Source organism: Lycium barbarum, chromosome 12 (assembly GCF_019175385.1).
Source record: "Lycium barbarum isolate Lr01 chromosome 12, ASM1917538v2, whole genome shotgun sequence".
In the NCBI taxonomy this organism is placed as follows: Eukaryota; Viridiplantae; Streptophyta; class Magnoliopsida; order Solanales; family Solanaceae; genus Lycium; species Lycium barbarum.
This window is the reverse complement of record NC_083348.1, coordinates 71140324-71205361: the sequence shown is the minus strand read 5'-3', so window position 1 is coordinate 71205361 and position 65038 is coordinate 71140324. Positions and strand designations below refer to the sequence as shown.

The 65038-nt window shown below is 33.4% G+C and overlaps 2 protein-coding genes and 1 long non-coding RNA gene across 17 annotated transcripts; all 3 read left to right on the top strand.

The window, feature by feature from the left end:
• Window positions 1–7096: 7096 nt before the first annotated feature.
• LOC132621917 (uncharacterized) lies at window positions 7097–24188 on the top strand. 15 transcript variants are annotated; one of them, XR_009575730.1, is made up of 9 exons: window positions 9385–10105; window positions 10296–10388; window positions 11339–11436; window positions 13696–13804; window positions 13940–14034; window positions 15523–15613; window positions 15698–15823; window positions 23749–23853; window positions 24144–24188. It is a non-coding gene; the product is annotated as an uncharacterized LOC132621917 (long non-coding RNA). The 15 variants fall into 15 exon arrangements; XR_009575738.1 differs by lacking the exons at window positions 23749–23853; window positions 24144–24188 and adding exons at window positions 10497–10585; window positions 11111–11260 and having other exon boundaries at window positions 9384–10105; window positions 15523–15929; XR_009575728.1 differs by having other exon boundaries at window positions 15523–15823.
• Window positions 24189–24203: 15 nt separating this feature from the next.
• LOC132624405 (putative E3 ubiquitin-protein ligase XBAT35) lies at window positions 24204–25236 on the top strand. Its single transcript, XM_060339189.1, has 2 exons — window positions 24204–24447; window positions 24839–25236. The coding sequence occupies exons 1-2, from the start codon at window positions 24204–24206 to the stop codon at window positions 25234–25236; spliced, it is 642 nt and encodes a 213-aa protein (XP_060195172.1).
• A 33623-nt stretch (window positions 25237–58859) lies between these two features.
• Window positions 58860–59837, top strand: LOC132624404 (uncharacterized). Its single transcript, XM_060339188.1, has 4 exons — window positions 58860–59025; window positions 59080–59352; window positions 59416–59508; window positions 59608–59837. Exons 1-4 carry the CDS (start codon window positions 58860–58862, stop codon window positions 59835–59837), a joined length of 762 nt encoding a protein of 253 aa, XP_060195171.1.
• The last annotated feature ends 5201 nt before the right edge of the window (window positions 59838–65038 follow it).

Here is a 65038-nt window from a genome sequence, read left to right as displayed (position 1 = left end):
TTGGTACTAGATATTCTTACGGTTTGGAATTCGGTACTTCCCGAATATCGAATTATTTAGATCCCACCCCTAGTTCTAATTATAATCCACATATCTAACACTAACATGCCCATCAAATATCAATAAACAATACTCAATAGTCAGCCTAAACAGACTTAGTCTAGTTACTCCTTGATCTCTTCGCTAGAAATAGTTTGGACTTGAGAAGGTATATTGAAGAGCAGTCTGAGTTTTTGATGTGTATTGTTGGTCTGTTAGCAGAGGCGGACCCATTACTGATTTCCGGTGCTGGAGCACCCATTGACCCGGACAAAAACTATATTTATTTATACAGAAACTTCTTGAAAAATGGATATATTGAAAGCTTTAATTGGAAATGCATGACGAGTTTGGCAGTGGATTGACTCCCAGGTGACACAATATTTAAGAATTTTCCATCTTTTCTTTTTTACTTGACTTTTCCTTCTTTTTCTCCCATCCAACTTGTCTTTTCTTTATTGGTTTTTAGTTTGCTGAGTTTTTCTTTTACTCCGTTTTTTAACTTAGAAATTCTTAAGTTTCTTAGTTGTACCCCTGACTTCTCCTTTTTCTCCATAGATCCTTCTTCTTTTACCCTTTGTTTCGACTTTCTTTGTTCACTTTTTCATCCATCTTTTTTTTGACGTTTTTTATTATTGCGTTCAAATAATTCTATGTTTATACTTTACTATCGATAGAAACTTACACTTTACTTTAAAGGGAGGTCAACACCCACGAACTTAAAATCCTGGATCCGTCACTATCGATTAGAAAACCAAAATGATCGTGTAATAGTTGAAGTTTATGTTTTGGCAATCAAGGAGTTATAAATGAAGTTGAATTTGATCAAAATATCTGATTGCATATTTGTACTATTTCAAATTACAGAAAGCTGACTGCATACATTGACTGAAAGGTTGCTTTTTTTTTTCTTTCTCTAATTTGGATCAAGTTTAAATAATTTTCTTTGTCATAAATAGCATTAAAAAAACTCAGTCCAATCACAATTTTATGGAGTGAACTTTCTTTAAATTGTTAAAAATCATTTTAATGAATAACATAGACAATTAAAGACAATACTTCCTTATATGTTATGATTTTGACATCCTGTTTTACATGTTATGATTTGACATTGATTTATTTTTCCACGTATCTTTTACTGATCATAAACTTTTAGTATGAGAATTTTAATATAGTTTATTCTAGAATTTTATATTGCCATTATATTTTTGTTTTACTCAACCATGATTAAGTTATAAAGATGTCTACATGTTATGTATCTACTGCCTTACTAGTCAAGTGCATAAACTGGTCATCGCTAAATTATTTCTTATTTTAATTTCACTACTTAAAAAAGCTTTCCTTATTTAATACTCCCTCCGTTCCATAAAAGTGGTATTTTAGGCTTTATACTTTGTTTTAAAATAAATGGTATTTTAGAATTTCAAAAAGAAATTGATCTTGTTTTTTAAAACTTACTTTTATTTATAATTAAGAATCATTAAGTAACTTTTCTTTTTCTAGACATTACTTAGGGGTATGTTAGTAAAAACACTCATAATTTTTTAGAAATGGTAATTTCTTAAGGGGCGTGCATGGGCTAAAAACATCAATGAAGGGATTAATGTGAAGTTATCAGGCAGGGGTACTTTGGGGTTTTCGAATATTTGGCCTAGGAATGAGACACGTAACTCTACGCTTGTAGACCAGATTTAAAGATCCTTTATTGTGTGTCTGGTGCAGATGGGAGTACGAACAAATGAGGAAAGTGACGTGAAGCACAGAAAAGATGTTGGAAATTTTGTCAATTTGCGCCAAACTAAGCACTCATGTCCAACAATATAAAAGCCCTAGAATTTTCTATTTTTTTTTTATCCTTTCGTATTTCTTCAAAATTCGGCTATTCTTTTTTCCTTTTTGTTTTTTATACATTTTAAGTGGTGGAGAAGATGAATTTTGTTTGTACAGGATATTTTAGCTATAATGATGTCCAAAATTCTAATTGGATGATAATGAGATTAGGATTTAAAGCTAGTAAATATAGATTATATAACTGCAATCAGAGTCTTTTTCTTTGTGATAATGGATCAACATGATCTACAAATATATCTCTTAAATTGTCAATCTATCTATATATAATATAAAGTTAGACATAGACAAGGTGATGTGACAATTCTCTCTGGCCAGCATTAATATTTATCTTTTTTCTCAATTTTTTACCTTTTAAACTTTATTTTTCATCTAAAAAAAGAAGCAATTTAATGTATAAGGTGTTATATGTCGATCCCACGTCCTCTTATCATTAAACCCCATCAAATCTCATTATTTCATCAAATGTAACGCTGCTTATATTCTCTGTTTATGCATCCACGTTCATTCCCCATTAATACTCATTACTTCACTCAAAGTTTGAGGTGAATCTTTATAAGTGATGTCAAAAGAATTCTAGAAGAGGATGTGGTCTGTTTGAGTCAAAAATTGTAGTTTGCCCAAATAGTTAAATTTGTGTTAGAAGTTAAATAAGGTTAATCACAGTTGATAGTAATTTGATGAAAATTGTTGAATTAACACAAGCAAGTTATTCAAAAATTGATAAAGAATAAGTAAATAGAAAGAAAGAGTGAACTTATGCTAATTGTGATGAATAGTAGTAACGGATTTCTCCTTTCCCAGAATGAACAAGAACTTGATGATAAAAGAATTGTTTGCAATAATAATAAGTAGAAAGTAATCAAGAATAATCTATTTTTCAGTAAGTATTCGATGCCTAGATATACAAGCGAAAGTACTTTTTACATGTATTTGGTCCTCTCTCGTGCCTTTCCCATTGTGTGTATGTAACGGCGATCATTAATTGCTGAATTAATGATTGTCATTTAATTTCTTGATTCTGGCTGTCAAAAACCATTTCGCAGTTACTGCATTAACTCTATTTAATGTGTAATTAAGAGGGTCTCGTATGTTATTCCCACTACTAAAAAAACGGAAAAAATCGTTGACAAAAACCGACGTCCAGCGTCGGTTTTTTTAATGAAACCGACGGGAAACCGACCATTTCAGGTCCGTCGGTTTTCATAGCCTCGCTTTTGGAAAACCGACGGACCACGTCGGTTTTTTCCGACTGACTGCGTCGGTTACGTAGTCTGTCGGGTTTTATTCAAAAAATTTAAAAAAAATTAAAAAAACCGACGGACAGAGTCGGTTTTATTAATTTCTGATTTTTTATCTTATATATAAATAATATATATATTATGAAAAAAAACGACGCACTGCGTCGGTTTTTTATATAATTTTTTTTATTTTAATTAAAAAACCGACACACTGCGTCGGTTTTTTTTATAAAATTTAAGAATTAATTTCCAGAAAATCGACGGACAGAGTCGGTTTTTCGTCGATTTTCTGGAAAATCTGCAAAATTAATTTCCAGAAAATCGATGGACAGAGTCGGTTTTTCGCCGATTTTTGGAAAATCTGCAAAATTAATTTCCAGAAAACCGACGGACTGAGTCGGTTTTCTAGAAAATTTCGAGCATGCAAATCATGCATTTTCTGCAACCACACTGCACAGAAACCAGTACCAAAAGATGCTCAGAAACCAATAACAAAAGCTGCTCAAAACTAGCATTAAAATACTCCAAATCAATTCTAAAAGAGCTACAACACATAAAATCACCCTAAGTAATAATAAAACACATCAAACACTATCTAAACACATCAAATACGATCTAAATAGGCCTTCAAAGTTCAGAAATATTTAAATGTCCAACCAATTTTAACTTTGAATTCTCAATAATAATTCTAACTTTAATAACTTATGGATTCTAACTTTAATTCTAAAAATTGAAAAGTAAATCTAGTTAAATAAAGTCTACATTTTAGTTTTGAGGTTATAGAAATATTATAACTTAATAATTCTAACATAACTTAATAATTCTAAGTTTGAAAAGCACAATTCCAACCAATTCTAAAAATTGAAAAGTAAATCTAGAGAAATAAAACCTACATTTTAGTATTGAGGTTATAGAAATACTATAACTTAACAATTCTAACTTTGGAAAGCACAATCCCAATCAATTCTAACTTTGAATTCTCAATAACAATTCTAACTTTAATAACTTATGGATTCTAACTTTAATTCTAAAATTGAAAAGTAAATCTAGTCAAATAAAGTCTACATTTTAGTTTTGAGGTTATAGAAATATTATAACTTAATAATTCTAACATAACTTAATAATTCTAACTTTGAAAAGCACAATTCCAACCAATTCTAAAAATTGAAAAGTAAATCTAGAGAAATAAAATCTACATTTTAGTATTGAGGTTATAAAAATACTATAACTTAACAATTCTAACTTTGAAAAGCACAATCCCAACCAATTCTAACTTTGAATTCTCAATAACAATTCTAACTTTAATAACTTATGGATTCTAACTTTAATTCTAAAATTGAAAAGTAAATCTAGTCAAATAAAATCTACATTTTAGTTTTGAGGTTATACAAATATTATAACTTAATAATTCTAACATAACTTAATAATTCTAACTTTGAAAAGCACAATTCCAACCAATTCTAAAAATTGAAAAGTAAATCTAGTGAAATAAAATCTACATTTTAGTATTGAGGTTATAGAAATACTATAACTTAACAATTCTAACTTTGAAAAGCACAATCTCAACCAATTCTAACTTTGAATTCTCAATAACAATTCTAACTTTAATAACTTATGGATTCTAACTTTAATTCTAAAAATTGAAAAGTAAATCTAGTCAAATAAAGTCTACATTTTAGTTTTGAGGTTATAGAAATATTATAACTTAATAATTCTAACATAACTTAATAATTCTAACTTTGAAAAGCACAATTCCAACCAATCTAAAAATTGAAAAGTAAATCTAGAGAAATAAAATCTACATTTTAGTATTGAGGTTATAGAAATACTATAACTTAACAATTCTAACTTTGAAAAGCACAATCTCAACCAATTCTAACTTTGAATTCTCAATAACAATTCTAACTTTAATAACTTATGGATTCTAACTTTAATTCTAAAAATTGAAAAGTAAATCTAGTCAAATAAAGTCTACATTTTAGTTTTGAGGTTATAGAAATATTATAACTTAATAATCCTAACATAACTTAATAATTCTAACTTTGAAAAGCACAATTCCAACCAATTCTAAAAATTGAAAAGTAAATCTAGAGAAATAAAATCTACATTTTAGTATTGAGGTTATAGAAATACTATAACTTAACAATTCTAACTTTGAAAAGCACAATCTCAACCAATTCTAACTTTGAATTCTCAATAACAATTCTAACTTTAATAACTTATGGATTCTAACTTTAATTCTAAAAATTGAAAAGTAAATCTAGTCAAATAAAGTCTACATTTTAGTTTTGAGGTTATAGAAATATTATAACTTAATAATTCTAACATAACTTAATAATTCTAACTTTGAAAAGCACAATCCCAACCAATTCTAACTTTGAATTCTCAATAACAATTATAACTTTAATAACTTATGGATTCTAACTTTAATTCTAAAAATTGAAAAGTAAATCTAGTCAAATAAAGTCTACATTTTAGTATTGAGGTTATAGAAATATTATAACTTAATAATTCTAACATAACTTAATAATTCTAACTTTGAAAAGCACAATTCCAACCAATTCTAAAAATTGAAAAGTAAATCTAGAGAAATAAAATCTACATTTTAGTATTGAGGTTATAGAAATATTATAACTTAACAATTCTAACTTTGAAAAGCACAATCTCAACCAATTCTAATTTGGAATGATCAATAACAATTCTAATAACTTATGGAATTCTAACAAAAAGCACAATCCAACAAAAAAAAAAAAAAAAACTAGTCAAATAATTAAAGTATACATTTTTGCACATATTCAACATCAATAATATTACAAAGAATGATAACTAAGCTAACACAAATACATTGACAAAGAACATGAAATATAGCACAATCTCAAGCCAAAAAAAAAAAAAAATGACAACTAAACTAGTCAAATAAAGTTTACATTTTTTTCACAAATTCAACATTAATAACATTGCAAATGATGTTTAACAAAGCTAAATAGATTAGCATTAGGCCTAAAATCTACAAATAAAACTAAAATTGAAAGAATTTTAAAAGCCCTAATTTAAGAGAAACTAACCTCAATTAATTAACTTCAAAACGGGTCTGGGGTTGGTGGGGACGGGCTGCGCAGGCAGCAGCGCTGGGCGGCGGGGCTGGGCGGAGGGGAGGGGGCGGCAGGTAGCTAGGGTTTGAGGGGAATGAGAGTTTAATTGGGAAGAGGAGAAGAAATGGGTATGAAAACCCGTCTGGAATGTTTTTAAAGAAAAACCGACGGACAAAACCGACCCTGTCCGTCGGTTTTTCCCGCACGTTTGACCAGATTTGACCCAAAAATTAAAAAAAAAAAAAACCGACCCTGTCCGTCGGTTTCCTAAAAAAAAAAATTCTTTATTATTTTTTTTAAAAACAAATTGAATTGCATATTATTTAAAATATTGTTAAAAATAAAACTGACGTCGTCCGTCGGTTTTATATTATTATTATTATTTTTTTAATAAAAACCGTCGTGGGACGTCGGTTTTTTTTTTTTGCGGATATATAATTTCAAAATTTTGCGGAAAAAACCAACGTTGTCCGTCGTTTTTTTAACTAAAAAAAAAATAAAAAAAAATTAGAAATACACAAAACCGACGCACTGAGTCGGTTTTCCGTCGGTTTTTCAAAGAGACGCAGTCCGTCGAATTTTGCCAGTTTTTTAGTAGTGTCCCGCTGATGTTCTCTTCGTTGACCATGTCATCGGTATCAGCTACCTTTCCGTAAATGCTATGCTCGACATTACCATTAGATGTTTCTACGCCATTATTTTTTATTGACACGTGTTAGTCACATATTGGTCCACGTGGTAGACACGATTTTTACCCATACATGCTCACCAAGAGCAATGCTGCTTAGCCATTTCATTTGCTAATCCTAATTTGCTTGAAGTGAAAGATTCTTAGCTTTCAACCAAACTTGGATTCGTGGAAGCTTCTCAAATGAGGCAAGTTTTCTGGAGGTCAGTTTCTAATTTATTTATTATAAAAAATTGTTTGAACATGTAGGTTTAATTTATTATATATGTATAGACGTAACAAAATTTTGTGAAGTGGGGATATTTTGTTTTCTGTATTTTGCAGCTAAGAAGGTATGCATATAATGATTATAACGAGTGATGATGCTGAGAAATTAATGGATTTCTTTTCTTCAAGTGAGTGCTACACATAATTACTCTTCTTCTATACGAATTAGTCTTTTGAATTACCCTATATATAAGGTTGAATCTCATATTCCTCAACCCTTAACTAAAAATTTCGGGTTAGAGCTCTGAGAATGAAGTCGTTTTTAATAAGAAATACATTATCTAAAGTGATATTACCATGCATGAATTCGATTAACCCATCCAAATTAGTACTGGATGGATAAAAAAGATAGTATAATCTCTAAACAATTTTAATTTGGTTGTAGTGTTACACCGCAACAATGCAAAAGTGATTTCTAAATCACAGGCCACAAACAAAGTTTTGCAGAGGCTCCAATAACACCCTTATCTTTTTTGTTACCCCTACTGTTCTCCATCTCTTACTATATAAAAATATCCTCATTATGGGACTTCGATCTCACTTGTAAATAACGGTGGATTGAAGAGTTCAGATGAAAGTGCAACATTTTCTATGTGTTTGATTCTTTTTACATGGCCACATTGTGTACTTAAATACTAGGAGAGGAGCCAAAGATTCAAAGAAAGGCGGTAAAGGGTAAATTATGAGAAGGTGACGAGTGATTTGGAGGAGAGATGAACGGAAAATGTTAAAAAGGGGGAAACACATGGAATAAAGAAAATTTTGAAAAGAAGATAAGATAAGTTTTACAAAAAAAACTTCTTTAATGAAGTGGTGCAACATTTCTAATATTGTCGAGAGGAAAAAAAACTAATTTTCTTTTCATAAAAATTCTGAAGTAAAAGAAAATAGTTATGTGGTGATTGTAATGTCATGGCTACTTCTTTTTATTTTTCCTTAAGATTATGTTGGGTTTTATTTTTTAGTTTCGGTTTTAAATATAAGTTTGTGAAATACTTTTGAGTTGAAATTATATGCTTCACTTTTAGATGGTGTGATACCTTTCTATGGATAATATTGATATATTTTTTTTTATAAAAATTATGATGTTTATATTATTTAGTAGCATATTTGTGTGATTTTTAATTTTTGTAATCGCGCGAAGTACAAATAACTACACTATTTATATAAGTAAGGAGCGCTTTAGAGGGATTTACTGTGAGTCATTTCACTCAGGAAAAATAAAGAAAGGATAATCAATTGTTTAAGTTGTCAATAATTTTTAAAATAAATAATTTGATTACAGAAAGGCCTAGTAAGGTCCGCTCGAGGTTATCTTTCTCTTAATTCAATCAATAGCAGCTGTAAAATTGCTAATCAATAACCTATTACGCGTACATTTTACGGTACAATTATGTTAAATTTTTCTCACCTCACCCTAAAAAGATAAAGGATAAAATAATTCAACAAAATTGTCTTGTTTAGTACTTCGTCCATCTTAATTTACACTAGTATTATTCTATTTTTCTTTTATATTTTTCATGCATTGTCTATTAGCAAAGAAAATTATTAGTAGTAGTAGTAGTATTTTTGAAGTCTACACTTGGGATTAATTTTCTAGCATCGTCTGTAAACATATACCTGCACGATTAATTCCGGTTAATTTATCAATAGATATCCAAGTTTCCGAGAAACTCATTTTGTCTTTTGGGAGATATATTTATCTTTTAATTCGTAGAGACTTGTTAAGTTGTTATAAAATTGTGTAAGGCATTAAATTATATGCAATAAGACTTTATTAGAGTAAAATTTATTGTATGACTTGACCATAAGCGTAATTCCACATTTAATAAAAAATAAAAAAAAAGTCATGCCAAAAACATAAGAAAACCAGTTGTCTCATTTATGTTTACCTAAATGTTGAAAGCGATATATGCGTATTAGCAGGCGTAATTATAGCTAGCGAATTTGTCCCATCTCTTGGGATTATTTTATACCATCTTTTAGATGGTATAAAATAATCCCGGAATAAGTGAGATAAAAAGGGATATCCTATATTTTAAATTGGGATGCATTTTATGCCTTGTTTGGTACAAGGTATAAATTTATCCAAATAAATTTATATCTTCTACTAAATATGATACAAAAAATTAGTGCTGGAATATCTCAGCTTATACCCTGCACCAAACGACCCCTAAAAAGAGTACAATAAATAGGAGGGAGTAAGGTGCAAAAAAAAATATTAACCAAAAAATGCAGGGGCCACGTCTAATGGAAATGAAGAAAAGGAATTGACTGTTAAAGTGGATAGTCGGGCAAAGAAATGGCAGTGGCAGGCTAGCAGCCACGTGTGTATCCTCAGCCAATCAAAAATCTTGTATTGCAATGTGAGGACGACAAAATTCGGTGATGTTCCGTTATATCTTTTACTTTTACTACTATTATAGAAGCACGGGTTGAAGCAGGATCGTCGTCATTCCGAGGGCATTTCGGTCATTTCACGCATGCATTTCAATCTGAACTCTGAGCCGCCACGTAATTCATATTCTCGACCCTTCTTCTTGGCAAGGCCAAGGTAGTCTGCTAAAGTACTTTTTACACATTCTGTCTCTTCATTGTTTCCAATACCCAATTGACCATCTTCTCTAGAGGCCCCAAACAATAAACACATGTATGTATACAATAAACATAGTCATTGCTTTGATGAATTGAAGGGGCTAAAAAAAGGTTTGAGTTGTGTTTGAATAGCGTACCAAGGTGGTTCTGGAAGCCATACTTTTGTGGGTGCTCTCAGTTTACTGTGTATTTTTCGCTGCTAAGTAAGAAATACTTGGAGCTTTCACTTTTTTTTTTACAGTTTGGTGGAAATCTGATTTCAAGAATCGCAGTAGACTCAATTCCCATTTCAATATAGTGCTTTTTCGGGTGTTTTATGTCACAGTTTTTACAAGGTATTGTTTTAGTTCTGTTTTTCCCACCTTCCACTCCTGTGTTTAGCTGTTTCTAGTTCTAATATTGATGGAATGTTACTTTAATTTATTTATAGCTTTATGTGTTTAGTTTTTCTTTCAACCCCTCCATAACTCCTAATTCCAGGAGAAGTAAAAATTAATTTTGTTTTCCATTTAATTTGATATTCAGGAACAGATTACTCTTGCTTATGGCATCCGTAGCAAGCTCCAATTTGCGGGTGAAGAAATACTCATCTACGTCGATGCTTCAATTTTGGGCAAGGTAACAATTGTTGATTCTTCTAAAGCATTCTTATTCTCTTTTTTTTTTTTTGCGTAAATCTTTTGTTATTTTAGTTTCCTTGGTTTTGAAGTGGTACTTAGTTCATAGTTGTAGGTTGTCTCACAGTATTGGTGACTGCATCACTTACTTTGATAACTTCCGAGCCAAGTGAACTCTCAGACTAATTTGTTAGAAGCGTAAGCAGTCTTTGCATTTTCATATCGCTGATCAGAATTTTTTGATATGGTTATCCGCAAGGGCTAATATTGAGATGTAGTTTGGAATCAGCTTTGTCCTCTTAAATTTTCTGAATTTATGTAGTTAATGGATATGTGAAAAAGCCTATAAGTATGTTAATGTCGCGAAAATGGAGGTATGAGATGCATTTTACTTTGAATTATGTGAAGATAATATAGTGAGAAGATTGTGGTTGAATAAATTACCCATATTTGATTTAGCGAAGTAATACCTATCCTCCATTACAAACAAAGGGAACAGATAGAAGTGGTGAATACACAACTAAATATTAGTACTAACCAATTTAGGCCGATGTGTGTTATTACTCGCCAACTCTAACCCTTTTCTTTTCCTCTGCTGAATTAGTGGCCATGTTAGGCAACACCTTTCATAATAGCTTTATACCATTCTTTTGAAAAACAAAGTAGTAGTAAACCGTAAACATCGCTAAGCTAATAGTGATATTTCTACTGCTTCATTTCCAGAGTGCTTAAGAACTTTTAGCCAAACAAAACTAGGGAAAGAAAGAGAAGAAGAGAATCAATGGCGCTTCTACTGCTTCCCTGCTAGAGTGCGTAAGAGCTTTAGTCAAACAAAACTAGGGAAACAATGAGAAGAAGAGAATGTTGTTCTGTGTTAGTATCTATTTTTGGCCTTTAAATTTTAGAAGATCTAAAAGAGAAGTTTCTTATTTAGCACTTTGGAAATAACAGGGTAAAAGCAAATAGTGGAAGAATCTGAGTACTATGATGTTCGTGGTGTTCCTTCTGTAGCATCTCCAGAAGAGATATGCAGAGTCTATTATCTCAAGGTTTTTGAATTTCCTTCTTTATGTTTTACATTCTAAATTTAATATTTTCAGCTTTGCTTAGTGATTGTTTTTATTGTAGTTTGTTACACTCTAAGTTTCATTTGTTTGTACTTTTAAAATTTGCTGAATGGATGCAATTAAACATTTTTGGGATGTTTGAATTAGGAAATTAAGGTATATTTTTTTTTCCATTTGATTATTTGTTAAACTAACATTAATTTGATATGAAGTATAAATGGTGTAGAAACGACCTTTTTGGTATGTTGAAGGAAATATTTGACAACAAACACATTCACCAAATTGAAATTTTACCGGATTATACATGAAGTGAAAATTATCTAAAGGGGTGTGTGTTTCTATTCTTAAATAATGCACAAGATTTTAACATCATATTTGTTGTTTGTAGAAACGACATTGACTGCAATCTCTATTAGAGTTGATATGTGTTTCTTTCATTGTTAACAATTCTTTTAGTTAGCTACTAAATTTCTTCCTATTGAAACAAGATGCTAAAAGCTTCTGCATAGAGACAGATAATTGATTTTCCTGGTAGTAGGAGCGTCGCTAAGAGTAGTGAATCATATTGTGGAGAGAACTGCTAATAGAAATTCTCATTCCTTATTGTGTCAGTGGCTTAGTGCGGACAAGCAGATTTTTTTGGAGGATGAGCTATAAGATAACCTTTGTATTCTGTTGTAGCTTATTCTAAATTTCTACTCACTTTACTCCATAATTATTTACTGATTGGTAAGCTAAATGAGTATATTTGAAATGTATATTAACTATTGTCATAGTTACCTGGTATGTTACCCCAATGACCATATTTAATATTTGTCAGGTCTCTGTATTTAAATTCAGAAACAATGATTAAAGATTTTTGTTTGCATACTGATCTTTGGCTTCTATGTTTGTCTTATATACAAGCATAATTTGTGATTCTTGAACATGTCGAGAGGATTGGACTGTTGGAGTATACATGTAATAGTTGAGAAAAGGACCAAAATCATTCATAATGTTTGGGTTTGGATCAAAATCATACATATTCTTTCACATGGTGCACTAATAGTACATTATGTTTGCATAAGTGGTGCACTTTTAGTCACAATCCCAAATAAATTTAACGGAAAAGAACAAAAATGCCCCTGAACTTTTAGAAAAGGTATAAAATACCCTTTATTCATCTATTTTGCTAAAACTACCCCTCAATTCAACTTTTTGGCTCATTTATTCCCCTTGACTAACGGACAACACTATTTTTTTTTTAAAAATAAATAAATTGCACATGACATTTTATTACTGAAAAATTGATTTATTCTTTTAAAAAGAAATCTGAAAAATCGTTATTTGTAGAATAAGGAAAAATAATTTTTCAACATCCATTTCTTTAAAAAAACAAATGTAGTAAGCCTTTTATATATATATATATATATATATATATATATATATATATATATATATATATAAAAACAGAATTGGATTTTCATTAAAACATGTGGAATTTTTTTAAGTTTGGAAAAAAAAAATTAACGGGTGGAAACCCCATTTTTTTTTTTAGAAAATTCAATTTTTAAATCTGAAAAACTGATTATTTTTTTAAGTAAAATGTGCAAAACTAATACTCCATAATTTTCTTCTAGATTTAAAAAAAGATAGTTTTCTAGTTTTTTTTTTTAAACACAGTTTTTCCATAAAAAATTTAATTTTTTCAGATTTTTATAAAAATCCAATTTTTCACATTTTGAAAAGAAAAAAAATTAGTGTTGTCCGTTAGTCAAGGTTTTACTCGTTAAATTTTTTTTTCCAAATTTAAAAAAATTCCAAGGTTTCAGATTTCTTTTTAAAAGAATAAATCAATTTTTCAGTAATAAAATGTCATGTGCAATTTATTTTTAAAATAAAATTAGTGTTGTCCGTTAGTCAAGGGGAATAAATGAGCCAAAAAGTTGAATTGAGGGGTAGTTTTAGCAAAATAGATGAATAAAGGGTATTTTTATACCTTTTCTAAAAGTTCAGGGGCATTTTTGTTCTTTTCCGTTAAATTTATTTGGGATTGTGACTAAAAGTTCACCACTTATGCAAACATAATGTACTATTAGTGCACCATGTGAAAGAATATGTATGATTTTGATCCAAACCCAAACATTATGGATGATTTTGGTCCTTTTCTCTGTAATAGTTGAAGTCGAAGATGCATATATTTTTTACAATTATTCTTTCTGGTTAGCTTCTTTAGAGTGTAAAGCTTCGACTCATTTGCAGGTGAGAGGTGACATTCTGCAAGTACTTCCATTCTGTGATTAGATGTTTGTAGTTGTGACATAGTTTTCATACCTGAGAAGAGTTTTCCTACTTTGGCAGCGACTAGATCGTAAGTTTTTTACTTTTAAGTTTGTCACACGCTTTAAGAGTTAATAAAAAAAAGCTATAGCGAAAATGAAATTTTATGCCTTCAATACCACAACTAAATGCTAAGATGCTCATAGCGTTCCTCCTGGAATTGCAGTCGTCCCACTTTTGCATTCATGGCCAAAATCAACCATTGGGACTCCGGCTTACATTGCTCCAGAGGTCTTGTCCAAAAGAGAATATGATGACAAGGTATCTGTGTAATTACTTATGTGATTTTTTACATTTGGAGCAGAGGCAATGAAATATTGAAGAAGATTAAGCTCCCTTAAATTAAAAAGATGGCACATTAAAAAGATGGCATTTAGAGTAAAGCCTATAAATATGGGTCAGACCAGAGATGTATTTATTTTGTTTAAATGTTCACAATTAAATAAAAAGGATGAATTCTTGTAAGTTGCTCAACGTGTTATGACAGTAGTAGCCTATTGAAACAAGTTGTTGGAGAAAGTATCTAGCCTGAGATTAGCTTGGCTAGGTATCTTTAATAGATGTCATCTTCAACATGTTAACTTTTTTCTATTACAATGTTTTCTGAAACGAAATCTGCATTAGTACTATTTAAAGCTTATAGGAGTTTATATTAAGATATATGTGAGATTATAAATGAATCTTTATGATATTGGTTATGACCTAAAGTCCTAAAAAAGATTCCGCTGACCGAGGAATGATAAAGACCAAATGAACATGTCAAGGGAGCGATGGGCCATTTATGTACGTTGTGTTAGTATAGGCGATACTCTTTTGGCTTTGCTGTGAGCATAAAAATTCAAACCAAACGTCAACAAAGCAGAAGACTTTGGATTTAAGACACATTTTAGAGGTTCCTTATAAGCAAAAAGAGGGAGGAAGAATGAATGAAACTTGAAAATATACCTAAAGAAAAGATTCAAAAAGAGGAACGAAGAAAAAACACAGAAAACATACCAAAAATTGGGAGTACAAATATCTTAAATTGGTAGCACATGTGGTTATGGGAAAGTTGAAAAAAATCACCAGAAGAAAATAAGAGAGAGAACTCAGGAGTTCTGAGACCCAATTTTGCTCTTGGGAGTTCTTAATGTTAGTGATCTCCTCGCAATCTATTTAAAAAGAGACCGAGCTCATTTGAGAAAGGTAAAATGAGACGTCGAAATTAAAGGAACGAGAAACTTGGTATACGGTTGTGTATTGAGTTACAGATAGGTGGTCTGACAAATTAAGACACAGCTGCTACAATTAAAGGTTGTTCTAGCTTTGGGTGCTTCATTTTGGCAATTGATCAAAATGAGAACCTAGGACCAACACTTGACGTATAATATATGGTAGTTAGTAACTGTTATTCTTTATAGATTCACAATATACACACATATACCATCGCACAAAGCTGATAATATTTTGTTTAATTGTTGTGCTTTTTTAGTGCTAACTTTGCTATTCATAACAAGTTAGAACTTTCTGTGTTTGTTGTAGCATCCTTGAGTTCCTTTCAACAGCTTTTGTAGATGTATCTATTAGAATTTTTTTATACAACACAAGAGTATACTGATTCTGCTAGAAGTTGAGATCATTTTATCAATTGTATGAGTTCATTCTTCATATATCACTGTCAATAACATTTTCATTTTCCGTTTTACTGATAATTTCAAATGTTGTTTAGTATCTACAGATCATTGCTAATAGACTTTTAATATTCCCTAGCTTTTCTGATTCCTTGAGATAGCTGTTTGCGTGGTATAGAGATTTTGGAAGCTGAAGAGTGGAGATGTGTGAATTTTCAGCCTCTATACAAGTGAGAGTTATCTTTAGGTGGAATTCCCCCTCCCCCCCCCCCCCCCCCCCTAACTACCAATGGCACTAATAAGCTCATATGTAGGGGTTGGACAAGATTACCAGTCTATGAAGCTTATTTTTGTTGGGGAACACCCTTTTATGTTGGCTCTGTTGGCAGACAAATATGGTCATTCAATTGAAGCATGGGACTATTTGAATGAGAACACAAGTATGAACACAATATAGATATCTGCATCTTTCCTTTCTTATGTTAAACCATATCAACATTATTAATTTGAAGGAGTGAAAATATAGAGCCTGCATTCAGTGTGTGATTTTAGTGTTGGGCTTGTGCGTAGCACGGGCATAGCCATCTAGTACTATATAGAACCATGGGTTTATACCCATGCTTCGTCATCAGTCCAACCTTAAAAAAAAAAAAAAAGGTGAGCCCCATATTAAAAACTCCAACCAATAAAAAAAAAAGTGGACCTCCTATTAAAAAAAAGCAATGTAAAAAAAAACCGTGCACCCCATATTAAAAAATCAAATAATATTCATGTAATTCCCAAAGTATCCCCATTAAGTCAATAATGGTGGATTCATTGCCACATGTATTGCTTCATCGTCAGTCCAACCTTAAAAAAAATTAAAAAATAAGGTGAGATTCATATTAAAAACACCACAAAATATTAAAAAAAAAAGAAAAAAAGTGGACTCCAACTTCTCCAAATTCATGTAATAAAAACAAAGTGGATCCCATATAAAAAAAATCAAGCAATATAAAAAATAAAAATAAAAGTAGACCCCTTATTAAAAAAAAAAGCAATGTTAAAAAAAACATGCATCCCATATTAAAAAATCAAACAATATTCATATAATTTCCAAAGTATCCCCATTAAGTTAATAATGATGGATTCATTGCCACATGCGTATCAACCCATTAGTGGGAGCAAATGAAATTATTGTACAGGAAAAAACATGAACTCTATATTATTACTTTTCTTCAAAAGGTTAAATAGCCAAACCATACAATTTAAGCATGGGTTTATACCCATGCTTCGTCGTCAGTCACCCTTCAAAAAAAAAATAAGGTGAGCCCCATACTACAAACATCAAGCAATATTAAAAAAAAGAAAAAAAGTGGACCCCAGCCTTTAAAAAAATAAAAAGATAAGGTGGGCCCATACTAAAAACACCAAGCAATGTTAAAAAAAAAGGAAAAAAAGTGGACCCACCTTCTCCAAACTCATTTAAAAAAAAAAATGGACCCATATTAAAAAAAATCAAACAATATAAAAAAAAATGGACTCCATATTAAAAATATCAAGCAATATCAAAAACAAAAAAGTGGACCCATATTAAAAAAAGCAATGTAAAAACAAAATCGTGCACCCCATATTAAAAAATCAAATAATATTCATGTAATTCCTAAAGTATCCACGTTAAGTCAATAATGGTGGATTTATTGCCACATGCGTATCAACCCATTAGTGGGAGCAAATGAAATTATTGTACAGTAAAAAACATGAACTCCATATTATTGCTTTTCTTCAAAAGGTTAAGTAGTCAAACCATACAATTTCCTTTCTTTTCTTATATTAGCCTGAGATCTAATCTAGATATTTAATTGTTGTATTTGCTATTCCGTCATGTCATTTATTTGTTATGTTTACTAAGTAAATATACTTAAAATATTTATATTTTAAAATAAGATAGAATTTAATTACTTTTTCATTTTTATTCTTACTCTAATAAATGTGAAAAGAGATTAATGTCATAAAAGAAAAAAAAATATTAAATGGAGATCAAATAATTAATAAGGTACATTAGTCAAATTCTAAATTTAATTGATGTTTCCTTAAAAAACCCATGCAAAAGACAACATGACAAGTAAAATGAGCTAAACCAATAATATTTACCAAAAATAAAAAAAATAGTAGTTCTTCGTTTAAATAGAAAATAAAATTTCTAATTTGTTTCATTTTAAACATGTAAAATTAATTTAATAATTTGAATTAGAATTATCCAAATCAAAATTTGAGAAAAAATAATAAGTATTGTTTAGGTCCAATCTACATACATTAACAATAGAATATTTTACACCTTTAAATTAATCGAATTAAAATTAAAAGTATCAACTGATGCTTAAATATTGCTATTGTTTTATCTCAAAAAGAGGAAAATAGTTTCCTTTTAAACAAGTCTTCTCTTTTAAAAAGTATTAATAAATTTTTGCCAACTTTGTACTCGTAGCAAACACTAATATAATAAAATTTTGGATATGAAGCACAAACTACAATGTTATATTAATCGTGTTTTGAACATATATATGCATAAAAACAGTGCAAACTTATGTATGTTTATTAGTAATATAAAATATATATATATATTATCACTACCCAAACACAATTACATACACATAGATACAGTATAATCCAAAGTGTTGCGCATGGGCATACGCCGTCTAGTATAGTAATAAAATATACTGTATATAACGTTGTTTGGTGCAAAATTTAAGAATTTCTTTTTTAATTTTAAAACTTGTGATTTAGAAATAAATTAAGACATTTGTGTGGGCTATAGACTCCACTATGGTGTACACTTTGTACAACCTACATATAAGAAAAGTTGACATAAATAGCCGCCTGTCAAAATAATATTTAGTAAGTGTATGTTTTTTTCTATTAATATATAATAAACATAAAACATTTTTGATATATAATAGTGTATATTTTTCATGTATTTGACTAAAAAATATATAATTATTTTTTACTGACTGACTAAATATGTAACTTGCCCTACAGACAATTGGAATGGGCTGAGAGCTGATGGACAGTTGTGACAATGAGGCACTTAAAGGGCCATTGATGGGCCGATTTTTATCATCCCCTTTTTAACTGTCCGGCCTATCAGGATCATTTGCGTCATATGGCCTCTCTAAGAAGTTCCCATTATTTCAGTGAGCTAAATTTCGGCCTTAAAACTATTAAATAATATTACTAATTGGAGTCAAAATTTAAATAGTAAATGTAGCGGGATAAATTATCTCCTATTGATAAGTTAAAGTGTACTCTATGTTTTGATAATTGTTAAACTGATGGAGAAATGAAGAGACACCTGATCTGCGACCTGCTCTCTCTGTACATCGTATAGTCAGCAGCAACAGCTGTAAAGCTGTGCCATACGTTGCACATCAGCACAGCAGTGCTGCGGCCCATGCTTTAGGTCAAACATTGGAAGAGTGGTCTCTATCAGTACGTCTCACTTGCTCCTCAATATATACACAACATGTTGCAACATATTTTTTTTTTTATGACATGGGAACCTGCAGCCGCTACCTTTGGGTGCGCATAGGGTAAACCCAGCTCCTGTGCAATAGCTCGCAAACCACACAGGAGAGGTAACCCGCACTAGGCAAGCCCTGTGTGACGAGCTCGACCCAGAAGACAAATCCCCTACTGTCGTTGGCAGGGGGTTTCAAACCTGAGACCTCCATTATGAAAGTCCCATACTCAACCAACTGAGCCACCCTTGCAGGTGGCATGTTGCAACATATTGAGCAGACTTGAAAACCCAAATTCATCTTGTGCAAATCCTGCCGACACAAGTTCTCAAGTTCTCTCAAGAACAAAGCCACTTACAACCTGAAGAATATGATCCAGACACCAGATTGAGTCTATGTTCTTTAGGATATCGTGAGTCTTTGTTTATTTGCTCTTAAACTATAAACCTACCCTTCTATTTAAAGAAGTTGTTTGTAGGTATCTCAAAGTCTCAAAGGCTCGCTTGTTAAAAGTGTGTTTTCACAAGCTTTTGAGTGGTACACTAAGCTAGAGTTAGTCTAGGAGTATTAAAGTCGTGGGTGGTTAGATTTAGTCACGTTGTTAAGATTACAATAGATCTATTGTACGGGTGAGAGATTATGGGAGTTAATTCCTAGTTTACAGTAAGTTGTAATCTGAGTTTGCTCGGTGTAGTGGAGTGAAAATCCTACTGGGATAGATTGTGATTTTTAATCCCTCAAACAAGGAATTTTTCACGGTAAAATCTTATCTTCTTTACTTCTGCACTGCATAAGGGAACCGGTAGATAACTAAGTCGCTTGTTACATTGCTTGGTGGACGTTAGCACAATAACAGCTATGGATCGAAAAGTCAAGCCCACAATGATGAAAGTAAATTAAAGAATAACGTTAAAAAGAAGAAACGGTAAGTAAAGAGATAACAAGAGTATTAATATTATTCGAGAGATGAAACCTTGTGATACAGAGCTTCCTTGTGAAGTACAAGTTTTGGCAAGGCCAATTACAATATCAAAGTAAAAGGGTCTAGTATATGAGCTTAGAAGGAAACTAAATGGAAGTTACAGTGTGTAAGTGGACGTATAGAAACGTCCTTGGTGAAATTTGAGGTCTGCACTTAAAGATGTAAATTGAAATTATAACCCTTCTCTGTTTAGGACAATTACCACTTGATTTAGTTTTTCAATTTTATTTTTATTAAATTTCCTTTGATTTCCAACAGTGTTATCTTAAGTACATTTTAGGGTTCACTAAGCACTAGGCCAGAGAAGCTACCACTTTCTCCTGTTGGTCAACAATAACAACACTAATTCCAGCTATACTACCAAAGCTAGACCTAAAATATAAAATTATTTTGATTACGAGGTAATCCCATAGACTATTAAAGGATTGCCATATAATTGTTATAAGTTCATTCTTGATTATATTGGCATGCCTCTAATTATGCAAACTTCTTATTACTTTCCTCTTCAAAAACAGATTAAGTCATAAGGAGTATGATTTTTATCAAGTGGGGTTGAATCTTATAGCTCTGGAAAAAGAAATTACGACTTGGATATTATTATGTTGAGTTTTTAAGTGTTGGTGAATGGGAAATGGAGGGAAAATGAAAATTTTGAATTGTTTCTTTATTGTTTTTTGGATGAAGCATTTCTACCACATTGGTAGTGGAAAGAAAAGTTCTTGTGCTTATATAGAGAAACACATCTTCTAGCTCATAAAGAGTTGAGAAGAGGACATCCCCTCGCGCTATTGTTCCTTTTAATTTTTGCGAAATTATTTAAATATTTAATTTTTCGTGGAATTAATTAATCCTCCATTTCTGAAAGGTTGCAACTTTTGAGATGCACCTTTTCACTAAACCTAATCAATGGCTAGCTATATAAATCTGGCCAGTCCTCAGTTTTTTCGTTACGAAAATTCTGATCTTCTTTCTTCTTTCTTGCACTAAAATTTCTCGTGTGACATACTGCCTTCGAGTGGTTCGCTGGTACTTGAGGGGAATAATTATCTTAAGGACACACTGTGCATTTAGTGAGCTCGATTTCATTCCTATAGTGTTTTCTAATTTTTTCAGTTTTCAGTTTAGTTTCTGTTTTCTTTTTTTCCTGGTTTGCCAGGAAATTTTTCCAACTTACTGTTTCAAAGTAATTTTGCAATACAGATTGATAACATATTATTTATTAACCGTCACAAAGAAAAAGATGTAGGAAAACAAAGAGAAATGGAAAAACTTTTCTGAGTATTTGCTTTGTGCAAGATACGAGTATAAATACAATTCAATGGAAGAAAAGAATGTTCTACTCAACTATAATCCACAGCTCTCCTATACATCATTGGCTGGGATAGTAACAAACTTATTCTCTGTACAAGAAAAGGACAATACTAGAACGTATGTACGTGTACAAATTGTTACCAAAATGGTATATTCTCTTTAGGAAATTTGTATTCCTTTAAGTGGGCTGTCTAAGTCGATATAGACGAGGAACCAGTTGAGCTTGTTTATTTCTTCTTCTTCTTCTTCACATACGAACAATATCCATGTCCAACAAAAAATTATGATACCATTATAATTTATTATTGTCACGCCAAATAAAATTGATACAATAGTGCAAATATCACAACTAGGTGAAATTAACTATAGATTGATCGAACAAAAAAAACTATAGATTGACCGCCAAAAAGCAATTAACTAATAGTATCAATGTGATTTTGCCATAGAATATTTGTTTGATAAGTGTTACGGTCTTACTTTTATAAATACGATAACTATGATTTGAAAGTACCTGTTAGCACAAAAGTGACAGAGAACATGTATACTTACATGATCATGATTAGAGTGTTTATGATTTTTTAAAAATCAACTTAACTGATCAAATCGAATGGTACCAAATGGATCATTATCTTTTCTTAAATAATATTGTAGGTTTTATATAAATTTATAAATATATTGAATAATTCGGTAGGTTTTTAATTTTATAAAAATAAATCGAAAAAATACCGAATCGTGCCGAATAAATTTATGTGTAAAATATAGTTTATATATTAAGTTTAAAAATCAAGCCAACGTGTAATTAACACCCAAAGTCCTAACTCCGAAATCTATACTCCTATTGAAACTAGATTAATTCTAGCATCTTGAGTAGTAAACTCAAGTTATTCTAACGATCTTGAGTAGCAAGCTGCGTACAAGGTACTATATATCTTTCCTATCATGTGATATTTAAATTTATAAATTTAATCTTAGTAGATTTAGTTCTTGAGTCACATCTTGATTAATTTCTTTCCACTTGTGTGATCTAGATACTTGTCTTTGCTTAACTTTATTTTACACTACTGTAAAATAGTGGGATGAATCTCTATTTTTGCCGTCTTTCATGTTTCCTTGATTAATCACCTTTTAAACAGTAAAACGATCTAGAGAATTTTTACCAAAGTCTTACGGAGATATGCATTGTAACATGTTGTAACTTCTACTTGTGACTCTTACATGATATTTTTTTAAAAAATATAAAAAATTAACCGAATCGTATCGAAGAAAAATTGAAATGTTGAGACGGTTTCAAAAAGTCTAATTTTTGGTCATACAAAATAAAATAATCAAAAAATTAATATGGTATAAATTTATGAAAGTAACCAGCCGAGCAGATCAGTTAACACTCCTAAATCCTAATCATGTTGCAAAGGAAAAACGAGGTCTTTGTAACATGTCTGACATAACGTTAGGAAAATCTAGTACTTAATTAGCTTTAACTTATTTATTAGGAATTCCTCTAATTCCAGTTCGGGTTAGGTTTGTAGTGTCTGGCCGTATCGACGACTAAGAACTTCAATTATTCTCACAGATAGTTTAATTAATGCTCTAAAGTTGTTACCTAATCCGTATTAGGTATGTCAGATTGACCAATAAAATGTTACGTAACAATTCAAACTACTAGTACTCGTTACAAATTAAGCAGAGAGCTGACATTAAGTATAACATTTTATGGATAAATTTACTATGAACTATTACAACAACATTCTAGGATTCTCCTATATCCACTTCGTTGGTGCAACTTCTGCTATCTGTCATTTGTGTTGTTAAACAACCCTAAAACTAGAGATTATATCATTGCACAAAACACTACAGAATAGGCCAACAAATTAAAAATATTTTTTATATAATATAATTTTTAAACAGTATACCGGTCTATCATCACATTGATTATACAGAAATTATAACTATACACTTTATATGCATAATTACAAACTATTATGGTTACACTTTGAAAGTTCTTTATCAGGTGACTGAAGATGTTAAAATCTAAAAAAGATATAAACCAAAGGCAAATGCCACGTGGAATGTTATACTAAGAAAAGTGCCACGTGGATGACCTATTCAATAGCTCTAGACTTAGTTCTGGCCGGCGACCACACCAAAACTATACAAAAACACGCAAATGTTTAATATAATAAGATAATTTAATTTAATCTAAACCACCAAGAAAGTACATCTACATTAAGCCCCACCACTCCCAATGATTCCCTTTTTCTTCGTCTTCTTCTCCTTCCAAATTGTCCATTCGATTATTTGTTTGTTTCTGCAAAGTTTCATTGCAGAAGAAGAATAAAACCGAATATATTAATTTATACTAGCTATATACATTATATTAGTCGCTTCCAATTTCTCCACGAATATTAAGAAGCTGTGAATGAGATCACACATTTCATTGACTTAATTAATTCCCACAAGGGGACTGCTTTCCTTCTTTAATAGGAGCCAAGCTAGTCAGTACTGTTTTTATTGATTCTTGTTAAGTCATTTTCATCCCTTGTGAAGTACTGAATCACAGAGGTGCATGGTGCTGCAGGTTCATGTGGTGGTGCCCTGATTGCTTTCAGAATACTTGATGCTACTCACGTGATTTCATTTTGTTTCTCACCTCTCATTTATTCTACCATCTTTGATCTAATTGGTACGTTACGTTGTTCTTTTCAACCCTTTACTTTTACTATAAACTTATATTAACGGTATTCCAAAAACAATAAATTTGGTTGGACTCATAAAACCTCCCCCAAAGAACGCCTCTGCTTATATATACATGCATTATATATATATATTTATGTTCATGCACACTTCTTTTTCATCATCCCTAGCTAGCTAGTGAAAATTTTGCACAAGTTTACGTATTTTATTTCACTTCAGGGTGTTTTTACTTTCTAAAAAATGAGTGAAATAGGTGAAATCTTGGGTTTTGGGATGCAGGAAAGTAGGAGAAAGAGAGGGATAGAAGCAAGAACAATGGCGGAATTGCTTAGGGAGAGAATGGACGGCAGTGATCGTGTTGTGAGAAGACGAAAGAGTCTAACTGAACGGCTAGGATTCACCGGACCCATTGCATGTTGTGGGGCCACCTTATGTCTCAGACCAGCTTCATTAAGTGTGGTGGATGACGACAATGACGACGGCGAAGAATCGCTACAAGCACCACCGGAGTCGGCGGAAGTGGGCAGTGAAACACCGCCGGAAATAGAGTCCGCTTTGTTATGTTTGGCTAATATTCCGACAGGTAGGTAAGGTATCAAATGGGCGGGATGAGCTGGACTAAGTTAATAAATTAGCGGATTATTGATCCGTCTAGAAGTTAGTGGGTCATAACACAACTTGTCAAAGTCTTATGAGTTTTAATTTCTTTTTTTCTTTTATAATTTTTTTGTATGTAATAAAACTATTTTCTTTCTTTATTATGACTATATATAATATAATCAAATAAAAAAATTATCTTTTTAAAAATATTTTGATAAGATTTCTAGTGATTCAATTTGGACTGCATATCAGATCAATTTTTATCAGTTGGAATGAGCTGAGCTAATAATTGGTCGGGTCATTGATCAGCCCAAACTTGAACAGATTGGGCAGGTCATGCTTTCATGTGCTGATTTTGCCACCCCTATCAACAGGTTCAGGGATGAATTTGGCGGCGGCCTTAGCGGCGGAGCGTAACTTCAGATCGGCCCAAGATTCGGATGGTGCAACGAATTCAAGCCCAACTCAAGGCCCAAATACAAGCCCGTTGAGACCCAATGACAATGGGCCGGGTAGTGGACAAGGAACACCGTTTAGGGTGTCATTGATGAGATTGTTAGAGGAAACGAACGGTTGGGATGAAAAGGAAGAGATAAAAGATGGGGTGGGCAATGATACGATATGCTGCGTGTGCATGGGAAGGAAAAAAGGAGCAGCATTCATACCATGTGGACACACATATTGTAGGGTGTGTTCAAGAGAGCTTTGGTTAAATCGAGGTTATTGTCCCCTCTGCAATAGATCCATTCTTGAAATTCTCGACATTTACTGAGTAAACTCCAAGGATTGCTCATGAATTTCTGTGTGTTAATAAGATTTCTCATCAAAGTGAGCAAATGGATTTTATTTTTATTTTTCAAAGAATGAAGAAGAGTAAGCAATACACATAAAATTGTTGTACCTAGAAGAGTTAAGATTTTGCTGTTTGTTTTGTGAATTTCTATGGTCAAGGACGAGCAGTATACAAAATAAACCTTCCATTCCAGCTTCGTTGTCTACACATATATTCTGCTTAATACTGAGTCCGGAACCAAAATGACCCACTAAAAATCCAAGTGAACCAAAATATCCCCAAACAAATTTTGGTACAAAAGTACCTTTACCACAGTAAAATACTACGCTGAAGCATTTAACTGTGACGGAGCCGTTAAGTGCTTTAGCGCAGTATTTTACTGCGCTAAACAATATTTCTCTTTCCCCTATAGCGCAGTAAAATGCTGCGTATATCACCCAACATACAACCCGACCAGGTTCCACCACTGGTCCCTCCAGTGACAAAAAAAAAAAAATAATTCAAAAACACCATTGAAGTCGATTTCAAGGTGGTTCCCACATCAAAATACGTCGTTTTCTATTAATTTTCGTCGGGAAAGTTTAGATTCTCGGTATATTCAAGTCAAGGAGCAAGATTCTAAGTTCGAATTTTGAAAAAAAGAGGTGTACAACTTGATTAACACAACTCTACAAAAATCTTCGATTAAGGTTTTCTACTATGAACTTTTGTTATTATTTTGTTATATACATTATATTCTAAGCATATTTAACATTTAATCATCGTTAATTTCCAAAAAAAAAAAAAACAATTTTCATTTTTTTTTTGTTGATCGGTCAGGGCAGTGGTTTTTGCCACTGTTCTGATTTTTTTTTTGTTGGCTAATTCATTATTTGTTAAATGTTTATGAATTGTTATTTATTAAATATTTATGAATTGTTAATTTGCCATATGTTTATGAGTTGTTAATTTGTTAATTGTTTAATATAGTAATGTACTATTATTTGTAAAATATGCAATTATTAATTAATTAGTTGTTAAATATTGATTATGAATTGATATTTTGTTAATTGTTAATGAATTGTAATTTTGTTAATTGATTATGAATTGTTAAATCTATATTATTTTAAAAACATGAATATATATGTTAAATAAAAAAAGATTATCTAAAAAATAATAGTTAAAGTTCTTCTTTTAATATTTATGTTCACGGAAATAAAAATTATTATGAATTTCATAAATACATATGTTAACGATAAAATGCAAAGTTTGTAGGAAAATATGTGGTTGACGAATATACTCTTTTGTTCTAATTTTATCATATTTGTGTTGGCTATTTGGTCAACTAAAAATATATTACATATTAAAAATAGAGTTCTAAACAAATATTACTGCAGAATTTCGATTCCCAAACTAATTTACTTAAAAGTCTTTGTCATCATATAATTCAAAATCCTGTGTCCTTACTATCACATATTAAATTTACTGCACATTTAATATGACGAAAGTTATGTTGAAAATAATTATTTTCTTCCAATATTTGGTTGGAGAGTGAAAATAATTTTTGGAAAAAACTATCTAATAAAGATTGATAATAAAATTACCAAATCAAATATTCAGAATCGTGCGAGGAAGTAAATATTGGATTTTTATACATTCAAAATAAATATTGTATTCAAGATAATAAGTAGATATTATTTTTTCAAGTTGCTTATCAATAAAATATAAATAATATTATAAAAATCGACAAGAAATATTCGTGCAACGCACGTACATAGAGACTACATACCCCCAAAATATAGTAATCTCCTATTATGTTAATTATGCAATTGTTACTTTATTTATTTGTGAAGTTGTTTATCCCATGTTAATATTCACAAGATATAATACAACATAATTCACATATTCCCTACAAATTATTAATTAGTTAATATAATTTCTCTTTAATTTCAAGAATAATGACTAATTTAGTTTGTACAGACCGGACTCTTTCATGGATCCGAATGTTCCCCCGGGGCCCGATGATCACCCGGGGCCCGCTGTTCACTCGGGGCCCGATGATAGATCAGTATTGTCTTTGCAAGGCAATCATAGTTCGGAGTTATTATGGGCTGGTACTATAGGGATATCGACTAAGCTCCGTCCCCGTAGGCTGCATAGAGCGTGGACTCTTTTACGCGAGCGCCCCCCACACCCCCGCATCTTAGAGATATTGTTTCGAGGCAGCATCTATCGTTGCGTATCCGTTGGTCGGGTACAGCATGATAAGGCGCTCATTACGGCCATGGTTGAGCGGTGGAGGCTGGAGACACATACCTTCCATCTTCGCACCGGTGAGGCCACGATTACAATTCAGGATGTGGAGGTCCTCTTTGGATTACGGGTAGATGGAGAGCTATTAAACACTCGATACAAGCCTCTTCCTGGTAGTATATGGGTGACAGAGTTGACTAGGATCACCCACTTCGTGCCTGGTACCAAGGGCCAGATGTCGGGACAGAGTCGGGTTCAGATTAGTGCACTCTGCACTTATTCGGAGGGTTTGGATCCTGTTGAGGACGACACCCGGCAGGACGTTGTTGATCGTCATGACCGTTTGTACCTGCTTATTATATTCGGGGGCATCTTGTTCCCGAACTCATCGGGTGCCTTTGTCAGTTTACGATATTTGATCTTCTTGGAGCATCTGAACCGCTTGGGAGATTACAGCTGGGGCGGTGCTGTCAGCGATGTGTGTGGATTTTTTGCTCTTCTCCAGGTAATATTTTAAGTGTGTGTTCCTTTAATGTAAACAAACCTCTTGAAACGACGACTAAAAAAATCGTATTTTCTAATGTCGCTTACAGTTATGGGCATGGGAGAGGATGTTGCCTTTTCAGCCCGCACCTAGGCATCACCTCGATATTGACATGCCTTATGCGAGGAGGTAGACTGTGGGTTTTGACCGGGATATGGATATGCACTAAAGTATTCTTCCATTCCGGGACCAGCTTAATCACATGACAAACGATGCGGTAAAACTATTTAACTTTACATTATTAATTTAATTAAATGTCTTTTCTACTTGGTGATCACTGATTTGTATTTATATTGTCACGACCCGACCTAGGGCCATGACGAGTGATCGAGCTTAACCTGCCCGATAACCCAACTTATGTTACCTGTACTCAAACGTGGCATTCAATAAGGCTTATTTAACTAAGTCTGAAGCTGTAAATAGAATACCAAAGTTGACCTGTAACTCAAAACACCCCAAAACATATTTATATATACATAACATATGACAAGGCAAACCAACGAGGCTACCAATACTTCTGCACAACAAAACAATGGCCGACAAGGCCAAACAGTAACCATGACACTCATGCTGTTCGCAGACTACTAGAAGAGTATGACCGTGCATAGGTGACGAGACAGGGGCCCCGTCGTGCCCGCAATATATACACAAAATTATACCAAGACAGGAACAGTCTCCGAAGCAAGTGGAGCTGTCTGACTCTCAGTGCTGACTCCTCCTAGGTGGCTGGATTGTCGAACCGCGTCCCTGAACCTGCGAGCATGAAACGCAGCCCCCGAAGAAAGGGGGTCAGTACAGAATATGTACTGAATATGTAAAGCATTACTAAATCATAAACAAGGAAAAGCGTAACAGTAAACAAGTTTAGAAAGCAACCCGGGAGTAACCTAGAACAGTATTTTGAACCATGCCATATGGCCCCTTACACAAATTCTAGCATACACAATATAAATATAGAATATCCTACTCGTAGCCGCTTCCGGCTAATAACACAATAGTCCCTTCGGACCGCCGCTTCCGGCATAATAATACAATAGTCCCTTCGGACGGCCGCTTCCGGCATAATAATGATGGCCCCTTCGGGCAGCCGCTTCCAGCTTAATAATAATGGCCCCTTCGGGCAGCCGCTTCCGGCTTAATAATATCATAATCCAGCTGATCAGGTGGAACAATAACAATATATATGATATACAGTATGAATAAGTAGTGAAGTCACAAAACGTTGCTTGTCAATATAGTATGAAACATTTTATAGAAGTTAAGAGATGAGTCATCATAGAGTTCCAAAAAAAAATAGAAGCTGATATATATATCGACTATTATCTAACGTACAAAAGACTTGAGAGGCAATAGCTCAATTACCTTAAGAATTATAAAATCAAGAAATGAATAAGAATCTTGAATCACACTCAAAACTTATGAATAGAATTACCCCAAAGTTCATATCATTCATCACTTACGTCTACGACATGCCAAAAGAAAGAAGGGATAGGCTTTACATACCTTTAGCGCTTATTCGCGAATCCCTTTAGCCTCGTCGCTCTTTTAGCCTATTTAGATAAAGTAACGTTGTCGTTAGTAACTACACTTTCTAGTTCACAAATCTATAGCCCATTCCTTATAGAACATTCCTTTAGTTCACATATTTTCGTTTTGAGACTTTCTATTATCTAAAGACTTGACGAAAATCGGGCAGCACTTCCCCTATATATTCGCCTATCCCGAATTTTCCAATTGCTCTCCTGTTGACACAGAAATACCAACAACAACATATGGACACAACCATATCTTCAATTCTTTTAATTCAACAAGGATAACAACACGACTTTAACTTTAATTATCTAATTCCTTCACTTTCGTCATACGATCCGTAACACCCATAACGACAACAACATCAATATTAATTCATCATTTTAAGTTAGAACAGCCCCTACTCACGGCCAAAACAGCAACTTATACTTCAACTCTAACCATTCAATTCCTTCATTTTCATCATATACTCCATGACAACCACAACCAAAATTAATTCACCATTTTTAATTAAAACAACCCATGAAACTAATATACATTCGAGCATGATTTGAGCTTTCATTTTTTTTACAGATTTCACTTCCACCAAATTGAGCAAGGATCAAGGCATCACTAAACATGCAAGATGGAATCAATCCTTACCTTAAAACCTTGATTTTTCCTTGCAATACTTGAGGCAATCAAGGGCTGCCATGGCCGAGAACTTGGCAGCCATGGATGGTCATCTCTTCTCCTTCAATTCAAGGTAGGATTTGGTATTTTAATGGAAGCAAACAGCAGGTGGCCGTGAACAGTGGCGCGTGAACAGTGGCGGCGTGAACAGTGACGCGTGAACAGTAGCGGCCGTGAACAGTGGAGGCTGTGACCTTCTCTCTCTTTAGGTTTGAGAGCTCCTTTCTCTATCTCTAAGTTTCTCAAGTTTGAAAGATGATAAATGAGTTCCTTAGTCATCAATTTGACTTAAATATGATGCCTACTAATTGGACACATGTCCCACTCATGGCTTGATCCAATCAAATTTGGCCACATGTCTTGGTGGGGCCCACACGACCACTAGTGCCTAATTAGTGAATAATTAATTCTTAATCCCCACTTAATAATCTAATTATGGTTAATTAATCCCTAATCTCCATTAATATTTATACACTAAGTAAAATTTATAAGCAATTTGTGTACTAATTAAAATTGAAAATTAAAAGTCCTATTACATATCCCAAAATAATCCCGTCCTTCACTTATGTCGATTAACTTATGAATAATTCGACGTATAAAATACGGGATATAACATATATGTTATGAAACTATTTATATGGACGCCATACGTTGCTATATTAGATGGGTTGCCGGCCTTTTACAAGGCAAGTCAGGGGGTTTGGACGTCGCGGTATCCATTGATACATCTGGACATCATTGAGAGCTGCACGACCGAGCGCATCTTACGACAATTTGGGAATACACAAAGTATACCCCCTGACGTTGTTCATGAGTTCCGACACTACCAACGTGTTACACCTTGAAAAATTTTCGCGTCGTTTGCGTCGTAAGTAAACTAAAGTAAGCTCAGTGAGGTCATGGGATCTAGGGCTGTGCATGTTAACGGTTAAACCAATAACCCGAACCGATTATTAGGTTATTGGGTTAATGGATTACCGGTTCGGGTACCGGGTGGTGTTTTTGGGTTATTGGCTTATTGGGTCGGGTTGCGGGTTGACCATTTTTGTTAACGGGTTACCCGATAACCCGATAACACTTTAATTAATTACACTTCTACCCTTTCATATATATTAAGTCACTTACACTACAATTAGGGTTACTTCATTTCATTTCATAAAACGCCTCTCTTTAAGCCTCTCTTACATCTTACTCATTCATGATGATTCTCAAGCCCCTCAAGCAGATTTGCTTGTACACTGTGATCTTGGATCTAGGCTGTTTATTAGGTGAATAAAGTTACTTTCTTGATTTATTTGATTCGGTATTGCAGTGCTTCTTTCTAAATACTGAAAGGTAATTTCCCAGTTTCCATTATGACTTCCTGATTTGCCTTGCAAATTGCAATCAGTGTGATGGCACTATCAGCCTTCTATTTACTCCCTTCTCTCCGTTCTTTTGTTGTGTGAAATCTTAACGGTTAAATCGATAACCGAACCGATAACATACAACAACCGATTAACCGATATTTTAACGGTTCTTTATCGGTTTAATATGTCTACAAACCGATAACCAATAAGTTAAACCGATAATTTTAAAACCCGAACCGAACCGAACCGACCGATATGCAGCCCTAATGGGATCCTTATAAGGTTAATGAATACTCATAATAAGTGTCAAACAAGTGCCTAAAGGTTCCGGGACCAAGCAAATCGAAGAAAATATATTTGTCGAAAAATTTGGAAAAAAAGGTTGGCAGAATTTTGGGCAGATTTTTAGTCAACTTTGGAGGGGTATATCTCCTCGTATATTAGGAGTTTTTAGGTGTTTCAAAATCCTAAAATGAAGTTCGTCGAGTCTAGTTTCTAACGCAATAAACCGCTCGTCAATAGGACATCGGAGTAGAGAATTATGGACGCTACAGTACCAACTTGCTACAGTAGTGCTACAATACCGACTTGCTACAGTACCCCCTTTTTTTCACCAGATTTAGCCCAGAAATTTCCAGATTTTTGAAGAGAGAGAGAGAAGGAAACAAAAAGTAAACAATTTTCAAGTGACAGAGTATTAATCGAAGCTCGGATAAACGCATAGATGTGATTCTAGTATGGTTTTGCGGTGGATTCAAGGTGGATATTAAAGATATCACTGTTTTAACAAAAATAAGGTATGAATCTTTCTCTTTTGGTATTATTTAAGGCTTATTTACGGAGATAAAGTCGTTAAATAATTGTGTAGTAAGTTGGTTTGTTATGGAAGTTGGAAAACAGCGTGTGGGCTGTTTTATGGTACATATTGGTGTTGGAAATGATGTTGTTGATGTTGATATTATTGTTGTGTTGTTGGTTGTTGGATTATGATTTCGGGCTAGGCATATAAATAGGGGAGATGTTGCCCGATTTTCGGCAGAATATAAAGTAGTTTAAATTGAAAGCTTAGTACACGTATGCAACGATGAGTCTAACGATAGTGTGAATTCTCTCAAATGTATATTTACGAGTACGGACGGATAAGCGTAGAAAATAGGAGGCTGAATAGGTATGTTAAGGCACGTCCCTTTCTTTCAAAGGCATGATTCCTATGTTACGATTTCATAAATGCTTCCATGACCTCTTTGTTTTTAAAAGTTAGAAGTCTATGATTCCAACGCATGATTCCTTTCCTGATAACCCGTAAATGTTTTCCAAAATGTCCGTATCTTTCCAAAACAAAGGTTTATGATTTTGTAAGCTTTTATGACTATAACGACGGACATGTTTTTGTAATGACAACGATGATGTCAAAGATGAGAATATGTCTATGATGATTATGATGAGAATGGTTTCATGTTTGAAAGTCTCAAGTTGTGGATTTAATATGAATATGAGAATATTGAGCTATTTCTTGATCCTCAATTTTATTCCTTGGTAATGACTCTATTTTCTAAAGACTTCAAAGTGTATGAATTGACGCCTTATGAGATTTATGACCCTATTCTATGTTTTCTCTTGATGTTATTCTTCATTGATAGTCTCACCTTAAAATAATTATTCCTTCAAGGTGAGATAGAGCGATGATGATTATTCCATAATATAATCGGAGGTTACCGACCTTACGTCACTCCGAAAGAGACATAACTTTCCTTGGGCTCTCCTGCATGCTACTTACATGATATATGTATATGATACATGAACATGATATATGTACATGATACATGAACATGATACATGTATATGAATATGGGAAAGAGGGCCAGAGCGCTATAGACGCGTATCCACCTGATCAGTTGGTATTATATGACATGATATCATCCGAGACGCGGGACATATGTGGCTAAATGGATTGGATCCGACGCCTCGACAACATGATATGTTCTATTTTCTGTATATATGAACAAGAAATGTTTTCAAAGAAAGCTAAGCATGCATGGCATCCGCCCTAAGAGGCACTCATATGTACAAATCACTCTTTTATCTTACGATATGCTCTATAATTCCATTGTGTTATTATTCATGGTTGTAATCCTTACTATGTTATTGTTCATGCCTTACATACTCGGTACATTACTCGTACTGACGTCCCTTCTTGTGGACGCTGCGTTCATGCCCACAGGTAAACAGGTAGACGCGTCTGATTCCTAGGAGCTCCACCAGTGGTACATTGAGAGCGCTCCAGTTGTTCCGGAGCTTCAGTTTATCGGTACTACTTTTGTGTACATATATGGGCACGACAGAACCCGACCCTCCTTGTGAATATATGTATCTTATCTAGAGGCTCGTAGACAGACGTGTACAGTAAGATGTTTCACAATCTTGTTCGTCCTTGTTGTTGTGTAATATGTTGGTAAAGCTTATTGACATTTATTTACGAGTATGCTATTGATGACTGTGTTGAGCAAAATGTGTCTGTATCGTCCATATGGCCCACTCAGTAGTGAGAATAGAAGGCGAGATAAGAGGTGTCCGGTATAGTAGTATCGGATACCCATCACGACCTCTAGTGGGGTCGTGACACAGCGGGATGATCGGGCCGCTGTTGATGATGAATTTCTAGCTTTCATGGCTGTCCAGCTCCATCGTTGGGAGAACAGGTTGGGCACTTTAGCGGTGGTTGGCCATTTGACTCCCATTCAGGATTACATGCGTTGGTATCATCAGATCACGCGCCGATTAATCGGCAACCCAGTTTTGCGTCCCGTAAGAGGTGTAGGATACTCAGCACTCGCGGGGCAGTACGAGGCATTGGTAAGTTTATCGTATTTAGATTTAATTAATTGTATTAATTGTTACGTTTTAAAAAATAACTTTTGTTATTGTTGAACACAAATGCAGTTGGTGGCCGTACATCGATTATGCATGTTGGGGTTAGAGCATATGCCTTACCCCGGGCTTGCGGTAGAGATGGTACGAATATCTGAGGATGGTATCCGGCAGGCAAGAGAGTTTAGGTGCATTGAGGAGCCTGTTCCAAAGGTTGAGTATCAGCCAGTGCCAGGAGGAGGACCTGGTGCTGCCAGAGGAAGAGGCTGTGCTGCCGGAGGAGGCCGTGCTGCCAGAGGATGCGGTGCTGCCAGAGGACGCGGTGCGCGTAGAGGACACGGTGCTATTGTTAGAGGACCTGGTGGTAGAGGACACCATCTGGTAGATGAGGCGAATGAGGCCGCTCCCATTCCAGAGGACGTTCCCATTCTAGTCCATCCGCAGCCGTTCCAGGCCAGTGGCAGCTCACCTGGACAGTCACCTATGTTTACGCTGGCGCTCCTACTTGCTGAGATACCTGGGTATTCATCACAACCGAGCCAGAATAAATACATGGAAGAGCGTGATAACGGCGATTGGGCGGCATTACACACTTCATTACCTGATGAATAGCCTATGAGGATTTTAGAGGGACCGAGGATTCTTGACTTCGATGAGTTTTTAATCCCCGTTAGTTTTTAAAATACTTATTGTTCATTTAAATTACTTATGTTAAATATATATGTTACTTATTATTTAGTAATATTTTATATTTTAGGATTCAGCGCCAGCTGGTCCACCGGAGCGACCCATTCAGGCGTTTTCTCATGGGCCTGCCGAGCCAACGGTGTCTTCCCATATGACTGTCGAGCCACATGTAAGCTTTTTATTAAAATTAATTTTGTTCAATATAAGGTCAATATTTAAAATACATAGTTGATTATTTAAAGTACTTATTTTACATATATATGTTACTTATTATTTCGTTTTTTTCATATTTTAGGATTCAGCGCCGTGGGTCCACAAAAGCGACCCATTCAGGAGCCTACTCATGAGTCTGCCGAGGCAGAGGTGTTTTCTCATGAGACTATCGAGCCACATGTAAGCTTTTTACTTAAAATCAATTTTATTCAATATAAGGTGAATATTTATTTAATTTTATAACCTTTATTTGGACTTCGAACAACATCTCGTCCTGGAGACTACCTCATATTTTGCAGCAGACCCATCTCAGGAGCCTACAGACCCATCTCAGGAGCTTACTCAGGCACCCGTTGATACACAGGTTTGATTATTCGACTAACATTAATGTATTCAATATAAATAAGAAATGATACTAATTATTATATATTTTTCAGATTCATCCTTCGACGCCCGCGGTGGCAATTCCTGACGAGGAAGAGGTCGAGTTTTCAGACCCAGCTCAGCCTGAGGTTCTGAGCGTGCCAGTGGGACTATATCCCAAGAAGAAGCACGTTCTAGTCAAGGGCGCAAGGGCTAGGGGAAGAGGAGATGATCATGACTTGGAGCGCCCGGTTATTAAGAGGAAAAAGGGCGATCGAGACGATAGCGAGGGCGGTGGGGATGGTATGAGCCTTAGGCCTAAGGATAGTCTCAGGCAGACCACATATGGGACCCATCCACGATAGTGTATATACATTAGCGCTGTACAGTTTATCGTAAATATTATATATTTTTTGCATATCTATTTATTTTATAAATATTATCTTAGTCTTTATTATTGTTTAAAGTGTCACATCTTAAATTGATAATAAAAAAAACATGACACATTCGAAATAAAGTTAAGCATTAATATAAAAATAACATGAAACCCTAAAACATAAATAACGTAAAGCTAATGACTGCAAGTCTTCAAACAAAAATGGACTTCGAGCACTTTTCAACCACTAAAACGACAATCCAAACTTTTGTGTATCTTTGTTGTATTGAGCCTACTTTATTAATCGTACAAAAATAAGTAGGATTCTATATAAAATATTAAAGTTCCGGAGTGTCAAAGCATGATTAATATGCGGCTAAAGTACGTAAAAAAGTGTGAAAATGTAATAAGAGGCTATTTTAGGAAAATAGGAAGTCCTATAGCGCAGCATTTTACTGCACTATATGGGAGAGGGAAATATTGTTTAGCGCAGTAAAATAATGCGCTAAGCAGTTAACAGCTCCGTCACAGTTAAGTGCTTTAGGACAGTATTTTACTGCGCTAAAGGTACTTTTGTGCCAAATTTTTTGTCGGGGGTATTTTGGTTCACTTGAATTTTTATTGGGTCATTTTGATTCCGGACTCCTTTTTACTTGTACTTTGTACCAAAAAATATTTTCTTTTTTACTTGTGCATTTTAATAATTCAGGGGATATTTTTTTCTCCAATACTTTCCTTATTATTAAATAATTACATAAAATACAAGAAGTCAAATTTAGATTTTCAAAATATAATTAATAAGGTTAACATAGTAAAATAAACCTTTAATAAATATTTTCTTAAGAAGAAAGTTAAATCAACATGGGTCAAGTAAAAAAGAACGAAGAATATATGACAACTTGGAAGTTAGATCCACCGTTTCGAATATCAATTTTTTCTCATTCATCAAATTATAAGTCCATATGATCCCAAAAAATAGTCGTTTTGACAAATTTGTACTTATTGCTCCAAATTAATGAAGTTTTAGTTATATGAGATGTTTAATGGAAAGAAAAGTGCAGCTAAATAAATATTCTCATCATTGAGGATGTAATTTTTTTTTGGAATGTACAAGAATATTAAAAACACCAGAATGTGAAGCAGAGATAATAGTGAAATGCAAATCATTAGAGAAACAAGCGATCATACTTTTAAATTTGGTGTTTTACCCTCTGTCCAGTATCTGCAAAGGCGCCCGATTAAATTTGGGTTCTCATCGAAAAGTGAACCGTTGCCTAACAATGATCTATATCCAAAGCTCAAACTCGAAAAATTTAATTAAGGTTAAAAGAATACTTGCAACTCCACAACAACTTTAATTGGTAATCGTGCTTGATACAATAATGTGGCAACATTATTGCCACATCAACATTTGAACAAAATATACATTTATGTTAAATTAGAACCTATAGTCAAAAAGTTCCAATGGGAAAAATGGTACCTATATTTTTTGATTAACTATCCTAAATAGCCGTAGTTAGAATTTAAAAATAGTTCATCCGTGTAAAAATTCTCAAATGTAAATGCTAGTTTTGTTTGTTGCTTGTGTACAAGTGAATTAAGTTAAAAGTAGAAGAATTGTTAGGCTGGCCCAAACATAAAAGCTAGGTTTTTCTTTATGTTATGAACCGAAAATCCAAAGTTTTATATGTCATCTTGTTAGGCCTAGATCGTGGATCCTTTTTTGTGCGGATTGCCGTTCATGTGGGGTGGCCTTTAATTTTTATCCTTCACCTAATATTCTGAAATTTTAGGTTCGAACCCCAGCTTAATTAAAAAAAAAAGAAAAAAATTCGCAAGGCAGAGTTTTGACTTGCGAATCAAAACTTTACCTTACGATTTTTTTAAAACTTTTGACTGAGCGGGAGTTCAAACCCGAAACCAAAAAATTTTTAGTGAAGGGCAAAAATTAAAGACCACCAACTTGAGGGACAAAAATTAGGACAATCCTACAAAAATGAGGTTGTCTTTGACATAAATGTTTTGGAAAGGGAAATGTTATGTTATTGGGAAAATGGTCAAAAATATCCCTCTACTTTGGGAAAAGAGCTAAAAATATCCTCCATTATAAATTTGGGTAAAAAATATTCCTCCCGTCATTAAAGTTTTCAAATATACCCATGTCTTAACGGAAATCCCTAACATAACCCGATTCATTTTTAAAACCGCTCCATTTAAACCTGACCCAACTAAATAAAAAACACATACGAGTTACCCGTTCTTGTGTTTACTGACTCCAGATGTAGGACTAAGGAACAAGTTGGTCGCATATGGGTTTTTTATTTAGTTGGGTCATGTTTAAATGGAGCGGGTTGTAACACATCGTACCTTTAAACTAAGCTACATTCATGATTCAGGACTTAGAAACCAAGACAGAAGTGTTGGGATTAAAATTGTCCTTAGATCGGTAAAACGAGCTTACATCAAATTGTGCGGGCCGTACTTTTGAGATGTACCTCACATGGGAAAAGTTGAAGTCACTGGAATTTGACATTCCAAGTACGGGCAAGTCTTTACGGGCCTCTTCTAAGTACGGACCGTACTTTTAAGACGTACATTTTATACGGACCGTACTTCAAAGTACGGGTCGTACTTTTCAAGTCATTCCTCACTAAGGAAAATCTTAGTTTCTGTGGCACATGAGGTACGACCATAATGTACGGGACGTACTTTATTAAACAAGTCGTACCTCTAGCCCGTACTTCTCCCCGTTTCAGCAAAAGTATAAATACGAGACTTGAGTTCTTTTTCTTATTTTTCATTCTCTCCAAGTCCTAGAATGAAGTCTTCTTCTCCCACCATTAAGATACACCAAGCTAAGTCTATCCTAAGCATCCCAAGTGAATTCTAACATATATCTATGATTACTAAATGACAGAATATCTAGGGACCCCCCTGAACTTGTCGATTTTTATTCGGTGTACACCTAAACTTTACATTGGCTTAATTACCCCCCTCAACTTGACAATATGATAGGCACGAACCCCTTGGACGCTGACAACCCATGGACGTGTGACACACGTGCTGTCACATGGATTTTTTGTCTATGTGGAATTTTATAAGGATAAAGTATATACTTTTTACCTTTTTAAGTTCACCAATTATTTCGATCATCTTTTTCGGGCCAAATTAGGTAAAAAAAAAAAAAAAAAAAGAACTTGAAACAACAATATTTTGACCATACTTTTTTTTTATTTGGCTAAAGATAATGATATTCTAATAGAGTTATTTTTATATATTTGGCCAGAAAAAAGAAGAAATACACAGTTAAAGCAAATAATCATTGTATCTAAAAAGAAAGAAATAAAATATCAACCAAATATTTTAGGAATTTGACCCAAAAAAATAATGCATAATTGAAATAAATAGTAATTGCAGAAAAGAAAAATATGCAATTTTTTTTTGTAGAAAATACACCGTCTAAACTTCATTACTTTTGCTAAACCTTCTTTTTATTTGGCTAAAATAAATAGAGTTTCAACTAAGTTATTTAGATTTGGATCCAAAAAAAAAAACAAAAAAATACATAGTTGAAATAAATAATCATTATATCTAAAAAGAAAAAAATACAATTGGGATAAAATATGCAATGAATATTAAGAAAAACCAAAAAAGAAACACAATTGGAAAAAATAAATCGTTATATTGATTATATGGCGATTAATAGTTGAAAAATACTCCAGTTGGAAGCTGATTTTTCAATTTTTGACCCTTCCACTCGCCTAAGAGAGTGTGTTCACGCTCTTTGCCACATCAGCGTCTAGTGGGGTCGAGACTATCATATTACCAAGTTTAGGGGGGTAATTAAGCCAACGCATAGTTTAGGTGTGCACTAAATAAAAGATGACAAGTTCAGGGGGGTCCTAAGCTATTCTGCCTTGCTAAATAGGAGTTCATTGTTCCTAACCTAGGGTTTTCAAGAAAACTCATCACAAGGATTTAAGATTTAGGCTTTTGGGATTCTTCTCAAGTTCAGGCCATTAGTTACAAGTTTTGGAGCATTAACAGGTATGTAGGGTTTCTATATACGTGTGGGAACATCATTCTTCTTCCCCACGCCATGTTCTTCCATGATTATACGAAATTTCACTAAAACTACGGTTTCCAGCCATGTTCATGATAACCATAAGTGCATGTACCATGATATATCATGTTGTATTATAACTTAGTTATTGTGTTCTTAATAGTCCACTTTGGTTATTGAGAATTTGTCCGTAATCCATGAAAACCCATACTTTGCATTCCATGGGTTCTTAAATGTAAGATATGAACTTTTATGTTTATTTTCATGAACTTCTACATGCTTCCATGTTTTCATACAATTTATACTACATATCCATCTTCATGTTATAATACCATCACGAATCATGTTTACAATCACGTTATTTAATTCATGGGTTACTAAGCCAACTATATCCATGTTCAAATTTTGGGAGTTGCACAAATTACCGAGAAGGCTTAGATAACCTGAAACTACATATGCCACTTAGGATAAAGATCACTCCACCCAGTTAGGACGACTCCTTCATGTTTACCCATTGCGGGTTACTGGATCCATTCATGCCATGCTCATGACTTATACCCCGGCAAGGTACATGATGGCTTAGCTGATTGGGCAGAGATCAGACGCCACGTGCTTAGGTGGTGGTTACATGTCGGTTATACGAATGCTCTCCCACATATATCTTTACAGACTTAAAATATTTTATTCATGTTATACACATTCATGTCAGATGATATTCATGTTCATGTTCAGCTTACAGATAACAGCTTCAGTTTCAGTTATGTTATTTCATGTGCCATGCTTATTTCATTCAGTTGCTTTACATACCAGTACAATTCGAATGTACTAACGTCCCATTTTATTTGCATGGGGGCCTGCATTTTACTATGGAGATTTACAGGACGACGGATCAGCTCGTTAAGACTTTGCTCGTATCAGCTATTGGTAAGCCCCATCTCATTCGGGGTTTTATCTCCATTTATATTTATTTCAGTTATGCAGTTAAGGTATGCCGGGGTCTTTGTCCGGGTAAACAATTTAACAGTCAGACTCATATCAGAGGTTTCATAGACTAAACTAGTTCAGTTATATCATGTTAGATGTTCAGAGTCATATTGCCAGTAATTTGGCTCAGTACTTATTATATTTTCAGATTATTTCCGCATCACGTTTAAACAATATTTTCATTTGCATTATGATGCCCATGTTGATTTAACAAGTGACGTGGTTCGCTCGGTCACATACAGCAAGACACCGAATGCCGTGTTACCCCCAGGCCATAGTTCGGGGCGTGACATGGGTATAAAAATGAAATCGAGTTATGTTGGGATTTCCGTTAAGATAGGAGTTTATTTTAAAAAAATTAATGACGGGAGGGGTATTTTTGACCCTTTTCCTATGTTATTTGCACTCCAGAGAGATCCAACCTTTTTTTTGAATTTTTTTGCATGGATTTCCCTTCAAATGCACTGGTCTTTAATTTTTACCCTTCGTTTAAAAAAGTGGCCGAAAATATCCGAAGGTTCTGCGTTGGAACCCCCGCTCAGTCAAAAAAATAATTAGCCAGGCAAGACTTTGCAAAAAGTCTGCCTTATGCGGCAGACATTGTCTTAAGGCATAATTAAAAGTCTGCCTTATAAGGCAAAGTCTTCCGTATCCGGCAGACTTTTAGTTATGCCTTAAGGCAAAGTCTGTTGCATAAGGCAGATTTTTCGCGAAGCCTTGCCTTGAATTTTTTATTTTATTTTTATGACTAAGCCTGGGTTCGAACCTAGAACCTCGGGGTATTTTAAGTGAAGGGAAAAAATGAATGATCAATAATTTTATGACTAAGCCTGAGTTCGAACGCAGAATTTTGAGGTATTTTAGGAGAAGGCCAAATATTAAAGACTAGCAATTTGAGGGCCAAAAATTAATGACCACCCCCAAAGAAGGTTAATCGTGCAAATTAACCCCTTTTTTTATGCATATTTAGTTATGAGTGTACAACGAGCCCATAAATAGCGAGTAAAAGAGAAGTGCTAAACTGAAACTAGTGAGTAAAAGAGAAGTGCTTAACTGAAACTATCTTGAGAAAATTAGATTTTAGGTCAAGCTTTTAAAGTTATATATACACAAATAGCACAACTTTTAAAGTTCTTCAAAAATAACACCACAAATTAAGGAATTAATTTTGTCCTTAATATAAAATATATTATGCTTTCTCTCTCATTACTATAACTCCCAATTCCAGCCGTGTCTAGTCTTCAAATTGACTTTTCCTTTCACCCTCAAATTCACTCTTATTTTTTTCTTTGCCCCTCAAACCCACTACCTCTATATGCTTTAGGATAAATATTAGTGGTGATTTTGGTGGAGTTTTTTTATGGGCCAGGCGAGAAAGATTTATGAACAACGATAATTTTCAGGACTTAATCCCTCCTCAACCCCACCCTAAACCCTTTTCCCTCGCTAAAATAAGTATCCCATAAGCCATATGTTTTTCTATGCTTTTACTATTAACATGGAGAAAATGAGATTTTTGTGGAAAATGGAAGAAGGCAAGGGGAATTTAAAAAGATCGTAGTTTGCATGTTTGAATCTTAAGTTGTTGCATTTGATTTCTCCTAATTCTTCAGTTTTTCCAATTGATTTATATATCTTGGTACTTGTTTTTCTATTCTTTTTGAACTTATGTATATATCCAAATGAATATTATTAAGGCTTTGCAGATAGTGTCCTGTAAGGAGACTGGTGGAGCAGTATAGGGAGAGGAAGAGCGACTTACACATGGTATTCATCGACTTAGAAAAGGCTTACGAAAAATTTCCAAGGGAGATCCTATGGAGATGCTTGGAGGCTAAAGGTGTACATGTGACGTACATTAGGGTGATCAAGGACATGTATGAGGGAACCAAGACCAGGGTAAGGACAGTAGAAGGAGACTCAGAGCACTTCCCAGTTGTGATGGGGTTACATCAAGTGACTGTTAGTCCGTTTTATTTGCCTTGGTGATGGATGAATTGACGCGGAAAATTCAAGATGAGGTGCCATAGTGTATGATTTTCACGAATGACATAGTCCTGATCGACGAGACTCATAGCGGAGTTAACGCTAAGCTGGAGGGTTAGAGACAGACTCTGGAGTCTAAAGGGTTCAAGCTGAGTAGGACCAAGACAGAGTACTTGGAATGCAAGTTCAGTGAAGCACCTCAAGAGGCTGGTGTGGAAGTGAGGCTTGGTACCCAGGTCACCCAGGTCATCCAGAAGAAAAGTAGTTTTAAGTATCTTGGGTCTATTATACAAGGCAGTGGGGAGATTGGCGATTATGTCACACATCGTATTGGGGCAGGGTGGATGAAATGGAGGCTCGCTTCCGGAGTGCTATGTGATAAGAAGGTGCCACCACAACTTAAGGACAAGTTATACAAAGTGGTGGTTAGACCGACTATGTTGTATGGGACGGAGAGTTGACCAGTTAAGATCTCTCACATTCAAAAGATGAAAGTTTCCGAGATGAGAATGTTAAGATGGATGTGTGGGCACCAGGAGTGACAAGATTAGGAATGAGGCTATCCGGAACAAGGTGGGAGTGGCCTCGATGGAAGACAAGATGCGAGAAGTGAGACCGAGATGGTTTAGACATGTGAAGAGGAGAGACACAGATGCTCCAGTGTGGAGGTTGGCCATGGATGGTTTCAGAAGAGGTAGGGGTAAGCTGAAGAAGTATTGGGGAGAGGTAATTAGACAGGACATGGCGCAGCTACAACTTACCGAGGACATGACCTTAGATAGGAGGGTATGGAGGGCTCAAATTAGGGTAGAAGGCTAGTAGAGAGTATCGTTTATCCTTTCATATTAGTAGTCGCACTATCGCGATATAAGTTCTTGTGCTTTGATTTCTGCTTCTATCTGTTATTTTCTGTACTTTGATTATCTTATTTTATCTGTGATAGCTACCCTTTGCAAACTGCTTCATCATGGCTTAGTCGCTTTCATTATTTTCATTTCCATATCACTTTGAATTTCTTGGCCTTATCTGACCTCTTTTTATGCTTTCTATTGAGCCGAGGATCTTTCGGAAACAACTGTCCTACCTTGGTTGGAGTAAGGTCTGCGTACACTCTACCCTCACCAGACCCCACGTTGTGGGATTTCACTAGGTTGTTGTTGTTGCAGATAGTGTCCTGTGTATAGTGTCTATCATGCCGGCCTTTTTGGCCCGTATATATATATATATATATATATATATATATATATATATACTCCTTTTTGGACAGTTTATCATGTCTAGAGTTATGCTTCCTAAAGAATGAATGTTAATACATCCTTCTTGGCTTATGTTGAGTCTAATGAGTGAAAGAGGTGACATGAACATTGGCGCTCGGTCGAGTAGGGCACCGGGTGCCAGTCGCAGCAGTAATATTATGTGTATAATAATATATATTACCAATTATACCAGTAATATTATGAGTATAAGATTTTATATTTTTAGTTGAAATTATGTATTTACAATTTGTAGGATAGACTTGCGAATTGTTTTAGTTAAAATTATTCATTAAATATACCTCATATAATTTATTTTTTAGAGGTATGCTAATGTATTAATATATACTTAATAATTTAATTATATTATAATTTTTATTGATGTATATATTATATATACATTGTATAATTTATTCTTCGAGAGCTATGCTAATTATGTATTAAGATACACTGTATAAGTTAATTATATATTATAATTTTTATTGATGTCTCTATTATATGTACATGGTATATTTGATGAATAAACAAACACAAACACCTATATTTTATACCATTGTTATACCATTTGTATAATTATATATTCCTAACTGAATTTGCAATATAATAAAATTATTTTATAATATATAATTGATTCCTTTATTAAACCTTTTATATAATTAAATATCACTAATTAACTATGGGGATGGGGAGGGGGTGGGGGAGTCGTCTTATCGAGAGAGAAGATAGGAAGAGTTTGGGTAGACATTGGAAGCTTAAGCATAATTAGAGGAATGCCAGGATTTGTTTGTAACTTATTGGGCCTAATTTTTAGGGCGAAAATGTAGGAAGGAAAGGTGATTTTCATTAACTTTTTAGAAGGATTGTATTACGAAATCAAATTATAGTTGACACGGCTTGTAACTTCAATAATGCTGCTAAACGTTTGTAAATATTTTTAAAGTAAAGTTGGAGCAAGTAAATAAAAGGGAAAATGACACAAATGGCTATCCGACCTAAACTATTGACAGTCGGATGACCTAAGAAGTTTAAAACGCATTTTTTTAGCCTTTTTAAAATATTCCATTTCGTAGCTTTTTTTCAACTAATTTCAGCATATGTATAGAAACTGTATCATTGTTGTATAGAAAATGTATCGTACATATATAGAAGTTGTATCATTATTGTATAGAATATGCATCCCAAAAGTGCGTGTTTAATGTATCATTGTTGTATAATTTGTTCAATAAATGTATAATCAACGTATATTTACTAATTATACACATATTATACATGTTTTGGGGTATTTTTTGAAGCCTTATCAATGTATAGTTACTAATTATACACATATTATTCATGTTTTGGGATATTTTTTGAAGGCTCAATATGATTTTTTTTCGTCGGCCTTTAAGTGGCGACTATTTGATCTTTTGTGGCGACTTTTAGTCGCAATGGGCTGCTGAGCTAGCTCTTGGCAATGGTTTGGGCCGAACGACCTTCTCGCAGCATTAAGCCCAAACATGGGCCAAACAAATTTCTGATGGCCACGTAGTGTCCTTTTCCCAAAATAAAATAGGTTTAGTTACAAGCTATTCTAGGCTTTCTCAATAGATTCACAGTAACTGATTAGTCCAGTGTGATGTGGTGCAGAAAGTCCAGTTGGATGTTAAGATGGATGCAAAATTGAGCAATAAAGATCAAAATCCAATAACAAGAATTTCATTGACATAGATGTTAGGGTGGAATTATAGTTACCTCTAATAATGTTGTGTTTTTATGTGTCTAGATGCGTAACATGACTTTATGTTTATCAATTCATGATATTGTTATGACTATACCGTTTATTTTATGTGCGTATGAGTGGTGAATTAATACGGTACCAGTATGTTACTTTATTGTGGGCAGTACATAATTCACCCACAGTCCAGATAGCCACCACACTGTGGACGGATTGGTGACAAGAACAATTGCTTGGGCTGTTCATGGGATAAGGTTACCTATTGACGGTCTGTTTAAATGTATATTAGAACACAGTATGGAACTGCAAAGGATAGGTGCCACTGTAATATTGTGTTGAGCTGATCATGTAAATTTATTATCATTCATTTATACATGTTGTTACACCTATATTATAAATTGTACCCCATACATGACATGTAGAGTATTTTTGAAGACTTGCTCCATGGAGTATGACGACGAGGTGGCTCAGTGATCATGCTGGGATTAGGCTGACTCTCGTGATGTTCTTTCTGTTTTGTACAGATACTAGTACTAGTGTGCATCAGGTCAATTCTTATCTTGTTCGAAACAGTAGATATGTTTAGCTGAAGTGAGCCAACCATTCTTGATCGTCGTGACGACCATTGATTTTCTCTTCTTGTTGATTTACTTGTTTTTGAAGTGTGTCCCGTAGTGGTAGTTGTATTCAAATACTCTTATGTTCTTCTTGCCAGTACTATTGGGTTTGTGGGTTTATTCAGATTTATGTTATTTTCTATCTCTCCATTTTACGACGATATTTATTATCTATGCTATGAATGATTCGAATTTATGCTTTATTTCTCAAGTTATTGGATTGGTACGTCTTGGAGTAGTGGCTTTTCGTGGGTCAGCCATGATCCATAATTTTGGGTCGTGATAGTTTAGGTTTAGTAGATAGTTAGTTGATTAATATAGAGCATATGCTGTGACTACCTAGAAAGTATAGAAAAGAGAGAATTGACAACATGCATCAAGAATTTAGCTACTAGTACTTGTTCTAAAGCTATAGCACATATATTTATTATGAGAATAAGGGTCACAATTAGGACTGTTCACAGTTTTGGTTAAAACCAAAACCAAACCGAAAATTTAACCAAATCGAATAAAAAAACCGACATTTGGTTTGGTTTGGTTTGATTTGGTTTTAAAAATCGATAATATTTGGTTTGGTTATGATTATATTAAAAAATAATCGAATAAATAACCGAACCAACCCGATAAATTATATACATAAATTTTATAATTATTTATATATATAATATTAGTTTTTCATAAATAATTATAAATATTTTATACCTTTTAATCATTAATTTGATTTCTGGTCTATTTATTTCACATGATTGTTTAAGGCCCGTGTTTTTAAGAATATGTCCAAGCCCATGTCTTTAAGTCTTTTAACTCTTTAAGTGTTAAGTGTAAACCTACTAACAGAAGCTCACGTTAGAGCCTAATGTCTTTAATTTAAATTTCGGAAAAGGTCCAAAAATACCCCTAACGTATGGGAAATGGCTCACAAATACCCTCGATCCATCTATTGGTCCAAAAATACCCCTCCATCCACCTATTTGGTCCAAAAATACCCCCAACCTATTTTTTTGGCTCAAGAATACCCCTCAAACTAACACCCTAATTTTGATGGTATGTTTTCAATTTTAAAATGCCACATGGCTTTTTTTGATTGGACATATATATATATATATATATATATATATATATATATATATATATATATATATATATATATATATATATATATATATATATATATATATTTTGCATTTCGTGTATTAAAAAATGAAATAGGATAATTTTTTTTTAATTTCGTTCATATAAAAACAAAATTGGAAAATATATATATATGTATTCCTATTTCGTTTTTATATAAACGAAATGAAAATAAAATTATTTTCCTATTTTTTTATATAAACAAAATACAAAAAAATTATTTTCATATTTAGCTTTTTAATAAATGAAATACAAAAAAAAAATTACTATTTCGTAGATATACCAACGAAATGCAAAAAAAAAAAATATATTCCTATTTCGTTTTTATATAAACGAAATGAAAATAAAATTATTTTCCTATTTTTTTATACAAATAAAATACAAAAATACAAAAAAAATTATTTTCATATTTAGTTTTTTAATAAATGAAATACAAAAAAAAAATTACTATTTCGTAGATATACCAACGAAATGCAAAAAAAAAAATATATATATATATACATATACATATATATATATATATATATATATATATATATATATATATATATATATATTCCAATTTCGTTTTTATATGAACGAAATTAAAAAAAAAATTATCCTATTTCGTTTTTTAATACACGAAATGCAAAAATAAATAAATTATAATTTCCTATTTCGTTTTTTTATTCACGAAATGCAAAAACAAAAAAAAAAAAAAAACATATTTCGTTGATTAATTCACGAAATGAAAAAAAAATAAAAATAATAATATATGTGTCCAATATAAACAAGACACGTGGCATTTTAAAATTGAAAAAATACCATCAAAATTAGGGTGTTAGTTTGAGGGGTATTCTTGAGTCAAAAAAAATAGGTTGGGGGTATTTTTGGACCAAATAGGTGGATGGAGGGGTATTTTTAGATCAATAGATGGATGGAGGGTATTTGTGAGCCATTCCCAAACGTTAGGGGTATTTTTGGACCTTTTCCGTTTAAATTTTTAGCCTTTCTTTGTCAGCCATTTGATTTTAGGTTGTTTTTTTTTTTCGAATTTATACCTTTCTTTTTTTCTTGTCTGAATGGGTCCTAAACTTCTAATATTTTTCATATGAAAAGGACATAGGTTGTAGATTTGAAGGTTCCTATAGAAGATACTTCAGTAACATCAGCATTTGTTGCAACTCAAACACATGGTAATGTCCTAATACTTCTTCCGTGGATAATCCTCCTAAAAAGCATAAAAGAACAATTCCTTGTAGTCGAGACCCTTGGGGATAATTGATAGAAAAACATATGAAGTTTGGGATCATTACAGAAAGTTTTTTTAATAAAATGGGAGAATTGAGGGCAAAATGCAAGTACTGCCCCAAAGTTTGGAATCATTACACAAAGTTTTTTTATTTCATATATTTTCATTTTAATTTTAGGTAGTCTTTATGTTTAATTAATAGATATGTTTGTAACAACAACTAAAAGCTCCTATGCTCTACTTTATTTCCAGGTATGTATATTAAGATGACAAAAATGGTGCAACTACTACTTAGTTAGTTTTTAGCTTTATATGTAATAGTTTAGCAACTTTTGGTAACTTGAGTATGACACTATCATTAATAGTGAAAATGTTTCTATGATATATGTTCCACCTTAAATTATAAATAAAAGATATCGTTTGAACAAAAAAAAAAAGACATGTCTTTTTCAACTTTTTAATGTTTTACTGATAAGTCTCATGGCTGCTAGTCATAAACCCAAAAATCCAACCAAACCGAATCAAACCGACGATAACCAAACCGGTGATTATTATTTTATTTGGTTTAGTTATGATTTTAGACATTTAAAAATCGACTAAATTAGTTTAATTATGATTTTAATCAATAACCGACTCAAACCGAACCATGAACACCCCTAATCACAATCACAAGGAATCAACCAAGAAGTAACTCACACTTTCAGTTCATCAAATCAAACCACTTTGCAAAGATCAAAGTAGTCAATGAGTCAACTCGCTTTAAAGTAACAAAGAAAATGACTACTCGAAATAAATTAGACATTCCCAATAAAATTAAGGGTCCCGAATTGATATAAGGAATCCAATACATGTTTATATATCCACATCAAGATTTAATGGCTTCATTCCATTTTATCTCCATTTCGGTTTGACTGTCCTAGAAGCCACCCAAAGTAAGCAAATAAATAATTTAATAAATAAGAGAACTAAAAAACGGTGGAAAAAAAAAATCTATTTGAGGTTCTTGATATATGCTAATGTAGAATCTTTTTAATTTCTCTAAATATAAAGGGACCCCATCCCAACCTCCATAGTAGACTATAAAAGTCATTGCAAAAATATATTACATAAATGATACTATATCACAACATGACTGCTAAGCCACCCATGAGTTTGTTGAGATGCATGAGATTTCTTCGTAGATATCTTTAATAAGAAATCTCATGTTCGAATTATGGGAATAGAAAAATCTTTGATAGAGAATGTTTTTTTTTTAATGAGCTTTACGCAAATGTTAATTAATCGAGTCAGTGAATTCAGAATACCATATAATTATATGAAAAGAAAAAAAACACACGTGTTAATATCATAATTTTGCAGAGCTATCAAGAAAAGATATATGGTCTCTATTCTGATTTTAAGGTGTCTCTTTAACGTTGGAGATAAAAAAAAAAAATATATCCTTGACCACTAATCTATTCATCTTACTTTCTTTAATGTCAATTTTTTTTTAACTTAAGTTCGGCAATTCGCATTTTATCAGTCTTTTAATATTTGTCTTTGAAAAAATTGTAAACAATAATATATTATAAATTGCAATAAATATGTGGGGTGGGGGTTGATTTCAAGTTTCCTTTTCTTAGAAAAGGATTGTTAACCAAATATATTTGATTGGGGAGGGCAGAAACTAAATCAAAATCAGCTACAACTTGTTGATGGCCACACATAACAAACAAAAGCAAAAATAATGTTTTAGTAGTATGAATTTCCTTAAAATCTATGTCGACGCTGACATTACTGCATATTTCCACCCAAAATTTATTCTCCATTTGTGCGACAATAATTTTTTTTCCACCTCTTTTCACGAATGGGGAATTTCAACATGCTCTTTTACTTTTTTTTTTTTTTTTTTTTTTTTTATATTCCGAACAGCTTGGTTAGTTTTTTATTCGTAAATTCCTATTGGGGGGATGTTCCTTATAGAGAAAATGAAAGAAAAGGGTCTTGTGATAATTGGAATTTGAATATGATGGATTACAGGCATAAACAACAGAAGTAAATAGTCAGGATCGAATTTGCATGAAATATAAATAACACATAATCACAGATTTTAATCAAATATAAAATTAATACTTATTTCTTGAAGCGTGACCGTGACCGCGAATTGAACCTTCAATCATGAGCAGAAATCATCTCCGAGATCATCCTCCAGTTCCACGGTCTGCAGTCTTTTATTATGTAACCTAATTAGCCTTTGGACATATAATACTCGTGTGGGCAAGGATTACAGCTCAGGAAAAAGTGTACCTCTTAGGGTTGAAAAACATTCTATTTATAACCACGTTTTAGGTCCAAAATGCGTGGGCTTGCTTTTCCCCTAAGAATATTATTTTCCAAATCCAAAAATAATTAGGCATAGCAGAGACCGCAGTTTTAATAACGAGGCTTCCAATTGTGGTATTAATTCGGAATATGAATCAATTAATCCCACCACAATAAATTACAATTTATTCCACTAAAAAACTTGTAATTGTACTCGGTTTAATTTCGAAATCTTTCATTAAATCTTATTTAACTCCCCATGTTAATATTACAGATACCAATCAATTAAATTAAATTACTGACAATTTAATTCATTGACTAATTGAATCCTTTATATTTCCGCTTAACTTATATCATGTGACGGATACAAAATCCACCTGCAGGGTTTTCACATGAGACTTATAAGCATCCATAAAGGGATATCTCAATCTCAAAGTCGAGATATGGATTCTATCAACTAATTATTATTTCACAAATGTATTTTGCCATTATCCAATTTATTAGGAATATACTGACTCGCAATTGGGTCACACCTTTTAATAAATCAAAATAATGAACAAATCACAATGATCATAATAATCATATCAAGATTAAGAGTATAAGTACATTTAATGAGCTAGAGAGGCTGTTTTACATATTCAGTACAAAAACACCTATCTCTACTTGGTCCGTTCAATACACACAAAATGTACTAGCACAAGAAGTCGGAACTATACCGTTCCCATAATGAAGATAATTATATTTAATCTTGTGCTACAATCATATCAATAGCTTTGTCCAATTTCTATCTTAGATTGCGAACATAAAATTTTATACTTATAAGAACCGATGATTTAATCTTCCGTGTATAAGCTAAACTCTATACACTAAATGATTTACTATATAAGTAAAGGACACACATACTAGTACATGATCTATTTAACTCTATATTAAAAATTGAATAAATAATTGTTCTATAATAAATACTATATCCAAACACATGGTTAATAGTATATATCCCAACAGAATATAGATTACATGATTTGAAGAAAAAGAATTGTTTTAAATTAATAATGGGAAAAAGGTCCAAATTTTATCCTCGTACTATTTGAAATTGATCGAGTAACTTTGCTTATGTTTGACTTTAATTGGTTTATTCATAGTTTTACCATTGGAATTATCTCATATTTGCTTTTGTAATTAACAGAGTTTTCGTATAAAATGGATGAATTTCACGTATCCAAATATTTCGAAGGAAAAAAGGTCCAAATTTAACGGGTAAGTGATACATCTACAAGGGCATCTCACCGATTCATTCTTCCAGCTTTCCTCTATCAAATCCACAATTGTTGTTGCTTATAGTGAAGCCTAATCAATTAAAATGCTGAATTCGACTAAACATAGATGATTTGATCCATATTTGACATATACACTGCATATAGTCATGGTACCTTTCAAATATTTTATAATTGAACTCATAATAATTATAATTTTCCAAGTCTTGGGCGGTAGCTAGTGAGTAGTATAAGGATGTCCTACAAATGAAGTTGCACTAAGTAGACCATATTGTACATGGCCAATTGCCCATATATAGTTGTTTCACTTGTGGTGTCCTAGACACATATGTTCTTTAGTTTGGCCCTTTTGAGGAAGAACATGTGAGGGACCATTTTTCATAATTTTGTGAGTTGGAGACCACAAAACTAGAACTTAGCTAGGTAGGTTTAAACTTTAAAGTAGCCATGCATGGAACCTAAAGCTAAATCCGAAAGACATTGGAATATGTTGTGCTCTTTGTATTTTCGGATATGGAATTAATTCTCTTTGCTTTGTTATTTATCACTTCCATGTATAGTTATCATCATCAATATAATGTGTACACATCTACCTTGTATAGCATCTATGTAAGCAAAACAAAGTGTTATTGATGGGAGGTAGTAACATAGAAGGTCACCCAATTATGGATAATGATCTTTTAAGGTCATGTTTCTTTGTTTTGTAACAATAAGGTCACTCAATTTTCTCTATATCACATCAAAAGTCACCTAATAAATATTTGACAAATAAAATATGACATGACATTTAATTTAGTCTACATGAACATTTCCTTTTTTTCCCCTCAGTCCACATGGCAAAAGACCCGACCCGGCCCAAACCCAAATTAACCCTATTTTTTCTTAATTAAAATTGAGTTTCTCTCTCTATCTCTCTCTGAAAAAAAATTGGCACATCATTTTATTAAAGTTGTGTCATTATCTTTTTCCTTCTCTAATTTGGCTTGACTAATGAACAAGTTGACGTTATAGAAGGTTTTGTGGGTGTCAATAACAAACAAGTTAAAGTCGCGGAGAGTGTGAATGATGAACAAATTGCATTTTCTGGGGTTAAGTGTGTGCCGAGTGATGAGGGTGTTTAGAAAAGAGTCACGAGGGACTATGTTCAAGAAGTCACAAAGAAGTCTAAGGAGTGTTAAATAAGGAAAAAAAAGACGACATGACTTTAATAAAATGAAGGACCAATTTTTTTCAAAGAGAGAGAAACTCTATTTAATAAGGGTTAATTTGGGTTTGTGTCGGGTCAGGTCGGATCTGTTTGCCACGTGGACTAAGAAAGAAAAAAAAAAAAAAAGTCAATGTGGACTAAATTAAATGCGATGTCATATTTTATTTGTCAAATATTTATTGGGTGACTTTTAATGTGATATAGAGAAAGTTGAGTAACTTTATTGTTATAAAACAAAAAAACATGACCTTAAGAGATCATTACCCATAATTGGGTGACTTTCTGTGTTGTTTCCCGTTATTGATGGTTTAAACCAGTGAGGTAATATTTATGCTCAACATGTAGTTATTTTATACTATCAGTACTGAGAAATAGAATTTGCATTGTGTTCATAGGGCTGGGCTTTATTCGTGTATGCTAGTCTTCCCAATGATGATGTTGATGAAAATATTATTCTTGATATGGCCTTTGTTCAATCTGTTAAACAGTGGCGAAGATTCGATGCCAATTCCAAGTGTTGGGCTCTTATACCATAACTAGATTCGATAGCTAGAGAATATATCTAGCTTTAGCATGATCATTACAACAATAATCCTCTTGGGAAATGCTCGAGGAAAGAGTTAATCAAGTATCATCATCTGAATATCCAACTGTAAGGTGTCACAAAATTAATTTTGTGTGAAAAAAAAATGAAATTCAGGAGCAAACCTATTACTTATCACTACTGAAAAAAACAGGAATTAGCAATGCACTACAAATTTTTTAGTTAACAACAAAATCCGTCGCTATCTAATCTTATTTAGGGACAAATTAACAATCGATTATAAAAAAAAAAAATATTAGCTATAAACTATTAATGACAAATTAACAACAAAGTTAGTGGCTAATTTAATTTTTTTTAGTATATATGTTATATTATTGGTTAACATACGTTCAATTGCACCTGATATTTTTGCTTATACCAGATATGCGTGTATTTTTGAAAATCCTGAAGAATTTACTCCATGAATATTAAGTTTGAAACGATAATTCCAAAACACTCTGAACCTTGAACGAATAATTACTTTTAAATTCGAAATTCATCGCTAACTACTTAAATAAAAAAGTTGATCTTGAAGCTAAGAATTTTCTTGGTCTTCACTTGTCTAACTTTAAAGCAGCACCATTTTGCTTTGGTTGATTCTTTGAATAATAAAGGTTAACAGAACTTATCAGTTCAGCCTTATATTATTCTCGTCTTGGTCATTATACTCGAATAGAAGGAATAAAAGGACACTGTTGCCTCTGTTTAAAAGCTTGATTTAAATAACGAAAATTGAATTCCTCTTGTCCTTTTGGTTGAACAAACATGCCAATACAGGTATCGTCATATTCCCATTATATCCACGATTTTTTTCTGCACGTTTCTTCATCATTGTAACTTCCAAGTACAATCATAAAAGGGAAATATATAGTTATGTCAATTAAACAGGAATAAAGTAAGAAAGTAAGAATTAAAGCATATCGATTGATTCGAAATATATTGTTTTTACCCATGGTTTAGCTGCAAGAAAGGGGAAAGAAGTGAAGTGATAATTATAACAATCTCAAAATTATTGGAGAGGTCCGTGCAATATCTATGTCTCTATGCTATGAAAGTTGCCAAATGGTTAGATAAAAATAATACCATTAATCTTCAAGTGCATTAAATAATGCGAGTGTAAGACGTAATCTAACAGCCATACCATCACTATTAAAAAGTGTGACGAAATAGATGAGATTACTCTTTTTTTTTTATAAAAAGTTTGGTAGAAAGCCGTGACATAGGCAATTTTTTTTTTTGTAATCGAATAAATTAACAAATCAAAGATAAAATTCCGGCATTTAATAAAAATCACAATGCAAGTATTAGTTGAACTACAACACTTTGACGCACGAGTTTTCATTTTTTAAAATGTATTCATGATAACATCATTAGAAATGTAACTCTAAGGAAACTTTTTCTTCAATGAGACGAAAAAATATTTTATTCTAACATTTTATTTAATATGACACTCTAAGTTAAAAATTCCGATCATCCGATATCTGGTGGCTTCTCCCCCAATAAATAGTCTTTTCTTTTAACCGACCTAACATATTGTAAATTCGAATTAATTGAGTTAACGAATTTCAGGCGCAACATACATAAAATAGTTACACTACTAAGGTGCAACTCAACTATCAATTCAATCAAATCAACAGCAGGAAAGAACACAATAAAAGGAAGGAGTACGGACACGCATGCTACAATTTCTCTTCATTCTGCCTCTCTTTCTCACTCATGAACTTTTAGGCAGTGTCATACTGTCATTCATTATAAAGCTGTCATACATACAATGTTATTCCCAAAAATAAGATAAAGAACATTTGTACAAGCTAAGAAGTCGTTTGGACATGATTTTATCTAATCATGTCTGGATATGCAATTTATATTTTTTAAGTTGTATTTTTTTTTATAAACTTAAAAATCTCATAAGTTATGAAAATCATCAAAAAAATTTCAATTCTTATGCAATCTTATCAAATGAGTAAATCATAGTTCATAATAAAATTAATACACCATTAGAAGGCCTTTTTAAAAAATATAACATCAATTGATCAAACTTTAGTTCAATAAAAAGAAAAATTCAACATGAATAGTAATGTAACTACTCTTTAATATAATCCTCCCACATGGTACGAACAATCTCTTCACGCCGAGCATGCATTTCCCGATTGGTAAACATAATTGGTAAATATATCTATCAACTTATGGGTCTTTTTTTACAAAATATAAATGTATGGGTTAAATTTTACATTTATATTTTTTGAAATCAGAATTTCAAATCCCAAATCATTATTTTTTGGATGATTTGGGATTTCATCTCATGAAATGAAATCAGAGATGAAATCGCATGTCCAAATGTTAATTTTATCTCATGAGATGAAATCGCATGTCCAAACGCCTACTAAAATTTAAAGCCATAAAATAATAGCGGATGATGTCCCTGTCCCACTTCATATCATGCGGTAATTTTTTTGTTAGGCAGATGTCATTGTCTTTTCCTTTTTTCACCTTTTTGCTTCTTTTGTCAAAGATGAAAAAACTTTCACCTTTAAAACTCTAACATTTCGAGTGATGATCAATAAATGAATTATTTTGAATGTAAGAACCTTATCCATTGAAGGCCATTAATGTTTCCTTTGAATTTTATGTAGCTTTAGTATATTCAGTTATATGCCTGGTAATTTCAACCCTACTATATATTATTGGAGGTGAATGAAACTCTGTGCCTTTTCATCCAATTTCACTTTTTAGGTAATAAGTTACAGAATTTACTCTTTTTTGGCTATTTTATAAAAGTAGTTGGTAAGTTCAACATACTAACGTTTAATACTTATCTGCACCAAATTTTTTGCAGTAAAGCAAATAATTTAACTTTGAGAGTTACTGATTAAAATCATATTTATTTGACCATGATTAACCGAAAGTCCATGTCATATGTTGTTCACCTTGATCGAATAGACCTCACGAATTTGTTCGTGTTTTCCTTAAATTACGCTGTAATTGAGTCCAAAAGGGTGTATATAATTTTTGTTATACCTTATAAAGTCTTTTACTTTCCTTCTCATTCTATGTGGGATTCACTATGGTGTCATTTACACTCCTTCAAAAGTTTGACATCCTAAGAACCTGCTAATATCCTTCTCTTTGACCAACCTTCCTCCATCGTAGCCGTCACAATGTACATACCTTTGTTCTCCAAACCATCCCATTCTAGTATATTACTAAGCTCACGCCTATTATAACAGAAGAATAAAAATGTATAGTAACACTTTCTTTGTTCTAATTTATCTACCACCTCTTTCTTCTTAATTTGTTTCAAAAAAGTTATATATTTATAAATTTTTAATTTTAAATATTTTATTTTATCTTATGATATGTATGCTCTTATAAGTTATAATCATAGAAACGTTATGGTTAGTGGCGGAAGGAGGACTTTCACTGAGGGGATATTAAGAATTTAAAGAAGTAAATTCATGAATAAAGTAACAACATTCAACACACTTATATATAAAATATAATAATTTTGACCTCATAAATAGTGGTATGTTTTGACAAAGGAAATTAGGTTGAACTTAGCTCCGCCCGTGGTCTAACATGTTTAAGACAAATCTTAACAGGAACTTCTAATATATGACAAAAGACTTTTTCTTAAGCAATATATCATTTTAAATATTGTTGGGTTTAATACATAGGTTGAATGGGAAATGGAGGGAAAAGAAGTGGAGGAAAAATGAGTTGTCCCCTTTTGCTTTATGAAATAAGCATTTGTCTCTCATAGGTGGTGGAAAGAAAAGTTCTCCTACTTAAAAGTAGAAGCACTTCTTCTTCTTGCTAAAAGGGTCAAGAAGAGGGTCTCCCCTCGCGCTGTCGTCGTTGCTCGGCTTCGGTCAAATGATTTGATTGTTAATCTTTTTGGACCAAAATTCCTTTAATTTTAATTTAATTAATTAATATTTAATTAATTAATTAATTATTTCCAGATCCTGACCCGTTAGTGACCCGGATCCGCGTGTCTGACCCGCGACCCGTTTCTTTCCCGGATTAATTTAAATTTCCCTCCGTTTTATTTTTAAAACGAATATTTTTCTTGAAAAGCTACAAAGTTACTGATTTCTGGAAATATTGCTAAGTTACTGTTTCGTAATACAGATTGATAACAATCTTAAGGAAATTACAGTGTTTATATATTTTAATATGTATTCTGATTTGGAGACTAAAAACCTTCTGATTTTCTACTCCGTTGGAATTTTTCTAGTCCAACTTGAAGAACATAAAAACTTCGTTGGATTATTAAAGTTCATAACAGTGGCGCAATTTCAAGAACATAAAAACTTCATCGTGAAACAGATTCTGGAAAAACGGGGAAAAAAATATCTTCTCTGTTTACTGTTCTGTTTCATTTGGCGTTTATTAAACAGTTTGTCAATTATTGACAGTGAAGAATGGAAACAGAAAGTGATGTTAATGCTCCTAATGGAACTGCAATTGTTGGTGCGACTGCTGGTACTACTGTTGGCGTGACTGTTGGGCCGACAAATGTTGCATCGCCAAGCCGTCCAACTGCTGCACATGCAATGGCACCGGCAGAGAAACCAGGGAAGTTTTCTGGTATCAACTTCAAAGGATGGCAGCAAAGAATGTTCTTCTAGCTGACTACTCTAGGCATGCAGAAGTTCACAAATGAAAATCCTCTTGCTACTGAAGAAGGAATGCCTGAAAACCAGCGCTTTATGATTACTGAGGCTTGGAAGCATGCAGATTTTTTGTGCAAAGGATACGTCCTTAGTGCACTAGATGATGATTTGTATAATGTCTACAGTTCTACCAAAACTTCAAAAGAATTATGGCTTGCACTCGAAAAGAAGTATAAAACTGAAGATGCATGCTTGAAAAAATTCGTGGTTGCTAAGTTTCTTGACTACAATATGACAGACAGTAAAACTGTTGGAACCCAAGTTCAAGAACTCCAAGTCCTTATCCATGACCTTATTGCTGAAGGTATGGTGATCAACGAGGCATTTCAAGTGGCTGCTGTGATTGAGAAGTTGCCTCCTTCATGGAGAGACTTCAAGAACTATTTGAAACACAAGCGTAAGGAAATGTCGCAGGAAGATCTTGTGATTCGCTTGAAGATTGAGGAAGATAATTAAGTTGCTGAAAAGAAGTCGCGTGGAAATTCAACGATTATAGGAGCGAACATCGTTGAAGAAGCTGCTCCAAAGAATAAGAAAAGGAAACCTTTTGGAAAGAGTAAGGAGCAGAACAAGAAAAAATTCAAGGGCAATTGCTATAATTGTGGGAAAGCTGGCCACAAAGCCCCAGATTGTCGTCTCCCGAAAAGGGACAAGGGAAAGGGACAAGCCAATATGGTGGAGAAGAATGATGACATGGATGATCTGTGTGCAATGCTATCAGAGTGAAATTTGGTTGGAAACCCAAAGGAGTGGTGGCTTGATTCTGGTGCCACTCGACATGTTTGCGCTGTAAAAGAAGCATTTACAATCTATGCTCCCGCTGGACCCGAAGAGGAATTGTTTATGGGAAATACTGCAACAGCTAAGGTTGAATGATATGGGAAGATACTTCTGAAGATGACTTTCGGCAAGGTGCTGACTCTCAACAACGTTCTGCACGTTCCAACAATTAGGAAGAATTTAGTTTCAGCCGGACTACTCATAAAAAACGGGTTTAAGTGCGTGCTGGTTAGTGAGAAAATTGTAATAAGTAAGAATGATATGTTCATAGGAAAGGGCTACCTCACCGAGGGCCTTTTCAAACTCAATGTAATGGTTATTGACAGTATTAATAAGAATTCAGCTTTGTCTTACTTATTGGAGTTAAATGATTTATGGCATGTTCGTTTAGGACATGTCAACTACAAAACCTTGCGAAAATTGATTAATTTAGAAGTATTGCCTAATTCGAGTGTAATAAATCAAAATGTGAAATTTGTGTGGAATCTAAGTTTATTAAACATCCATATAAGTCTATTGATAGGAGTTCAAATCCTTTAGACTTAATCCACACAGATATATGTGATATGATCAATACTATCTCGCGGTGGGAAAAAGTATTTTATAACTTTTATTGACGATTGCACTCGATATTGTTATGTGTATTTGCTTAATAGTAAGGATGAAGCAATTGATGCATTTAAGCAATACAAGAACGAAGTGGAAAACCAATTGAATAAAAAGATAAAAATGATTAGAAGTGATAGGGGTGGAGAATACGAATCTCCTTTTGCAAAGATATGTTTAGAATATGGGATTATTTATCAAACTACAGCCCCCTACACACCTCAATCAAATGGAATTGCGGAAAGGAAAAATCAAACATTAAAGGAGATGATGAATGCTTTATTAGTAAGTTCTGGTTTACCGCTCAGAGCTTGTGGGGGGAAGCTATCCTTACAGCTGATTGAATACTCAACAGGGTGCCCCACAGCAAAACACAATCTATTCCATATGAACTATGGAAAGGAAGAAAACTCAACTTGAAATATTTCAAAGTGTGGGGGTGTTTAGCAAAGGTCCAAGTTCCTTTGCCCAAAAGGGTAAAAATCGGACCAAAAACTGTGGATTGTGTTTTTATTGGCTATGCTACAAACAGCAAAGCTTGTCGGTTTTTGGTTCACAAATTGGACAATCCGAAAATTCATGTTAATACGGTAATTGAATCAGATAATGCTGAATTCTTTGAAAACATTTATCCATATAAAACTGAATGTGAGTCATCAAATGAAAGATCTAAACGACCGCGGGAAGAACCAAAGGAAAGTACAGCAAGTGAAGAGGATCCAAGGCGTAGCAAACGTCAAAGAACATCTACTTCCTTTGGACCAGATTTTGTGACATTCTTGCTTGAAAATGAGCCTCAAACATTTAAAGCAGCAATGTCATCTTCTGATTCAGCATTTTGGAAAGAGGCAGTCAATAGTGAGATTGAATCAATTTTGAACAACCATACATGGGAATTGGTTGATCTTCCTCCTGGAAATAAACCTTTAGGATCAAAATGGATTTTTAAAAGGAAAATGAAAGCTGATGGCACTATTGACAAATATAAGGCAAGACTTGTGGTCAAAGGTTATAGACAAAAAGAAGGCCTTGATTACTTTGACACATACTCGCCGGTAACAAGAATAATATCTATTCGGGTGTTAGTGGCACTGGCGGCCGTATATGATCTTGAAATCCATCAAATGGATATCAAGACAGCTTTCTTAAATGGAGAATTGGAGGAAGAAATTTACATGGAACAACCTGAGGGTTTTGTGGTTCCTGGTAAAGAAAGGAAAGTGTGCAAACTTGTTAAGTCACTTTATGGACTTAAACAAGCACCCAAACAATGGCATGCGAAATTTGACCAAACAATGTTGGCAAATGGATTTAAGATTAATGAGTGTGACAAATGTGTTTACATTAAAAATACTCCAAATCATGAAGTCATTGTTTGTTTATATGTTGATGACATGTTGATAATGAGTAGAGATATTGCCTATGTAAATGCTACGAAGCGTATGCTCGCTAGCAAATTTGACATGAAAGACTTAGGGGTTGCTGATTTGATCTTAGGAATTAGGATCCATAAAACTCCACAAGGTCTAGCATTATCACAGTCACATTATATTGAAAAGGCACTTGACAAGTTCAAGTATTTAAATTTCAATGTTGCAAAGACTCCAATTGATGTAAGTTTTGCACTTCAAAAGAATGAAGGTGAAAGTGACTCACAATTGGACTATGCACGAGTTTTGGGAAGTTTGATGTATATTATGAATTGTACACGACCAGATATAGCATGTGCTATTAGCAAGCTGAGTCGATTCACGAGTAATCCCAATCAAACTCATTGGATGGCAATGAAACGAGTCTTGGGGTATTTGAAATACACCAAAAACTATGCTTTGCATTATAATAAATATCCCGCATTAATTGAGCGATATAGTGATGCAAACTGGATCACCGGATCATCTGAAGTTAAATCCACGAGTGGAAATGTTTTCACCGTTGGTGGAGGAGCAGTGTCTTGGAAATCATCAAAACAAACATGCATTGCCCGCTCTACAATGGAATCTGAATTTATAACTTTAGACAAGGCCGGTGAAGAAGCTGAATGGCTCCGAAATTTCTTGGAAGATATTCCATTTTGGCCTAAACCTTTGGCACCTATATGTATACATTGTGATAGCCAAGCGGCAATAGGTAGGGCAGGGAGCGTTATGTATAACGGAAAATCGCATCACATTCGACGGCGACACAATACCGTTAGAAAACTACTCTCTAGTGGTGTTATCACTATTGACTACGTAAAGTCAAGAGATAACGTATCGGATCCGCTAACAAAAGGCCTATCTAGAGAGGCTGTTGAAAGATCATCGAGGGGAATGGGGTTAAGGCCTAGGACAAGTCATCATGGCGGTAACTCTACCTAGTAGACTGGAGATCCCAAGAACTAGGTTCAAAGAGATCAAACAAAGTTATGAATGACGGTTCAACATTGTCAAATAACTCAACCCATTCTCGTGATGATGACAATGTTCAGAAACAAGGATAAAATCTTAAGGCTTTTTAATGAGTTAATAAAGCATTGAAGTTTTTTAATGATTATCTAAGTCTGGCAGAACATGACCAGATAGTGTGTCTATAGACTACACGTTTAGAAATCACCTATGTGAGTGTGAAGTATAAGCCATTTCAAGGGGAATGATGGTAAAGGCCCATTCTCTATGCATTCATGAAACCAGGCAGTGTTCATGGCTAAAACGAACACAACCGTGAGAACCATAGATAGTTGAGGGTTAATTGTGTGACTTATATTGTCTAGTTATACAACAAATTTCGACGGTTCAAAGATATCACATCTACCGATTGATCGAGTATATCCGATATAAGTTCACTACGGAAAGTTCAAAGGGAAACCTACTTATCCAGATGCAATTAATCTTCGCTTGTATATCACACACTTGTCCGTGCATTCCTTTATCTTATAGCCATTCCCCATTCATGAGGGGGATTGTTGGGTTTAATAGATAGATTGAATGGAAAATGGAGGAAAAAGAAGTGGAAGGAAAATGAGTTGTCCCCTTTTGCTTTATGAAATAAGCATTTGTCCCTCATAGGTGGTGGAAAGAAAAGTTCTCCTATTTAAAAGTAAAAGCACTCCTTCTTGTTGCTAAAAGGGTCAAGAAGAGGGTCTCCCCTCGCGTCATCGTCGTCGCTCGGCTTCGGCTTCGGATTGGGTTTTGGTTTTGGTCAAATGATCTGATTGATTGATAATCTTTTTGGACCAAAATTCCTTTAATTTTAATTTAATTAATTAATTCCAGATCCTGACCCGTTAGTGACCCGGATCTGCGTGTCTGACCCGCGACCCATTTCTTTCCCGGATTAATTTAAATTTCCCTCCGTTTTATTTTTAAAATGAATATTTTTCTGAAAGGTTGCAAACCTTTCTGAAAAGCTGCAAACCTCTTCCCAAACTTACGAATTTTCTGATATTTTTCTATTCTTCTACTCTTTTAAAAGTTTACTTCTCTGTGATATACTGCCGTTAAGTGGTTCGCCTGACATCGGAGTTTTTGATACCAACACACCGGTGAGTGAAATCCTTCTATCATGGGAGGAAATATTCCACATTCAACCTCGGGTACTTGAGGGGAATAATTTCCTTAAGGACACACTGTGCATTCAGTGGACTGGATTTTCTGTTCCTTAAAAATATTTTCGTATACTCTTTCTGATTATTTTTCCAAATTCTGTTTTACATTGGTTTATACTTTTTGATTTTGTAAAGTTACTGATTTCTGAAAATATTGCTAAGTTACTATTTCGTAATACAGATTGATAACAAATATCACCTTATAAAACGAAATGGAGGAGGTAATTTGCATTTATCAACCTTAAATTCTGAATATGCATTTTGTACTTGTGTGACGAAACGTTGTTCCTCGTAGACAAAATTATAATGCAGTAAAAACATATCCAAAACTATAGGAATCTTCCAATCTTCTACTATGTCAAAAAATGACAATTTCTCAATATATAAAAAGGTGTAGGTTATTTAACAGGGAAAAGCACTTTAGCTGGAGAAATGATAATAATCACTTGGAGAGTTCGATTGCACGTTGTACTATGATTATTATGGAATTTTTTGAAAGTTGTCATTTGATTCCAAAAAAATCAACTTTTAAGGCGGCGGGATTTGCAATATTAGGATAATTAATCTCACTTTTTCTAAAGATCTCAGGTGGATAATGCCGATATTCTACCTTTTTTGCATCTAATGCTTTCCATAAGGATTTAATTACGTAAAGATGAATCTAAGGGTTTCTTAATCTTATTAATATAGGACAACAAGATTACCTTTAATATTAAATATAAATACTGTAAAGAATTCCTTTTGCTTATAGCCTATCAGTGGCCACAAATTTATATTTCATTACTAGTAAATATTACAAACAAACAGTGACGGATCTAGGATTTTAAGTTCGTGGGTGCTCGCCTTTTAACGACGAACTATGATTGTCTAAAAATGTAATGCGACGGGAAAAGAGAAATTATTGTTTCCAGGTAATTAGGACACTGAAGAAAAGGTTGTAACATTGATGCAAGTGATA

Excerpts from the sequence above, each read along its gene's own strand:
- LOC132624404 (XM_060339188.1), top strand. The coding sequence starts at position 58,860 with ATGGAAACAGAAAGTGATGTTAATGCTCCTAATGGAACTGCAATTGTT. Across the intron at positions 59,353-59,415 it reads TGACTACAATATGACAGACA|GTATGGTGATCAACGAGGCA; the intron begins GTAAAACTGTTG and ends TTATTGCTGAAG. Across the intron at positions 59,509-59,607 it reads GAACTATTTGAAACACAAGC|GAGCGAACATCGTTGAAGAA; the intron begins GTAAGGAAATGT and ends CAACGATTATAG.
- LOC132624405 (XM_060339189.1), top strand. The coding sequence starts at position 24,204 with ATGGACGGCAGTGATCGTGTTGTGAGAAGACGAAAGAGTCTAACTGAA. Across the intron at positions 24,448-24,838 it reads TTTGGCTAATATTCCGACAG|GTTCAGGGATGAATTTGGCG; the intron begins GTAGGTAAGGTA and ends CCCTATCAACAG.